Here is a 72,089-nt window from a genome sequence, read left to right as displayed (position 1 = left end):
GCCGGAGAAGATTCATCGTCAGAAAGAATAGGAGAGCCGTCAACAGCTGGACCCTTCCCTTTATCTGAAAGATTAGACTCGTCAGTACATCTGATGGGAATAACCACGGCCTGTTTGTTGGACGGACTCATCGGACGCCCGCCAACCCGTAGTGTTCTAACTACGTTTGAATAATAAGACTCACCAGAAGAACGGGACGCCGTCCTATAGGTAGTGCATCTGGCCTACCAGCTTGGCCACTGGTCCAGAGAAAGCGGACCCGTCTGCAGCCGCGTCCGGCTGAGAAGATTGTCCTGCATCGTCCAAACAACAACCTCGTCAGGTTGTGAAGTGCAGGCTGCTCGGCAGGGCCGGCGTAGGTCACCAGGGCCAGAGAGCCAATCTCGGCCGGTTCCTCCTTGGCCTCTTCTTTGGCCGGTATATCGATCACGACCTTAGGAACCGGCCGTGTCGTTTCTTCTTCTTGGCAGTGAATCCCTTTGCCTTCTTAGAAGGAGGAGCTTCACTGGTTCCAGCCGGCCGCTTCTTCGCTGCCGCCTTCTCAGCCAAGGCTTTGGATGTTGGGGCATTTTTCTGAAAGATTGGAAATATGTAATAACTTAGAGGCCCTTCAAAGAGGGAAATCGTCCGGATGCATCCGGACGTCCTGCTCATCATGGAGGCAGGCCGTCCAGCCATCATCTGGACGAGTTGCTCTTCAAAGAGGCAGCCCGTCCAGCCATCATCTGGACGAGTTGCTCTTCAAAGAGGCAGCTCGTCCAGCCATCGTCTGGACGTGTTGCTCCTCGAAGAGGCAGCCCGTCAAGCAATCAAACTGGACGAGTTGCTCCTCGAGTAGACAGCTCGTCCAGCCTTCATCTGGACGTGTTGCCCCTCGAAGAGGCAGCCCGTCCAGCAATCAAACTGGACGAGTTGCTCCTCAGAGGGACAGCTCGTCCAGCCTTCATCTGGACGTACTGCTCTACAAAAGAAGCAGCTCGTCCAGCCATTGCTTGGACGTTTTGTTAAAAAAAAAAAATGAGGTCGGTAATCTTACCAGGGTGTCGGCCCTCTTTTCGGCACCAGATTTACTGTATTCGTTCCAGATAGTATCTGCAAATCTGGACGAGCTCATGTCTCCTATCCAAGATTTTCTCAGTTTACTTCTGGCCGAATCTGCAAAAAGGAAATAAAGAAGCAGATGTTAGACGAACGATAATTAGGCCGGGAATTCTACTTGGAAAATTTTTAGTAGTTATACCTCTGTCCTCGTCCTGCCGCAAACCGACAGCGACTAAGAAGTTATCATGATAGAATATCTCTTTAAAGGGATAATTGGACGGGCCCTTGAAGGAGACGTCTTCCATGGAATACTCCGAAATCCGGAAGTACTCCACCATCTCCTCGGCAGAGTTACTCTCTAGCTCCAGATACGAAGCCATCCGTCCAGTGTTAGTGTTGGATCGGCTAAAATACCGAAGCCGATTAGCAACCGCTTTACTGGGCGCTTGGACGAATAGGAACTCACCCTTCCAAGAGTGCATTTTGGATGTCTTATCCCAAGACGTCAAGAATCCTTGACGGTTGCATACACTTAGCCAGCTTCATTCAATGGTTCTAGGAACCTTGGCAACGTAATGAATGTGGGTGAAGGCGGCCAGAGAAGGGTCCTTTCCTTTTAAATTACAAACGGCCAGAAAAGTAAGGATGTTTTGCCAGGAGTTTGGGGCAAGTTGATTATGTCCTATGTCGTAGTACTGAAGAAGTTGGCTGATGAAAGGGTGAAGAGGAAAGCGCAGGCCGGCATCTAATGCAGGCGTAAACAGCAAAATGGCCCGAGGGGGCACTAAATATGGTATCCTCTCGGCCAGGGAGGACGAATTGGTAGCCCGGTATGGGCATAGCCATTGAAAAAGGTCTAAGGTCCGAGCCTAATCGTCCCAGCCAAGTGTTATCGGCCAAGATAAATCTAGGGTCAGAAAGAGGACCTAGCCGCCGTCTTATTTCAGACGAAGTTGTCGACGGCTCCTCTGAATCGCTAGCAGGATTGGAAGAGCTGGCCGTCTTTGGCTCATCCGAGACCGTCCTACGTATGGACGGGCTGGGATCTGGGGAGCCTCTAATTTCTTGTTCCTCCTGGACGTATTCAGGGTAAGGACTTGGGGTTGCTGGACGAGCACTTTGGACTTCGCGCTCTCCGTCAGCGGGAATCCGTCCAGTAGATGCCTCCATTTTCGAGCTGCAGGCCGGCAGGTTAACTCCTCGTCTGATACGAGCTGTTTGCTTGACGCGCGCCAGATTACCCTGCACAGGTAAAGACTGGTCGTCTGACTTTGCCGGCCATGAGAAAAGAAAAAGAATGCATGTCCGGCCAAGATGGGTCCAACTCTAGAAGATGCCGAAGAAGATAGGCCCTCTGTTCTAGGGCTAGTACCAACCCTTGAGCGGCCGGGTTTGTTCGATGAAGAAGACGAGCTCATTTTCTTAATATATGTGCGAAAAAGCAAGAAAGAGAGTTAAGAAAATACCTGTAGATGAAAGCTCGGACGAATATCAAGGACGAGTTGAAATCTCAGACGAGTGAAGTAGCAGTTGCAAGAGCTTGGACGGGAGTAGTTTCTCTCTCTAAAAGCTCAGTAAAAATTGCAGAGTCTCTCTCTCTAGAAAATTTCTCAGCAATGTTAAAATGATTCCAGGAGCGACTAAGGCACATATTTATAGAGGGGTGAAAATGACCTCCCCCCCCCATCCGGTAAAAAAATAACCGTTGCTCTCAGGAGTTGACCTGTGGAGACCGGCAAAATGGCGCCTCTTTTTTGAAAAAGAAAAAGGCAGTTCCAGGTCGGTTAAAAGAGGAAGATTAACCGTCTTGGCGCCTAAGAAAATAATAACTCCCTCTTTTAAGGGGCAAATGTTGTAGCCCAAAAATCAAGGGCTACCAAGATGACAAGTGGCCTCATCAGAGCCCTACACGTGGCAGGTGCTCATAAGGGTAAAAGTACAAAGGGCCAGAAAGCTTCAGGGCTAAAAGTATATCTCCTGAAGAAAAGTGTACTAAAGTCCCTATCTTGGCCCAAAAGTTGTACTTAGGCCCAGCAAAAGTAGTCTGCACCTTTGTATGAAAGTGAGGTGTACTGACCAATCAATTACTGCCACGTATCACCATTTTATTGATTAGCCAATCAGATGCTCCCAAATTAGGGTGACATCAAGGTACAACAGTCATTTCAAACAGTATAAGTAGTCCTTGATTTCAGTGAGAAAGGTACGTTTTCAGAGCATAGTACTGTTATTCTGCCATAAATTCTTCTCGCTCTCTCTCTCTACTTTCTCTTCTAAAAGTTCCTTCACATCCCTAATATCTGACTTAAGCATCGGAGGGGGAAATACCACCCAAACCTCCAGGGTGGGTCCCTTTTTTGCAGGTTGCTGGTCAAGAGTTAGCATCGGGATTCGAGCCAATCATTGTTGCACAAGTCTCCAGTTTTAGAACCTATCTTTGGGAGTTGTGATATTTAATTACTAGTTTTACACTACGTAACAAAAACAATATCAAACCTTTTTGCGAACAACTTTTGCAAAAATTCATTTTTAGGAAAAAAATTACATTAATTTGCGAAAACCATTTCATGCAGAATCAAATTGTGTATGAAAATTTTAAAATTTCATTCAAATATAATTGAAACTCAAAGTGTTAAAATTTAGAAAATGAGAAAAATTAAAATACCCATTTCATGAAATCAGATTGTGTAAGAAAAACTTAAAATTTCATTTCAAATATAATTGAAACTCAAAGTGTTAAAATTTAGAAAAGGAGAAAATTTAAAATGACCATTTCATGCAAAATCAGATTGTGTATGAAAATTTTGAAATTTCATTTCAAATATAATTGAAACTCAAAGTGTGAACATTTACAAAAGGAGAAAAATTACTCTTCACCGATTTAAGTGGCAAATAAGTATACGGACCAACTGTTCGCGGTTAACAAGCAAGATTTTTTTTAAAAAAATTCTCCTAAATGAAATCAGACAGGTAGTGCACAAGTTTTATTGCTCAAAATAAAAATAACCTAAACCAACCCATCATGATTCATTTGGATGTAATATCCTCGCACGCATCGCGTGCACAAAAGGCTAGTTTCATATAAAGAAAGTATCTCACTTATTGTGAAACGGGGAAATATATATTAAAGAGAGTACTATGTTTAGAGAGCGAAATAAGGGATAGGTTCATAATTGCAACACGATATGTTAGCTAACACATATGTTAAAGCATAGAACTGCATATCGTGTTATGTTAGTAAGAAAAAACAAATCTTCTATGTTAGCAAGCATATCGTGTGCAGAGCTTTCATGAATAAGCTGGTAGCAGCTTGTATGACTTGTGGAGGCATCTATCCTGTAAATCATCTAGATTCCGACGTTACGCTGACTTGCATCACCCCACTCAGAGTCTCAAAGAAATTGGAAAAAGCAACATACAAGGGGGAAAACAAGATTATGTTGTTTAATTAAATAATACTCCCTCCGTCTCAAAATATAGTTCCCATTTCCCTTTTTCACGGTAATTTATGCAGTAGAATCTAAGAGGGATAGTAAAGATTTTTTGTTTATTTATGTCATATGCCATAGTAATGAAGAAGCTGGCTGATGAAAGGGTGAAGAGGAAAGCGCAGGCCGGCATCTAATGTCAGGCGGTAAACAGCAAAATAGCCCGAGGGGGCACTAAATATGGTATCCTCTCTGCCAGGGAGGACGAATTGGTAGCCCGGCATGGGCATAGCCATTGAAAAAGGTCTAAGGTCCGAGCCTAATCGTCCCAGCCAAGTGTTATCGGCCAAGATAAATCTAGGGTCAGAAAGAGGACCTAGCCGCCGTCTTATTTCAGACGAAGTTGTCGACGGCTCCTCTGAATCGCTAGCAGGATTGGAAGAGCTGGCCGTCTTTGGCTCATCCGAGACCGTCCTACGTATGGACGGGCTGGGATCTGGGGAGCCTCTAATTTCTTGTTCCTCCTGGACGTATTCAGGGGAAGGACTTGGGGTTGCTGGACGAGCACTTTGGACTTCGCGCTCTCCGTCAGCGGGAATCCGTCCAGTAGATGCCTCCATTTTCGAGCTGCAGGCCGGCAGGTTAACTCCTCGTCTGATACGAGCTGTTTGCTTGACGCGCGCACAGATTACCCTGCACAGGTAAAGCTAGGTCGTCTGACTTTGCCGGCCATGAGAAAAGAAAAAGAATGCATGTCCGGCCAAGATGGGTCCAACTCTAGAAGATGCCGAAGAAGATAGGCCCTCTGTTCTAGGGCTAGTACCAACCCTTGAGCGGCCGGGTTTGTTCGATGAAGAAGACGAGCTCATTTTCTTAATATATGTGCGAAAAAGCAAGAAAGAGAGTTAAGAAAATACCTGTAGATGAAAGCTCGGACGAATATCAAGGACGAGTTGAAATCTCAGACGAGTGAAGTAGCAGTTGCAAGAGCTTGGACGGGAGTAGTTTCTCTCTCTAAAAGCTCAGTAAAAATTGCAGAGTCTCTCTCTCTAGAAAATTTCTCAGCAATGTTAAAATGATTCCAGGAGCGACTAAGGCACATATTTATAGAGGGGTGAAAATGACCTCCCCCCCCCCCATCCGGTAAAAAATAACCGTTGCTCTCAGGAGTTGACCTGTGGAGACCGGCAAAATGGCGCCTCTTTTTTGAAAAAGAAAAAAGGCAGTTCCAGGTCGGTTAAAAGAGGAAGATTAACCGTCTTGGCGCCTAAGAAAATAATAACTCCCTCTTTTAAGGGGCAAATGTTGTAGCCCAAAAATCAAGGGCTACCAAGATGACAAGTGGCCTCATCAGAGCCCTACACGTGGCAGGTGCTCATAAGGGTAAAAGTACAAAGGGCCAGAAAGCTTCAGGGCTAAAAGTATATCTCCTGAAGAAAAGTGTACTAAAGTCCCTATCTTGGCCCAAAAGTTGTACTTAGGCCCAGCAAAAGTAGTCTGCACCTTTGTATGAAAGTGAGGTGTACTGACCAATCAATTACTGCCACGTGTCACCATTTTATTGATTAGCCAATCAGATGCTCCCAAATTAGGGTGACATCAAGGTACAACAGTCATTTCAAACAGTATAAGTAGTCCTTGATTTCAGTGAGAAAGGTACGTTTTCAGAGCATAGTACTGTTATTCTGCCATAAATTCTTCTCTCTCTCTCTCTCTACTTTCTCTTTCTAAAAGTTCCTTCACATCCCTAATATCTGACTTAAGCATCGGAGGGGGAAATACCACCCAAACCTCCAGGGTGGGTCCCTTTTTTGCAGGTTGCTGGTCAGGAGTTAGCATCGGGATTCGAGCCAATCATTGTTGCACAAGTCTCCAGTTTTAGAACCTATCTTTGGGAGTTGTGATATTTAATTACTAGTTTTACACTACGTAACAAAAACAATATCAAACCTTTTTGCGAACAACTTTTGCAAAAATTCATTTTTAGGAAAAAAAATTACATTAATTTGCGAAAACCATTTCATGCAGAATCAAATTGTGTATGAAAATTTTAAAATTTCATTCAAATATAATTGAAACTCAAAGTGTTAAAATTTAGAAAATGAGAAAAATTAAAAATACCCATTTCATGAAATCAGATTGTGTAAGAAAAACTTAAAATTTCATTTCAAATATAATTGAAACTCAAAGTGTTAAAATTTAGAAAAGGAGAAAATTTAAAATGACCATTTCATGCAAAATCAGATTGTGTATGAAAATTTTGAAATTTCATTTCAAATATAATTGAAACTCAAAGTGTGAACATTTACAAAAGGAGAAAAATTACTCTTCACCGATTTAAGTGGCAAATAAGTATACGGACCAACTGTTCGCGGTTAACAAGCAAGATTTTTTTTAAAAAAATTCTTCTAAATGAAATCAGACAAGTAGTGCACAAGTTTTATTGCTCAAAATAAAAATAACCTAAACCAACCCATCATGATTCATTTGAATGTAATATCCTCGCACGCATCGCGTGCACAAAAGGCTAGTTTCATATAAAGAAAGTATCTCACTTATTGTGAAACGGGGAAATATATATTAAAGAGAGTACTATGTTTAGAGAGCGAAATAAGGGATAGGTTCATAATTGCAACACGATATGTTAGCTAACACATATGTTAAAGCATAGAACTGCATATCGTGTTATGTTAGTAAGAAAAAAACAAATCCTCTATGTTAGCAAGCATATCGTGTGCAGAGCTTTCATGAATAAGCTGGTAGCAGCTTGTATGACTTGTGGAGGCATCTATCCTGTAAATCATCTAGATTCCGACGTTAAGCTGACTTGCATCACCCCACTCAGAGTCTCAAAGAAATTGGAAAAAGCAACATACAAGGGGGAAAAACAAGATTATGTTGTTTAATTAAATAATACTCCCTCCGTCTCAAAATATAGTTCCCATTTCCCTTTTTTCACGGTAATTTATGCAAGTAGAATCTAAGAGGGATAGTAAAGATTTTTTGTTTATTTAAATAAATGTTGTATGGGAAAAGATGATTTTATGAGAGAGAGTGGAGAATAATTGGTGAAATAGCATTAATTGTAACATTTTGGTTGAATAAACAAAGGAAAAAACAAATTTCAAGAAGAAAATAAATGATGGAACACGGTTTTTCTAGACAAATTACGGAAAAATGTGAAACTAACTATGAAAATGGGAACTATATTTTGGGACCCCCAAAATGGAAATGGGAACTATATTTTGGGACGGAGGGAGTACTCCTTATCTCATAATATAGTGATTGTTTCTCTATTGAAGTCAAACTTTAAAATCTTTGATCAGATATTCTCATTAATATATATGAAGAACATACTCATGTAATATCTTATTAGGTTCACCTCAATGTGTACTTGTATAATATCAACTTTTTATTAATACGGAATTGAAGATATTAAAAGTCAAATGTATAAATTGAAAACTGTGCAAAAAAGAAACAAGAATTATATTATGTAGCAAAGGGAATAGCAATTAGCAACTAGAGGTAGAAAAAAAAAATAGATGACATGAGTACGAATTTGTAGCACAATCAACACTTGTGAGCTATGGACTAAAAAGAGTACATTACATATTAACAGTTGTTAAGTTCAAAACTTGAGGTATGTATATAAAGGCTGAAACTAATAATCCTAAATGAATGACAGAAGCTTAAAGTAAATTACAATATACAAAGAAAGCGATGCAAGGGCCAGAATGTGCTGCCAAAACAGAAGTGCTGAAGCCTCTCGAACACCATAGCCTCTCAAGCTAGCAATTGCCCCCAGTAAAATGGCGCTTGGAGTGGTATATTGCAAGAAAAGCACAAACAGGTACATTTGATCACCAACAAGAATTATGTTCAGTTTATCAGCCAATGCCAGCACGCCGATTCCAACCAAAGGAAGAACCAAGAGCCTTGCTACTATGATACCAATTGTTGTTCGAAGTCCAAGGCTAGACTCATTTGGCCCCTCAGCAAGCATACCTCCAAGCATAAGCATCACAGCTGGAACCATAGCACCCGCCAAGATTTCTAAACTATCAGTCACGAATGACAGTGGGGCATCAATTCCAAATATAAAGTCCTTAATATGAGGTACTAATCCCACAATTATAGCCAATAATGAAGCAACAGTTGGTGGTTGAAGTATGTGTTGAATTGGAGTCTGCTCAGCAACAACCTTCATCTTTCTAACTACTCTTGGAGCAGCAAAACATGTGACTGAGGTGGGTGTATTGCCTCTCGTGATTGCTTCATCTCTGAGATCAAGATCAGGAAAACTCGAGAGACTTGAGATGCTTCCGAAAACCCTTGCTATAAAGGGGGTCTTAGAATGTTCAGTTTCTTGGTCGTGAAATCCAGGCCACTCAGCCTCTACAAGAAGTGGTGCACTGACATCTACAGATTCACCTTCCTCAATGTCCGCACTTTCTTGTACAATATCATAATACTCCATAGGAGGCTCCATCATATGGTAAACAAGGGTATACACCAGAATTACAGCAACCCATTGTGCAAACGAGACATAAGCTACTCCTTTTCGATTACAATCCGACCCAAAAGGATTATCAGGACTATGACATACTGAACTCACAATAGCTAGAGGAAGATTTCCCGTATTCCCAAACCCAGTCATTATAATTGTAAATCGGTTGAATTCAGGAGGTGGGTGGCATATAAGTACTACCAAATATCCTAAGAAACACCCAATTAGTGTACTAAGCACCACATTCACTGGTATAAACCACCATTGGATTAAATTCTGAAGGGTTATAGATTGACCCAGATCAGTAAAAATCAAGCACGGCAAGAACAGAGCAAACACAAGCTTGCTGAGTAGCTTGAAAGTCGCTCTCGGTATCATTCCGAAACGCGAAAGCACTAATCCTATCATGGTCAAACTTAATAACTTCAATAAAGGAGTTATTGCACTCAACACATCTTCACGTTGAGAATTCATGCTATTTTCATACAACAATCTACCAAAATCAGCCATTATTGCTTCTTAGGTAATCTGAATTGCATCTGCACCATCAATTAAAACAAATCCAAGCATAAATTACAACAACTCTCAATTATATCTTTCAGCAAATTAAAGTCTTTTCAAAAACCTAGGAAGAGACCATAAGAAAACAAAACTAAAGTACAACTAACAAGGAATAATTACTGGATTCATGATAATTCATGCACATGAAAAACCCGGAAAATTATTGGATAAAATAATCAAAAGCAATAACTAGAGTATATATATTAGACGACCAACTAACTATATTTTAAACATTATAAGGAGATTAAAACAAAAATAGAATCGTAAGAAAGAAAAAAAGAAAAGTTCACATACTAGAGATCTCAGAAAATGCGACACAAAACTAGAGCATCTTCAACGGAAGATCAATAAGATAGCAAAGAGAAGAGAAGAGAAGAGAAAAGAGTGAAAGTCGGGAAGGTAATAATAATTGAGTTTGAAAGCTTATATCCCGTTACATAATTAGATTATTTTAAGGTTTAAAGGAATCATAAGTCAGAGAGGTAATGTAATTACTAATCAGACATGGATTAGGATTGGGCCGTGCGTTCGTGTCGGCAGAGCAAAATGATGCAGCCCACTGACCTCGTGTCCTGTCTTTTGGCCGTTGAAAGTTTCAGCCAGGTGCGGAACGGTCCATGGGGTTGGGATTAGGATTGTGTCATGCTATGATAGGCCGTGGGTCAAGTCATGCAAGCCCACCACCAAAATTCCATGAAAGAATGACTAATATTCCTCTATTTTTTATTAGTATTTACATAAGGGTATGGCACCCTAATTTAAGAGTTGGGAGATAATAAAAAAAGCATGTGTACTAGAAGAAACAAAGAGATAATTTATCATAAAAAAATGTCAATATTGCAAGTAATGCAACTTCTTATTTCTTAAAATAGGAAAATTACAAGTAAAAAACATCGAGGAAGTATTAAATTTTTGTCATCATTTTGCTAATTTGTGATGCAACAAATTTTGGGTGAATAGGATTAATTATTGTAAATTTAAACGGACTTTATTATACAAAAACTAACCGTATTAGAGAAAATAGACTATATCATACGAAAAGTGACTATGTAAAACAATGATGATATCATAAAAAAGCTAACTATACAAAAGATAACTTACAACATATTGTATACACAAATTTCGAGTCAAAAAATATATGGTGTGTTCATGTTGACTTGTAGCTGAGTGGTAGAGTGACGTTTTGTCAACGTCAACCTGAGTTTGAGTGTGGGATGATATTTTGTCAACGTCAACCTGAGTTTAAGTTATGTTTGAGTGTATTCGAATGAGGGCTAACAAACGCTTGAATCTCAGTCGAATGTGTTTGAGTGTATCTCAACAGTAGGCAGGAATTTGATGTGCTTGTTGACTATTTGCGAAAAGAATTCCAAGAGAATTTTATTAGCTATTGAGAATAATGATTTTCTGCTCCTCTCAACTAAAGTAGAAAAAAAGTCTATTTATAGGGAATGAAGATCTCTTCATAGACTTGGTAGGTTATGGGCTTGGTCTCGTTTATGACTTGGAAGTCTTTTCTTACCTTTGACATTCGACCATCCTATTTGGACTATAATATTAACTGGCCCAAATAGTCAACAATCCAAATTATATTTGTTTGATTTAATTTGAATATTTTATTTAGGTGGGCTAAATCAATTAAACTGGCCTGATTATATTTATTTAGGTGGGCTAAATCAATTAAACTGGCCTAATTATATTTATTTTAGCTGAATAATAATCAATTTATTTTAATGAAAAATACTAATAAATTTTAGTGTCTACAAATTACCCCTCCCGACCATGTCATAGACACAACTTGTTCAATTTTAGTATGACGATGTCTCAACATGTTTGAGTTCATTTTAGCAATTAAACTACTTGTTAGATAAGTTACAAAGATTATGCAAGGATCACGAATTTGACTACAAGAAATAACGAAGAATAATCTTCTAGGCACGATACCCTTTCCCAAAAGCAATATTCCGACCCTTACTTTTAGCACGGGTGGCACGGAATTCACTCTCGAGATACAAATAAGAAAAACAATGTTCTTGCTCACTAAGAACAATGTTAATTAAGAACAAATGTGTTTTGGATTTGCAATGATGAATTAACTTTTGTGCTTGAGTGTTTGAGAGAGTTTTTTAACATTAATTCAATCATATGAGAGGTCTCATATATATAGAAGATCATAACCATGCCTAAAACTTACGTTAAAAGCATAATAACCGCTCTAGAAAACAAGCATCGTTCCGCGAAAAATCGAAGCCTGCCAACTTGGAGCGCCGACTCCTATTGTAATACCCCGAATTTTCAAAGATTATTTTATTATTTAAGGTTTAATATTATTTCTACTTAAAATTATTTTCTGATAATGCGATTTTATTTGATAACTATGTTTATTAAAATAATGATTTCATTTTGTTTTGATTTATTTAACAAGTTTTATTTAAATGATTATTTCTAAGTAATTTAATTATGGTAAATTAAACTCTTTACATTTGTTATGGGTATCTTATACAAAGTATCCTTGTACAAGTTGTCCACCCATTTTTTTTATTAATCCAAAGTCCAAATACAAGTCCATAGCCATTTGCCAATTTTAGCCAAAAAAAAAAAAAGAGCCAAAAGAAAAAAAGAGAAAGAAAGAAGCGTGATCATCATCACCATCTTCATCCCTCCTCACATACAAAATCAACAGAGCCAAAGGTCAGATATTTCCACAAACTCAACAGTTCTTGTCAGAGAACTTTCAAAATCAAGCACAAATTCAACCCCAACCTCAACTCTTCTGTCCAAAATCCCCCAAAATCAGAAAACAAAATCTCACACCATACTTCCTCCATTAATGGAGTTTGACTAAGCTCCACAAATTCAGAAAAATTTCTCTATAAATAGCAACCCAAATACATTCAATTGCTCAAGCAAACAATCTCAAAAAGGTTTGCTTCAATTCAATTCTTTCTCCCTTAAATTCTGAATTTTGTTTTGAAAGATAAAAATTGAAATTTTAATCCACCATTAACAACATCCTCTGCTCCTTCGAACCACCACACCACCGGACCACCGCACCACCACTCGAAAAACCACCAGTCGAACCACCAACCACCACGAACCAATTGAACCACCAAACTCGACGAACGCCAACTGCCAGCCTTCACCTTCGCACCTCTGATGTTGCTACAGCCCGCGCACCTCCACTCGCTCTCAGCCACCACACAAACCGCCACCTGAATTCCGCCACCCTGCTTCGCCCAAAACCATCGAAAACCGCCGGCCAAAACCCAGCACCACAGATCTCCTCTGTCGTCTCGCCTGCTTAGTACCCCCTCCCTTTCATTCCTCCTTGTGTTGTTTGTCATTTTGAGAAACTGATGTTTTAAAACATCCTTTTCCTTTTCCTTTCCTTTAATCTCAATCCATCCTATTTGTTGAACCTAGCCAACAATCCAACTTACCTTTACAAAGGCATAATTTATCAACTTACCAAATAAGGCCACAGTCCTCATAAAGTAGTGAAAATAATATATAAGGGAACATATGAATAACATGATTCAATCCCTATAACAGATATTAATTCCTCATATGAATTAATAAATAAAATTTTCTTCCACATGCTTGCATCAATTATTCCATACAACATGAAAATCTTTACTCATAATAGATGTCCAAATCACATGCTTGCACACAGGCATAAAACATGTAACCATCAATAATACCAGATTTCACATATGAACTTAATAAGTTCTTATACATGATACTAAAATTCTTTCTCTTTAAATCATGATACTAATCACATAGCACACAAGTATGTATGTACCATGTGTAAACTAGTCGGCAGGCTACTTTTAACTTCTTAAAAGTCTCCTACAGAATATTCTCCGCCTAGAAATCAATATAAACTAAAATCAATTCTCCTAAATAAAAATACAGCAACTCTAAAATATTTAAAATCCCCTTTAACATCTTCAAAAGTTGGTTTTACTATCAAAACTTCCATTACTTTTAATTCCTAGCATAGTACTACCATATCAATAATTAAAACTCTTAAAACTCCATTAATAAAATTCTTTCTGAAATTCCAGCAACTTTAAAAATCATAAAACCTTCTTTAAACGTATGTAAACATGTTTAAAATCATAATCTAAATCAATCTCATAGCATATAAGATGCTACTATGGCTTCGGCATCATTTTTTCTTGTTGCCGAACGATGCTGATGAGGTGACAGTACAACGATTCGCACGGGCTTATATTCTTGTCTTGATGGGGTCCATTCTTTTTGCTGACAAGAGCGGAGATGCAGTCCAGGTTCTTTATCTTCCACTTTTGGCAGATCTCGACGTAGGAAGGACATATAGCTGGGGTAGAGCGACCCTTGCATACTTGTATCGACAGCTATGTCGGGCATCACAGAGGGGTGCGAGGGAGTTAGGTGGCCCCGTATTGTTGTTACAGCTTTGGGCATGGGAGCACATACACATCCGCAGACCTTGGATTTTGAGGGTGCGGGACCCACCTCCACAGTTTGACGATGGCGTTCCTATTTTAGGCTCCCAACATGTTCCGGGGGTTGATCCTTTAGCTGTCATGTAATATGCAGTGTCTCACATTTGTTGACATTATTTAGTTTCATTTTTCTCAAAAATATTAATGTATATTTCTTTTCAGTTGGCTTCGGGTGTAACACCCCCAAATTACTCACTTTTAAATAAATAATTTAATAAATAAATATTTGAGTAATTTAGGAGTATTACCGCCACGTGACTAACACGCTTTCGGCAACCAACTACTAACTAACCAAAATAACTTGCAGCGGAAGACTTTAACCAAAAATAATAATACTTCTTTATTAATAAAAGTAAATATTGTCTCAAAACTCAAAATAAATGAAACATCTAATCTAGGTGAAGATCCCCTTCCTAGTATGCTCCCATGCACATCCAAAATTCACCTGCAAATCTGCTTACCAAAAAGGTAAACAGGGCAAAGCCAAATAGGAAAAAGAAAATACGCGTCAGTATAAAATTGAGTACGAAATGTACTAGATAAGTAACACATTTGTTAGTTCTAGTAAAATTTTTCATTTCGAAAACTCCATAACCAAAATTCAAGAATAACTCTTTAAGAATAAACTATTTTCAAACACTTAATAATAATTCAAGAATAACATTTTAAGAACAAACTCTTCCAAACACTTGAATAATAATTCAAGAACAATAAGAACAAACTCTTTCCAAACACTTGAATAGTAATTCAAGAATAACCTTTTTAAGAATAAACTCTTTCCAAACAACTTGGATTAAAAATAATCCTGAAAACAATTCCTCTTCTTATCTCCCCTTCTATTTTGCTAAGTGTGCACACCCCCCAAGCTAGTCATCCCATCACGGAGCTATATCAAGGGGTAACTATAATTGCCAACAAGTGGACTTTGAATCTCTTGATATTAATCAAGCGGAAATAATAATAATATGACTTGTAAGTCATGAATAAACCTCCTTTCCTCATAAACAACTTTTTGAACATTCAAAGTTCATAAAAACCAATCAACCTTTCCTTGTAAAAATAATTTAATTTTCCAAAAAGGATAACAAAACTTCTATATAAAATGATTGATAATATCATTCCTTCTTTTCACTTTCAAGAGTGAATAATAAAAATTGTAACCATTTTAAACCAAATTTCTAAACCAATCCAACCAATAAAATCAATAAACAACTTTATCATATAAACCACATTTTAAAAGATCTAGCTACATAACGTACCTTGATCTTGCACAAAAAGTATACTAGTATCTCCACTTAGTCTTAATCTTGAACGATCTCCTAACAAACCAATAATAAAAATCTAATAAGTAACTTATCACATGAACTTAATCATGAATGTAAACATGAATAACCTATCATGAGCATAATATTTTTGAGTAAGAAACATGGAAAATCTTTTTCTTTTCTTAACCCAAAGAGAATTAGAACTTGAATAAGAAATATAAAACTAGAATAGATAAGAAGAGAAAGAAGAACCTTGAAGTATGGATTCTCCAAAGTTTTTGTGTGGAAAAGATGGCTAAAGGTGTGGGGTATTTATAGAGTAGAATAGGTAGAGTACTTAATTTTGAAATTAAAGAGTTTGTAACCTTCACCATAAATTAGGAGATTAAACCAAGATTTGTAACCTTCATCATAAATTTGGAAAACAAAACTCCCCCATTTACTTCACAATCCCGTCAAAAATAATGGCCTAAAAATATATATATAATATATTATATTATATTATATATATATATATATATATATATATATTATATATATATATATATATATATATATATATTTTGGTTTTTTGAATAATTTTGACTAGGATTTAAAACCAAAAGTTTAACAAATCCAATTTTGGCGCCATCTTCCGCCAAAATAATTTAAAATGAGTGAAATTGCTAAAATACCCTTTGCTTAAAATATTTATTTTAGAATTAATAAATAAATACTTGAAAATATGGGGTATTACAGTCTACCCCCCTTAAAAGAAGTTTCGACCTCGAAACTCAAGACAAAAAGTCATAATCACTTTCCAAAAATGGATTAAAATTTAAAATTGTAGTTTCTAACTCAAATGCTAATGCATATAATGACTCAAAAATATGCTAAAATGTAATAACTATAGTAAAAGCGCGAAACTCTATCGCATTCTACCCCACTTAAAAGGAGTTACGACCCCGTAACTCGACAACTAACCTCGGAAAACAACGCCGGATATTCTTGCGCATATCCGCTTCTGCTTCCCATGTTGCTTCCTCAGTCTGATGGTTTGACCATAATACTTTGACTAATCTTACATCCTTAGTCCGAGTACTTCTAGCTTTACTATCAAGGATTCTTATAGGTCTTTCCTCGTAAGTCAAACTATCATCTAATTCAATGGTCTCAGGTTGCAGCACATGAGACACATCCGGAATATACTTCCTAAACTGAGATATATGGAAAACATCACGGACTCGACTTAAATCATTTGGCAAATCCAAATTATATGCCACTTTTCCGATCTTCTTTAACACCTCATATGGCCCGATATACTTTGGCTTAACTTTCCTTCTTCACAAATTGCATCACCACTTTCATTGGAGATATTTTCAACAATACCTTCTCCCCAACCTGAAACTCTTCATCCCTTCGCTTCAAATCAACATAAGTCTTCTACCGATTTGAGCTCTTTGATCTTTTCTTGAATCACTTTCACCTGCTTTCACCGTCTCTTCGAGGAACTCGGTCCAAGCACCACAGTTTCACTAATATCATTCCAGTTGACTGAACTTCTACACTTCCGACCATAAAAGCCTCAAACGGAGCCATACCAATACTTGCATGATGACTGTTGTTGTACGAAAATTCTATTAAATCCAAGAAATCCTCCCACGAACCCTGATACTCCATAACACAAGATCGAACATATCTTCTAAAGTCTGAATTGTTCGTTCTTTTGCCATCTGTAGCCGGATGAAAAGTTGTACTCATTAACAAATTAGTACCCAAAGCCTTCTGCAAACTCTGCCAAAAGTTGGACAAGAATCGTGAATCACGATCGGAAACAATGTCACACCATGATATTTCACCACCCACTTCACATATGTTTTAGCCAATTGATCCATCGACCAAGTATTCTTCATAGGTATGAAAGTTGCAGATTTAGTTAACGATCTACCACTACCCAAATTGTATCATTTCCAGCCTTAGTTCTTGGTAATGCAGACACAAAATCCATTGATATAGAATCCCATTTCCAATCTCGGAATATCCAGAGGTTGAACCTTCCCTTGCGCCTCTTGTGCTCAAACTTGACCTTTTGACATGTGAGACACTTAGCCACGAACTCTGCTACCTCTCGCTTCATGTTTGGCCACCAAACTATTTAACTTCATGTCCTTATACAACTTATCACCACCTGGGTGTACTGAATAAGGTGAGCTATGAGCTTCTTCCATTAATTTCCGCTTCAACTCTTCTCTATTACTTGGTATACACCACCTCCCCTTGAACCGAATACTTCCATCATCGGCTATCTGGAAATCCGACACTTACCATCCGGATCTTCTCTCGAATTTTTCTAATTTTCATCCTTTGATTGACCCTCCCTAATCTCATCATAGATTGAGGGTTGAATCGACAAAGAACCCAATAATTCTTCTCAACCGCCTTCTTCTAGTACTCCAATGATATTTCTAAAACTCGACACATAACTGCCTTGGCAGCACCATTGCATTAACTGAATAACTCGACTTTCGACTCAATGCATCAGCAACAACATTAGCTTTCCCTTCATGATACTGGATCTCAGATCATAATCCTTGATCAACTCCAACCACCTCCTCTGCCTCATGTTCAACTCCTTCTGAGTGAAAATATACTTTAAGCTCTTATGATCCGTGTACAACTTACACGTTGCCCCATACAAGTAGTGTCGCCATATCTTCAAAGCAAACACTATTCCGCTAATTCAGATCAGGGTTGGATAATTCACCTATTGTTTAACTGCCTAGAAGCATAAGCGATGACCTTCCGGTTCTGCATCAATACACACCCTAACCAAATTTCGAAGCATCACTATAAACATCATACTGCTGGCTTTCATCAGGTAGAGCCAAAACGGTGTTGTAGTCAACCTTTCCTTCAACCGAAAAAAGCTTCCTCACACTCTGGAGTCCAACAAACTTACATTCTTTCTTCATCAGGCTAGTCATTGGTCTCGATATCTTTGAGAAATCCTTTACAAATCTTCGATAGTAACCAGCTAACCCAAGGAAACTCCTTATATCAACACGTCTTCGGTGTTGGCCATCGCGCACCGCTTGAATCTTAGAGGATCCACGAAACTCCTTCCTTTGAGATAACATGTCCAAAAATGCAACCTCATCCAACCAAAACTCACACTTAGAGAGCTTGGCGTACAACTTATGCTCTCTTAGGTGGACAAAACTTCCCTCAAATGCAGCTCATGACACTCCTATATTTTGAATATATCAAAATATCATCTATAAACACAACCACATATTTATCCAAGTATGGCCTGAAAACCTATGCATCAAATCCATGAACACTGCAGGTGGTTGTCAGACCAAACGGCATCACTGTAACTCATAGTGACCATACGCGTCCTAAACGCAGTCTTAGGAATATCACCCTCAGCAATCCTCAATTGGTGATAACCTGACCTAAATCTATCTTCGAGAAAATCCCGCTCCTTTCAACTGTCAAATAAATCATCATTCTCGGAAGCGGATACTTATTCTTGATCGTCACATTGTTCAACTCCCGATAATCAATGCACAACCTCAAACTACCATCCTTCTTTTTCACGAACAATACAGGTGCACCCCAAGGAGACGAACTAGGTCTTATATACCCTTTTTCCAAAACTCCTCCAACTGAACTTTTAACTCTTTCATCTCAGCTGGAGCCATTCTATAGGAGCCTTTGAAATAGGTCCGGTTCCTGGCATCAAGTTCTACGGTGAACTCAAGATCCCTAACCGGTGGCAACCGGTATCTCTTCAGGAAACACATCAGGAAACTCAGATACGACTGGATCTCCCTATTCTCATCTTCCTTTTCAATCCTCTGAACTCCACATAAGAATAACGGACACCCCTTCTTCACATAAGATTGAATTCTCATCGCAGACACTATCTTCATTCCCTTCTCCTTCCCAAGCTTCCTATAAGTCACCCTTTCTTTCTTAGGACCGACTAAGGACACCTTCTGGGCCTCACAATCAATTGAGCCTTGAATCTTCCCAACCAATCATCCCCAAAACACATCGAGGTCTGAAAATCAAACTCAACTAAGTCGGATGGAAAGTTCACCCCCAACTATCACTAAAGGTACTTGACTATGCAACCTAGTACAATTAAACATTTCCCCTGATGGCAATGCAATTTCTAATGAAATAGACACTGGACTGCTTAACTGGAGCTTGTCTACTAAAGTGCTAGAAATAAATGAATGAGATGCTCATGAATCAAATAACACTTTGACAAATAAGGAATTAATGAAAAAGGTTCCAACTACTACCTCAGAAACATTCTGAGCCTCACGGCGGTTCATGACAAAAACTCTGCCTTTAGACTGATTTCCCATCCCTGGTTTAACACCAGCATTGGAAGAAGCTAACTTCTGTTGATCATTCTGAGGTGCCTTACTACTCGGGTCAGGTTTACTGCAGGTTCTCCACCAGCTTTTCTAAAGCACTCATATTCACGGTGCCCCAATTTCTGACAATAATGGCATGTCACCAAGTTGCCTTGAATCTTTTCCAGGGTGTTCTTATCACACCTTTTGCAGAAAAAGGTTCTCTCAGCTTTCTTCCCATTCCTTGGTTCCCATTAGGCTTCCGACTAGGTACCTATTATCTTTCTCAGTTTGGTTAAATCCACCATTGGCTTAGGCTTCTTATCTCCAATTTGTTGGTTCCCATTGTTGTTATACTTCCTCTTTTCCCCAAGGAAGTCCCTTCAATCTCTCTTCCTTTAATCCATATAAGTGAGCAGCTCTACCATAAATTTCATCAAGAGTCTCAAAAGTTACTCCTCCTAGCTTACTTTGGAGAGTTAAGGTTAACCCTTGCTCAAACCTTTGGGCCTTAAAGTCTCAGATGGTACTATCTCAGGTGCGAACCTCATCAACTCCAAAAATTTGCTATAATACTCATTAACAGACATAGTCCCCATTCTCAGATTGGTGAACTCCATAGCCTTTTGCTTCCTTAAGTACGCAGGATAAAACTTATCCTCAGGGCTTCTTTAAACTCGTCCCACCCAAAGTTCGGATCCTCTAAAAGATCATTTTTCGTTGTTTCCACCAAGGTCTGCCTCATCTCTCAAATAATAAACAACATTATTAATCTAAGGTTTTCAGGGCACACTATGGCATCAAAAAGCTTATCAAATTCTCGGATCCAGTTTTCTAAGCTAGCTGGGTCCTCTTTCCCATGGTAAGTCGGAGGTTTGACAGCTGCTACCCTCTTAAAGACCTCACCAAAACTATCAGTCTCACTCTGCTTGGTTTCTTGATTAGCTATCACTTGAGTGATGTTTCTAGTGATCTTTGCTAGCCTTCTAACCATAGAACCCATACTCCTCCTTCTTTCTGCCATTCTGCTAGGAGTAAAAGTGTTTGAGTAAATATACATATATAAACATTCAGAGAATTACTGTCTATCTACCAAACAATTCAATAAATAACCATGTCAATATAACTAGTTCAAAATATAGCAATCACATATTTCGTACATCACGGCCAAATATGAGGCCTTATTCATAACAACTACTAGAACATTTGAGTGTATCAAAATATTCTTAAGACAACTAGGCCGTTTCATGGCCGAAACAAAACTATATATTCCTCTGGTTACTGGAGACTTCAAACTCTGGGTAGCCCGCCTCAATAACATTCTCCAACTCGTCAATAGCCATATAATCATATTGGCCTGGGTATTCCGAGGGGTATATTCTGGGCTATCAGGCTCAGATGAACCTTCATATCCCATACTATCAACTGAAGAAATTGTGGATACTGGGCTAGGTAGGTCAATATCAATGGCATCCCCACCCCTTTGGGCTCCATCTATTTCTATATACATTAACTCGGTGCCAAAATGAAGAATAGTGGCTAACCAAACTCCCTGGAACTCATGATTATCTCTGTTCCATTCCCCAGTGGGTAGGACTACATTAGCGTACTTATCATGGAGGATTTGGTATTTGGGTGTCTGAGGAAGGTGAATTAAAGCTAACAGAATTTGGTAGGGTTCCTCACTGACCCATGGCTCCCAGTCAAATGCATTAATACCACTGGCCTCAACAATATCATCTATAAAATCAGGGACCGTTTTTCCTTCCAAAAGAAGTTCTTCAAAGTAATACATGTCTCTCATATGGTTAATCATCAGTTAACAAAATTACTCATTAAAAGAAATATAATACACATAATACTACTATTTGCTGGCCAATGCAGCATGACCTCTTTGTTTATCCCATACATAGGGAATAACATATATTTTTTCCTCTACTTCCAAGAACAATCATATAAAAGTAAAAAGAATTGAGATATTACAAGAATATCATAAGAATATCATAAGAGTAATACTAATATATGTTTATCCCATATCTTTTGTTTGTATCAACGTGGTTCTGTTTTCATGCCCCCAACATCTTTCACATAGAATAATTTTCACAATCATGGCGTCGACGGATCCTCCATTGATGCATCATATGAGTCTGATAAGCTCCATATCGTGCGCTTTACTTGCTAGTTCTTCAAATGTTTTGAGTTTGATCCCTTGCAAGATGTAAGTCAAATCGCAATGCATCCCTTGGATGCACATTTCCACTGCAGAAGTTTCAGACAAATTATCTTTACATTGCATGCTCAAAGCACGCCAACGATTAATGTAGTCAATGACGGGCTCATCATTCCATTGGCAAGTCTTAGTCAACTCAACCATGCTGATAGTATGTCGAGTGGTATAGAACCTGTTTAGAAACTCTCCTCCATTTGATCCCAACTATTGATGGATTGTAAAGGCAGATCGGTGTACCAATCAAAGGTCGTCCCTTTAAGAGAACGTACGAATTATTTGACGAGGAAATCGATTGTGGTACCAGCATTGTTGCATGTTTCTACCAAGTGAGCAATGTGTTGTTTAGGGTTTCTTTTCTCATCGAATTGTTGAAACTTTTGGGCTGGTAGCCAAAAGGCATTTGCAACTTATCAATTCTCTTGGTATAAGGCTTTACATAATAGTGATGAATACCTTGAGTGCTTTGCCTAAGTTGATTCTTGACAGCATGAATTATTAGCAATTCAAGTTATCGAGTTGCTGGTGGATTTCATGACCACCCTGGCTTGATGATGTGTCACCTGGGATTCTACTAAGTTTCTCATTGAGGGCAGCAATTTGCTCGTTTTGGAGTTTGATTTGAGCATCCTTTTCCTCTGCGTCCGTCATCAATTTTTGTAGTAGGATGTTCATTACAAAGAGTTGTTCCTCAATGGTTTTAACTGAGGTCACCATAAAAGAAGCAATGACAACATCTTTCTTCATTCCTCTTGTGCAAAAAACAAGTCATGTCATCCATAAAGTCACATAACGTTACTGATTTTAACGAGGCGTTAGCAAAGTTTTCAACAGATTGAAAAATGTTCTTCCTCGAGGTCATTTTCAAATTTGTTGTTGATAATGAAACAGAGATGAGAGGCAGCAATAATCCCACCATGTGTGCCAAAATTTGTATACACAAATTTTGAGTCAAAATATATATAGCGTGTTGATGTCGACCTAAAGCTAAGTGTAGAGTGACGTTTTGTCAACGTCAACCTGAGTTTGAGTGTAGGATGACAGTTTGTCAACGTCAAATTGAGTTTAAATTATGTTTGAGTGTATTCGAACAAGAGCTGACAAAAGCTTGAATCTCAGTCGAATTTGTTTGAGTGTATCTGAACAGTTAGCACGAATTTGATGTGCTTTGTTGACAATTTGCAGAGAGAATTCTAAGAATACTACTATACTTCTGACCAAGTGATTGGAAAACGGCCATTCTAGACCACCAAACCGAGAGCATCATCCCTCTACATAAATTTACCTTCCTCAGTTCCAAAGTCACACATCAAGGCTTGATTACTCTAATAACTGAACGTGAAAGTGAAATCAAGCTCCTCAAATAATAAAGACAATAGAATGCCACCACATTACGAGTGAACCAGTTTAAACACCAGAATTGACAAAATTCTTAGTGATTCTGTACAATGTTACAAGCACTATGTTCAAATCAAAGCTTATCATGGTCTTTCAGAATGTTCAGAGTTACAGGCAACTATCCTTTTTCTACTTTATGAAGTTGGGCAGAATAGCTTGCTGGCTAGACATCTTCTCTGACCAGGGTAGGCATAACCGCCTCCTTCAGTGCAAAAGTATCTCCTCTTTACTTAGCACCTGTATGAGATAAAAAAATAATTGCTTCCGATTGTATGCCAATATTAATATACCCAAGACTCTACAAACCTTCCAGGACAAATGGTCGAATTTGATCTGCCTGAGATTCAAGCTCCTCTTTCTCCTCGACTTGCTTGGATAGAGGCTCCTCTTTCCCCTCAACTTTCTCAGGTATAGGCTGCTCTTTCACTTCAATTTGCTCAGATAGAGGCTGCCCTCTTTTCTCGTCTGTGGTATCCGATGGTAACACTTCATACACTTTATCTTGGAAAGGAGCCTCAAGTGGCTGGTACTTCGGTCTTTTCTTCTCCAGTAGAAGGTAAGTGGTGCAATACCAAAATAGCAATATCCTGCTTTGCGCCACCAAAGTCTCTTTAATTTGACTGCCAGCGAATGACAGCCGTTCCAGTGCCTGCAGGTTGATCTTAAATTATGAAAAGTACAGATGAAGCCGAGAAACGTACAAAATGGCATTTCAATGTCAAATCACATTACAAGAAAACCATCACAAATTCACAATCTATCTAACTGAGAAATATTTTCCATTCAGCACACCTGCAACAAAAAATATGTGAAAGTGACTAGAATCCCACTAGGAATTTACGAAACCAAATCAGACTTGCTCGTGAGTTTACCACCCAGATAACAGGTGACAACTGATAAGATGTCTTACTGATTTTGCCACTTGTTATGCAGACAAATTATCCCCAGGAATTCAATAATCTAGAGAATGCTAGCAGGTATTTGACCAAACGGATAAGATAATAGAAAGGTACAAGAAGGTTTTTGTCCTAAGATAGAGTACGATGTGCAAAGTGCAAACTATAATGACAGCTTATTTATTTTGTTTCTTTCACATATATCTTTTGTAGATTTGGAGCTTGCTTTACTAGAGAAATGAAGGAGGAACTCAATTAGATTTCAAGCTCCTTTGCTGCTGTTCTGAGCCTTTTGACGAGCATAAAAAACATCAATATCCATTCCTCACATTCAATCACTATATTAGACAGATACTCCTTCCTTCCCTTGCTGTGAGCTCTATATCCCTTCATTTACTTTTTGTCAGTTGTATTGAGTTGGTAGGTAGTTTTGTATGTTTGCATATGAGTTATATGAAAAGCAGAGAAGGGTTGTCACGTCGGAACCATGTTACTGGAGTTCTGGAAAAGAAAACTAAGCAATCTCATAGGGACAAACCAAAATGAAAAATCGGGAAATCTTTTCAGGATAGAGGGTAGTTTTTGTTTCCTGTACGCTTAGTAAATCAAACACATGAATAAAGCTGTCAATTCGGGTGTCCAGGTTGGAAATTTTCGGGTAAGGTCAACGTGCATATCTTCTCGATTCAGATTAGTGACAGATCAATATGGGTCATTAATCCTCCGGGTTTGAGTTTGGTTCAAGCCAGGGCATGTTCTGTTCAAACCATTTCGGGATCAGGTTAAATTAATTTGTGTTCAGGGCAGGTCAATGACGGTTTATCTCCGTTTCTAGGAGATTTTGGATTGGATCATTATTTGGTCCATTAAAATTCAGTTCTGGTCAAGTCTTCATCTTATGTTGGTTTAACTTGAAATCCCATAATTTTCGGGTCCGAACAACTTCAATTTGGATCCTTTAAGTTGTTTTTATGAACATGTAAAGTTCAAATCATGTTCGAATTAGAGCATAAGTCATAACAAGTGCTGTTAAGCTTGTTCCAAGTTAGGGTTCTTCATAGAATAAGTATTTTGCTTTTTTATTTTGTCAAGTGAGTTTAGATTAGGGTCTGCAGGTCTGGTTAGTTTAGGTGTGATTCAATATTAGATTCTTTCATATGAAAAAGTGTCACATCTAAAATTATTGGCCTAAAGACTCCTTGTAATTACAAACCGGAAACTAACTTTTAAGTATGATAATTATTGGTAAAATAATCATATATTTGCATCTCTTTATATGCTCATCCCATTTCTCGACAGTTTTGTTTTCTATATCATATCATTTACCCTTTAAGAAGTACTTCCTCCGTTTAGAAATAGTTGCACCGTTTCTACTTTTCACGCATGCCGATGTATGATTTCAACCATTAATATCTATTATTATCAATAAGTAAAAATTATAAAAAGTTGATATTAAAAAATTTTACACCGAGACAAATCTAACAAGATCCCACATGACTATGTTTTTCCTAAAATATAAATCACCAAAGACAATCTAAGTGTAAGATGTGAATAGTGCACAAAATAGAAATGGTGCAACTATTTCTAAACGGAGGAAGTATGTTATAGAAGAAAATAAAGACACGTTTTTTGATGTCCACTTAAACTCTTAAAAAAATGTATCAATATTTCATTGATGACAAAAATACCATTGATGACATAGTCGAGAGTATTAATTATTACTCCCTTCGTCCCAAATTAATTCACTGTTTCCTTTTCCGCGTTGTCCAAATTTATTCCCTCAGACCTTTTATGACAATCTTTTTCTCCATACTCATTCTTTACATATAGGCCATGCAACTACCCAACCACCCACTTCTTTCTTTCTACATTTTCACTTTTCTTAAAAGTTGTGCCAAAATGGTTTGTGACAATTAAGTTGAGACAGATGGAGTATAACAGTTCACATGCACATACAAGTCGGGTTGATATTAGGTCGTGAAATATATCTGATCAAATAGTCGGTAGGGTCAAACATACGTCAGGTTGAATTAGTTCTGGTTATTGTTGAGTCAGGTCAAACTCAAAAGTGTAGGGTTGAAGTTGAATAAGGTACGATAGTGGTCCTATCAGGTTATATCGGGTATTGGAGCATCGTAAGTCGGTTACGATTTCGGTTTGGGTCCCTAATTTAGTGGGATGTCTCAAGATTCTGGTTGTCCATGTGTCAACTGCGGTTTGATTTAAGATCTTGAATTCACTAGACAACTGAGGTGTCGGGTTGATTTTGGGTCAAGTTGGGTTGAGATGATTGTTTTTTTGGGTCAGGTCAGGTCTGCATATGCAGTTATGCACACACTTCGACTCATCATTTCGTCCAAAACTATATAAAACAAGTCTACTTAAGCTCCCTTCATCCTCCAATGATCAGCATACGACAATAGTTTTAGCCAATGAAGCACAAGTGCTCCTGCTTGTCATATCTCCGAGTATGGGTCAGCTACGGGGAAAAACCGTGCCCGAGACACATCTTAAAGAGTTGGAATGTTGGCGCCAATATCTAAATTCCACCAACACCAAACTTCCAAGATAACCACTTACCACATACGGATGAGCTATCCAGCTCAGATTACTGATTAACCTCCATTTCATATCCTTAGTCACAGTATATAACTAGCTGATACTCCCTTCATCCCATAATATAGTGCGTACATTCTATTTTGGGTGTCCCAAAATATTGTTCCTACTTCATTTTTTATTAATTTGTTTTGACTAAATTGTCTCAATTTTTACACAAACTTCCCAAAGTATTCCTACATCTCTTTAAAAATGTGTGCTCCTATTTATTGATTTGCACCATTCCAAAGAATCTTTATTGCTTTTTGATTTTTTTTAAGGAAAAAGAAAATGAAGGGAGTAGTTCCAAAACAGAAGTATTGTATTAGATTTTTTTTTTTTGAGAATCCTACTACTCCATTTAATCTCCTTAATTCCCGTGAAAAGAAAGAAGTAAGCACTATATTATGGGACGAGGGGAGTAATAAAATATTTGTCACCTTTACATCTTTTGGAGGAGTTCATCTTACTTAAAAAGATATTTTTATGGAATCCTGCGAGCAAAATTTGATTTGAGTTTACAGACTCGGTTGATGAAAAATAGAAATGTTAGGAACTGGTTTGCCGCAAATTAGCATGTGAATCTAAAAGACATGAGGTCGGTTCTTTATAGATCCTTCAACTCTTGTGTAGCATTTAGACTCAGTGAGGATGCCAGAGCAAACAGAAGCAAGCAAACAAAGATTTGGAAGGAAACGGAACCTAAAAGCATACAATGGTAAGTCATGGAAACAATCAAACATCAACCCCTAAACCATAATTCTCCACCTCATCTTAAAATACTACATTCAAGAATCATCAGTGGTCTTGTGTTTCAATTTTCCTTTAGCAACTAAAGGCTTTAGGTTCTTCGGTTCTTATTACCAACAGAGCCTTGATATTTTAGAAATCTAAAACATAGATTTTGTATTGTTGATACCTGTTCTCCAGTTTGAAGATCAAATGGATGTTGATGCTCAAATTGCAGGCCTTTAAATTCATTGATACATAGTCCTTGAAAAGCCCTACAAATAGACAGGGAGTTGATTGATTACCAAAGCTGCATATACGATATGCAAAATAATAACACAATCGTCACAGTGTACATGATTTATCGATCAACTGTTTCCCTGCCTAAAGAAACAGATTGATCTCGAGAGAGATAATACAATACCATCTTATCAGGGACACCCGAGGAATCCAGCGAAAAACAAGAGGCGTGTTGTCTGCATTGACGTAGTAGCCTCCGAATACAATGAAGACAGTCATAAGAGATGGTCCAACTGCCATAGCTGCTTCAGTGGATGGAACCATGGCTCCAACAGTTAGACCCATAGCAGATGCAGCAAAAGACTCAACAGTTACAATTCCACAGAACTTCTCGAATCTACAAGTTATGGGTTTCAAAAGTCAGCAAATATTAGCACTAAAGATGTTGTCACTCTTAACATTTTGCTAAGTGGCACTTGAAAAGACTAGAAACAGTAAGCTTATAAATTCACAGATACATACTCCGTCATGGAAACTAAAGGATTGCACAGAAAAGTGATTTTTCAGAACTACAATGATCAGCAAAACTTCTGCAAAACAAGGATCAGTATTCTAGTCCTGCTAAAGTACAAAGTTCATCACCCATAAAGATATAGTTCGATTATAGCAAGTGAGTAACTAATGTCATGGAGATTGACTCTAAGGAAATTGCCAAATCAGTTACCAGGGCTGCCAAGAATGAGACACTCTATAAGTTATAACAGGAAATTAAAATAAAAAATTGCATCCAGTCCTATATATATTGAATTGTAGACATGAAGAACTAAATTACTTTTTCCTTGGAGGTATAACGATATCTGATATCTCAATGAGTATACTGTTGTGTTTAAACAAGGGTAAATAAATCCAATGATGTTTAAGGAAAACATATGTTTTCAAATGGAGACATTTGTGTGATATTTTTTTGGGATATGCAGGGCCGAGTGATCGGAATTCATTACTGGTAGATTCATCGTCCCACTTCATTCTGTCCTCCTTCATCCTAAATTTTTGCATAAATAATCATCACAGTTTTTGCACTTTAGCTTGAGTAATTAATGACTTGTAGACAAAGTGCTTAATAGGAGTTTCTGGAACCAAAGGAAGGAGCACATTGACTTGATTAACGAAAAGAAGAAGAAATGATGTAGAGTTATACCTTATGAAATGTTTGTTGTGGTATTGGGGGGACTTGTGTTGTATACTTGCATCTCTATTGGTTTCATATTTGGACATTAAACCTAACACCCGTAAAACCCAAGAAAAAAATGTAGATTTGAGAAAACAAATAGAAACTTGAAGGAATTCAGGGTTGAGCCAAATTGGCCATATCAAAATCATCACAAGTGTTTTGACTTGAAAACAGTGTCCATCACGTATACATCTAATTTTTCCTAGGTTTCCTACTATTTTGAAGAATCAGACTCATGATTGACAAAGATATGAACCACCTGAGTAGCAAAATTATAAGCAATAAGCATAGATGTCCACTGGCAGAGTAAAACCGAAAGGACAAAGTGATAGCCAGTTAAAGAAAGAAATCTCCTTATCCAATTCCCCCATCTAACCTTCAGCCTTTACAATACATGAAATAATTAAATAAATTAGGATTCCATTATGGCCTGTTCAGAAACTAGTATTTCATTTCAAATCTTAGAATTGGCCCAAATGGCCATGTTTCGGAATTTCAAGAATTTGCAGTTGTGCAACTTCATACTATTTACCAAACAAGCCTAGAGTCCTAGACCATAAAATCCGTCAATCTCGCTTTTCTCCTCTCACTCCTCTCTCTCCACTAAGATAATGTCAACCTAGCGGCGGGCGGTGATAGAAGGTGACAGTGGGCAGTGGCAGGAGAGAAGGTGACGCTGGAGGTGGGGGCAGAGGGAAGGGGGGGTTCTAGTAGCAATTTTTCCCCTATTTCGGAATGGAAACTCCAAACACCACACTGAATTTTCCTAGCTTTTTCCAAAAAAAAATGGAATTAAATATTGCATTTAAATTTCCAGAACTGAAATTATGAAATTGAAATCAAATCCATGATGCCAAACACTACTTTAATGTAAAAGTGCAAAAAATCTAAAAAATCAGAGAGATTGACAAGCACAACTACCCAAAAGAGGAGCATGCTAATCACATTGAACAATTGACAAGAGAAATTACCCCATGAAGACCAGCAGTTTGAGACCACAAAGCGGCAAGAGATAGAACTCAATCCCATGCAAATGTGCAAAGGACAGTCTCTTACAAAAGATTATCATTTCTTTCGAACCATAAAACCAGAAGCCACAGAATCACATGGCAAGAAATACTGTAACTCTCGTACATCCCACTACCAGCTCTAGAGATTTATAGTCATAATTCGTCATTCCAAACTGATCTGAATCATGGATCACCACAACTTATACAGCAATTTACTGTTCTCTTCACAGGAAAAGGGACAATGGAAACTGGAAAGTAAAGCTAGAAACTGATCAAAAGTAACAAGAACATGAAATGATAGAAATAAAAAAGGCTAGGGGATAGATTAGGTTGTATAGCTAGCTAAAGGTGACCTCATTCAATTATAATTCACTCACACTTTGAGAGGTGGGGATCTTACAATAATGTATTTCTCTCTACTTTTCAAAACAATGCACTCTCTTACATTCCTTCAGCATTTATTACATGATCATTTCCCATCATTTATTAGCACTCCACAATTCCCACCATTCCCACTGACATCTTAGGCAATTCCCCTTCTACCCCCTATCTCCCACTTGCTGTAACTACTTGAGGAAATTAACTAGTTATCCATTGACTGTCTTCCTGCATATATCAATAAGATAGGGGAATCAAGTGGGTTCCTTGCACATACTTCTATATAAATATTAATAATAACTTAATTTACACTACTAACTAAGTTTGGTGCTCATTAACATTTCAATTTTCAACAGCTACCTAATAATTAATTATTAGACCTCATACAAAGAGAGAGATAAATATAACGGTAATAATAAAATTATATTCTAATCTATTATATGGTGTAGCTACTACTGCTGCAGCTTATATTGTAATACAAAGTATCTATATATGCCAAAACATCGTAATATTTCTTCCGTAATTACTCCTCTAGTAGGAGCTTCACACAACATTCTTTATTTTAACCATTGATAATATAGACTATAGAGCATTTACTACTTATGGGTTGGTTCACTATTTTAACATGCCCCCTCAAACCAGACTACTGTAAGTGCAAAGACCTAGACAATCTCGTAACATCAAGAACGATTCTTTCTTCAAAGGTTTTTTAAGTATGTCTATGACTTGTTTGGTAATTGATATGTCACATATATAAAGTTTTTAGATGCATTTTGATTGCATTTAGAACTCCTTTTAGAGCATTTAGGTGCATAATAGAATGAATTACGTAAGTTGTGCTCTACTACTCCCCGTTTGCGTGTTTTGATAATTTTCAGGTTACTTCGATGCAAATTGATTATGATTACCTAAGATCAAGCTTATCAATCATGGAAGATGAAGATATATTGCTCAAGGATCACAATGCATCCATTCGGGACAATTTCGAGTTAGAATGAAGCAAAGAGTTAGTCAACGAAGTGTCAAAACTGACACCTGTTCACTATTTTGGCCATAACTTTTGATATACAATTGATAATCAAGAAATTCCAGTTGGGTTAGAAACTAGATTTCAAGGGCTTTCCAATGATAGGTCACACGCCCCAATCCGACATCTGGTTTGAGAGATACAGCCTTCACAAGTTGACGCAAAATCACTGTTTCTCCGCCCGGTCGACCGGGCGGTTTTGCCCGACCGGGCGAAATCAATTTTTCACCAAAATGCAAGGAATGTTAGCCCGGTCAACCGGGCGAGATAAGATCCAAAATCGCTTGCGCGCCCGACCGGGCGGATTCGCCTGGTTGACTGGGCGGATTTGCTTTTCTGTCGTAGAAGTTGAATGACCGTCGCCCGACCGGGTGGATTTCGCCCGGTCGACCGGGCGGTTTCTCGGGACGCGTTTTTTCGGGTTTTTTAGCCGGTTTTGTAAGAAGTATAAATAGGTTTTTTTATATTTCCGAAAGGACCATCTTATTTTCTACGTTTTTAGGGCCAAAATACTTAGTTTATTCTCTCTAGTTTTGTTGAACTTTTACATTGGAAGATTATATAGATCGTCGATTTCCTTTTCCTTCGTTCTTGAATCATTTGGTATTCTTCTCTACTTAGTTTAATTTTATGAATTCTTTTACTTTGATTATGTTTATTGCGTTTAATATCATCATGAGTGAGTAGTCTATTTCTAGGGTTTAGAGAGGGAAGCCATGTTTATACCTTTTTGTTGTAATTTGATGTTTTAATAATTGGATTGAATTAGAATAATTCCTATTGATTTGTTATACTTGTTTAATTCGTAATTGCGCAATATCATGAGTTATATTTAGCTAATAAGAATTAGAATCGAAAGATCATATTCATTAGAGGCTTATTACAATAGTAGATTTGATTATGTTGAGCGACCATACTGGCATATGTTAATCTAGGAGTTGTTAATGCCGACCAAGGATTAACGAATTACTTCATTTATTCGAACTCAATCCAAGTGTTGTTGAACTATATTATATTGAATTAAACTGGTATAAGCATATGGTGGACCGATCGATTGCCCTAGGTTTTTAATTATTTGATATAATCCATTTTTTGCGTTCTAGTTTACTAGTTTAGTTATTAATTACTCAATCATTTACTCTCTGCAAATAGTTAGATAATTGACACAAATCTGTAGAACTCCTCTCCCTGTGGATCGACCCGTATTTGCCAGTTTCTGCTAAACAGACACCGTGCACTTGCGGTATATTTTAAAACACATCAAGTTTTTGGCGCCGTTGCCGGGGAGACGGCTAGTTTCTATAGTTTTCTGATTAATTATTTAACTATTTTCGTTGTCTCATTGGAACTTTAAGTTCCAATTGAGGCCATCTCACTGCACATATTTTCTTTGTTTCTTTTATGCCCAGGTCTAAAAGAACAGGTACTCCAGTTCCACTGATCCTGATCTTGAGAAAACCATCCGGCAGCTCAAGAAGACACAAAAGAAGAAAAAGCAGTCTCTAATCAGGGAAAAACCACGGAAGAACCAACAGAATCAATCATGTCTCCTAAGTCACTAAAGTCTTATGGGGTACCTTCTCCTGGCAATGTTCCCACAGCCCTACTATGCCTGATATACAAGCAGTCAACTTCGAAATCAAGCCTGCCCTCATTAATATGATCCAGCAGAATCAGTTTGGTGGGCATCCATCTGAAGACCCTGCAAATCATTTACAACGGTTTCAACAACTCTGTCGTACCGTTAAGCACCAAGGGGTCACTCCTGATCAGTTGAAGGTCATGGTATTCGAGTTTTCATTAAAGGACAAGGCACAAAAGTGGTTGAACCATGTCAATGAAACTGAGTGGAGTGCTATATCTGAAGCATTCCTGAAAGAGTACTACCCACCCACCAAAGACTGCAGAAATAAGACATAAGCTTGCCACCTTCCAACAAGAACCCATGAAACACTGAAGGAAGCATGGAATAGGTTCAAGGATCTGCAGAAAGAATGCCCACACCACAATCTGGATAAGTGGTTCATCACCCAAGCATTCTACAATGGTCTACAACTCATATCAAGAGCACGATTGATTCATTGCAGGGGGTGTCTTCTAGATAAGGGGTTAGATGAAGGGTATAATTTCCTGGCCAACTTAGCGGCGAATGATCATAGTTCCTCCAGGAGTATTACAAAGAAAAAGTTGGATGTTGATGCATATGCCTTGTTGTCTTCACAAGTAGCCCAGTTGAGCATGAAGATGGACTCACTGAAATCTTTACAGTCTAGTATTCCACCTATGAGTATTAATGCGATGTCCTCCATGGCTCCTATTACTTCTTCATTTTGTGAAGTGTGTGGTGTTCAAGGCCACTTTGGTCATGATTGTTGCTACAATCAACCTGATTCGAATCAAATGGCGCATGCAAATGTTTTTTCCACACAACCCATACTCTAACACATACAACCCAGGTTGGAGAGATCATCCTAATTTTTCCTACAAGAACAACAATGTTCATAATCCTCAACCTCCACCACAATCTTCCTACCAAACCACCACATGCTGCTAGACAACAATATTATCAAGGGGCTCCTCAGAAACCCCCTCCTGGTTTCATTAGGCCTTCACATCAAGCTTCTCAGAATGTCAACTCTCAAGAACCTACTATGTCTGATCTAATGAAAATGATGGTTTCTATGCAGAAAAATCATGAGGAGAGCATCAAGGAGTTGAAGAACACTACCAAACACTTGGAGACTCAACTTGCTCAAGTGGCCGAAAATAATGCACAGAGGCAACCAGGTTACTGCCGGGACAACCCATCCCAAAGGAGACTGTCAATGCCGTTACACTTCGTAGCGGCACTGTTTATGATGCTCCTCCCATGCCCATTGATGATGCTGCTCCTAGCAAGGAGAAAAATGTGGTAGAGAAAGAAGCAGAGAAGAGTTCGATGTCTAAGGTCGAACTAGCTAAGGAAGATCAGACAGGAAAGCGGAAGGAAAAGGTTTCTGAAACGCCTATTACACCAAGGCTACCTTTTCCCATAGGATGCAGAAGTCGAAGGTCGATCAACAACTTGGTAAGTTCTTGACTATGGTCAAGAACCTTGAGGTAACAATTCCTTTTACTGAACTTATTTCTCAAGTGCCTGTTTATGCTAAGTTTTTAAAAGACATGATTACTAAGAAGAAAGACTTTGATGGGGTAGATTGAGTCGCTCTAACTGAAGAGTGTAGTGCTGTTTTACAAAATAAAACCCCACCTAAGTTGAAGGATCCTGGTAGTTTTTCCATCCCTTGCCATGTAGGCGCATTATTTATAGATAAGGCATTGTGTGATTTAGGTGCTTCTGTGTCTGTCATGCCTTTATCTGTTTATAAGAAACTGAATATGGGAGCACTTAAGTGCACTCAAATTACTTTGCAAATGGCCGATCGTTCTATAAAATACCCTCTAGGTGTTTTAGAAGACGTCCCTGTTAGGGTGGGAAAGTTTTATATTCCTGTTGATTTTGTGGTGCTTGATATGGAGGAGGATGCCCAAATTCCTATTATTCTTGGTAGGCCATTTTTGTGTACTGCTGGTGCTGTTATAGATGTCAAGTCCGGGTCTTTAACTTTGAGTGTTGGTGATGATAATGTCACTTTTAAACTAACCAATGCTGTTAAGTCTCCTATGCTTGAGCAAAATTGCTGCGGAGGAAAATGTTTGATGAGGGGGGGACTCATTGCCAAGCCCCTCCGATTTGAGATTGAGGAGGTAATATGGTCGTGCGGGACCTTTATAAACCAGCGCTAAGCGGGAGGCAACCCGTAGTTTTTTTTCTTTTCTTTTTTCTTTTTTTTCTTATTATTTTTTTCATTTTTCCCTTTTAGAGAGTGAGCGAGCGGGAGCGTACTAACATTAATTTTTCCTCTAAGCATAGTCCTATAGTTCATCTTGCGGCACTGAGGACATTGCCACGTTCAGCTTGGGGGAGGATTTTTGTATGTATTTTCTCTCTTTTACTACCTTTTAGTGTAGATTTTTTGCTTTCTTAGGCCAGATTTATTTGCTTTCAGAAAAAAAAAAAAAACAAAACATATTGCTGAAAAAATACCAAAAATACGATTTGACTGGATTGATGTGATTGCTTCTTGTGCCCCATGATTTCTTTGAAAGTAATTTGGGCTCTTTATCTGGATAGTTGGGCACTTGAGATTGTGATGCTGGAATGTGAACTCTAAATGCCTTGACCCTCAATGAGTTTTGATAATAAAGCGCTTATCTTGACTGCATACTTGAATTGGTTAGACTGTGAGGATTCATTCTTGCCAATGGATTCATTTCTATATCCATTCTGTTTTCTTGTGTGTTAGTTCCTCATTAGCTGACTGATCTTGACTTTGACATCGTACGCATTGATATCTGAATGCTTGTGGCAATTGTTGTGATAGAGGCGTTCTTTTGTCTGCTTTTTGAGCCTTAAAGTGATTTTTGTGATATACTTTTATCCTTTTTAGCCCCGCTGAGCCTAATGACTATTTCAGGTTACTAAACCTCATTACATTCCCATGGCCCTTGTTTTGATATTAATCCCAAGCCTAGCTTGGGGGAGCATATGTTTGAGTTAGTATCTGAGATAGTTTTTATGAGTTACTTTGGATGGAGATGATTGTATTAAGGTACAAAAGTTGAGAAAAAGAAAAGAATGAGGTGAAATACATGTGATTATGGTTTGAAAAAAAATGCAAAGAGAAAGAAAAAGAAAGATTGAAAAAGAAGAAACGAACAAAAAGTCAAAAATTCTTTCTTTTACAAGTGCTTGCAAAGAAAAAAAAAATTCATCACACTGCTTTAAGGATGAGTTTATTGAAAATTTTGTGATTTATAGAATTGGGACACTGTTATTGGCTATATTCAGGTTGATACTTCTAGTAACTTGTGCTCCCCTATTCTTGGTTTTTCCACCACATTTCCCATACATAATCCATACCCATACTTAAGCCCCATTACAACCCTGAAAAAGTCCTCTTGAGCTTGCGCTGACATTGTCTATCGGATCGATGTGGTCAGTTTGTCAAGGTTAAAGAGTACATTCGCTAATTGAGTCGACATGATTAGGTTGAGTGACATTATCACCTTTCTAAACACATGAGAGTGTGAGTGGGAAGGGTTATTATGGTTGGGATGGTGAGTGATCGGGCACATCTTTTGCCTGCCACAAAAATGTCGAGAGGAGTGACACCCCAGTGAGTGCCTTTTCGAGATTTGTATGTCATATAAGGCAGCTGCATTTGATTGGTTATTTGGGCGATTGGTAAATAGAGTAATCTGAACAGTTGAATATGAATTATGCCTGCTTGAATGATTGATGAGCTTTACAAAAGATTTAATCTCTGTTTTTATATATAAAGGGGTGAAGCAATCATATTCATGTTCATGTCTTATTTGCTTGAGGACAAGCAAATGTTTAACTTGGGAGAGTTTGATATGTCATATATATATATAGTTTTTAGATGCATTTTTATTGCATTTAGAACTCCTTTTAGAGCATTTAGGTGCATAATGGAATGAATTACGTAAGTTGTGCTCTACTACTCCCCGTTTGCGTGTTTTGATAATTTTCAGGTTACTTCGATGCAAATTGATTATGATTACCTAAGATCAAGCTTATCAATCATGGAAGATGAAGATATATTGCTCAAGGATCACAATGCTATAACTTTTGATATACAATTGATAATCAAGAAATTCCAGTTGGGTTAGAAACTAGATTTCAAGGGCTTTCCAATGATAGGTCACACGCCCCAATCCGACATCTGGTTTGAGAGATACAGCCTTCACAAGTTGACGCAAAATCAATGTTTCTCCGCCCGGTCGATCGGGCGGTTTTGCCCGACCGGGCGAAATCAATTTTTCACCAAAATGCAAGGAATGTTAGCCCGGTCAACCGGGCGAGAAAAGATCCAAAATCGCTTGCGCGCCCGACCGGGCGGATTTGCTTTTCTGTCGTAGAAGTTGAATGACCGTCGCCCGACCGGGTGGATTTCGCCCGGTCGACCGGGCGGTTTCTCGGGACGCGTTTTTTCGGGTTTTTTAGCCAGTTTTGTAAGAAGTATAAATAGGTTTTTTTATATTTCCGAAAGGACCATCTTATTTTCTACGTTTTTAGGGCAAAATACTTAGTTTATTCTCTCTAGTTTTGTTGAACTTTTACATTGGAAGATTATATAGATCGTCGATTTCCTTTTCCTTCGTTCTTGAATCATGTGGTATTCTTCTCTACTTAGTTTAATTTTATGAATTCTTTTACTTTGATTATGTTTATTGCGTTTAATATCATCATGAGTGAGTAGTCTATTTCTAGGGTTTAGAGAGGGAAGCCATGTTTATACCTTTTTTATTGTAGTTTGATGTTCTTCAATAATTGGATTGAATTAGAATAATTCCTATTGATTTGTTATACTTGTTTAATTCATGTAATTGCGCAATATCATGAGTTATATTTAGCTAATAAGAATTAGAATCGAAAGATCATATTCATTAGAGGCTTATTACAATAGGTAGATTTGATTATGTTGAGCGACCATACTGGCATATGTTAATCTAGGAGTTGTTAATGCCTGACCAAGGATTAACGAATTACTTCATTTATTCGAACATCAATCCAAGTGTTGTTGAACTATATTATATTGATTAAACTGGTATAAGCATGGTGGACCGATCGATTGCCCTAGGTTTTTAATTATTTGATAAAATCCTATTTTTCTGCGTTCTAGTTTACTCTAGTTTAGTTATTAATTACTCAATCATTTACTCTCTGCAAATAGTTAGATAATTGACACAAATCTGTAGAACTCCTCTCCCTGTGGATCGACCCGTATTTGCCAGTTTCTGCTAAACAGACACCGTGCACTTGCGGTATATTTTAAAACACATCAGTAATCTTGTGGGAAAATGATGTCTATCACTTCATTACTGACAAAATGTCAGATCAATGTGTTTACTTCTTCCACGATAAACTGGATTCTTTGAGAGTGCTATGCAGGTGTATTATCACAATAGATTTCTTGAACCACTTTGTGGACAATCTGGTACTTTTGAGTATATTACAAAGCCAAATAGCTTGACATGCCCAATGTTGCCACAACATACTGAGCACAAAGTCACAATGGGTTGTTTCTTTGAAGACCATGATTTAACTCTATTACCCAAGAAAAAATGCATATGTAGAAGTGGTTTTTATGTCATCAATTTCTCCTACATAATCACTATCTGTTAATCCAACAAGATTCAATCATTTTCTTTTGTAATATATTCCCCAATTTGTAGTGCCGTTTAATTAGGGCAATATACGCTTTGCAGTTTGCAAGTGTTTCCTAGTCGGTTATCCATATATCTACTAATAAGGCTAACCGCATACATGACATCAGGTCTTGTTGTAAGATAAATTTCTACAATCTGCTTGTAGTAAGTTCTATCAACTATTTCACTTCCATCATTCTTAATCATTTCACTCGTACTTCAATAATTGGTTTAGACTTTCCATCTTGGATGTTTTTAATACTTTCTTCAAATATTTCCTTAGAGATACAAAGATATCACCTTTAAACTGATAACTTCAATGATCTTTGGCCAAGTGCAGGAGGGGGGGATGAGAAGGGTTGGGGGGGGGGGGGTTGGGTTAAGCACTGGTTGGGCAGCTGTGGCCGTATGGGTGTGGCTGGGGGATACGAAGGAGGGACATAAAGGAGGCTATTCTTTAGAAAAACAACGGATTTTTCACCACATACCGTTAAGTTTTATGAAAATGCTCTGGGTGCCCTTGCAGTTTAAAGAATGCACACGGTGCCTATGAGGTTTTGAAAAATACATGACTTGACCTGGCGTCAAGTTTTTCATTAACTATCATATATGAAAAAAAAAAAAAACAATTGAAATCAACCTAATTAACCCAAATAACCCCTACTTAACCTTATTAATGCTAAAAAGATCCTAATTAACACTAGTTAATTAAATCCCCACCACCTCAACCCACCCCTTTTGGTGACTTATTAACTAGGTAGCACCGATACGGATACGGAAACGGGTACGGGGACGGAAACCGGCAAAATCAAAATAAAGGGTACAGATTGGATTCGGCAAAAAAATATTTTTTAACAAAAATAATATATGTCGTTATGGTTGTTTGTTTGTTTTTATGATTAGTATTGTTATTTAATAATAATAATATAATAATATAAAATGAAAAAAGAAGTACAGAGTATAAACTTAGTAAAGAAAATGATAACACTTTAATAAAGATAGAGAGAAAAATGTAGAAGTAATAATCTTTTACCAGAGAAATGACAAATGTAAAGAAGGGAAGGAGATTTAAAAAACAAAAAAGTACCCAACCCACGTTTTAATTTAAAAAACAAAGAAGGGAGGGGATTTAAAAACCAAAAAAATGACAGCTGTAAAGTAGGCCCAAAGGGAGGGGTAATTGATTGCTGCTAGTGGTTTTCTTTTTACCCTCTTCCTCTACCGTCGTCTTCTTCCTCCACTTTCTAGTTTCTTCTTCTTCAATTGTTTTTTCTTCATCCTCTCTTCTTCTTCATCTAAATAATTCTGGGTTCAAATTTTTTCTCCAATTTGGACTTAAAGATTACTCTTTCTTTTGGGTCAAAATGTCATCAAGATCTGATCTCTAAGTGTTTCAAGTTTTTTTACTCTGAAATTTCATGAAAGTCATATGGGTACGTTTTGTTCTAGCCCACTTTGAAGCGGATTCGTCCCCACCCTCTCAGGTACGGATTGGGTACGAATCCACCCCGTATCCGTACCGTCCCCGGATCGTACCCGTACCGGGTACGGGATACGGCACTCAACCACCGTACCCGTGTTTCATAGCTTATGAATAGAAAAAGTCGTTTCGATGATCAAAAGCGTCGCTTACTACCACCTCAAATCACCTGCCAAAAAAATCAACGTATTGAACTCATTTCGATCGGTTTCTTGAATCGCCGCATAAGGACGGTTGGTGGTGTCCGTTTTTTTTTTAAAAAGTCATTTTAAAAGTCAAAAATGTCATATTGTCGTTTAATATCACCTCGAAACTCGTGCATAAAAATTAATGTATTGGTACTCATTTTGACTGGCTTCTCGAAATTCGCGCCCACAGAGGGCGCTCGGTGGTGCCTGTTTCTTTTAAAAAAAGTCATTTCAAAATCGCCTCGAAATATGTGCTTCGAAAAGTGTGAAAAGCAAGACTACACGGGGAAAAAATTAAATTTTCCAACAGAAAAAAAATTAGATTCAATTTTTCCTTTCATTAACTAGGTTTAATTCGGGTTTGATTAGAGTTAATTAAGATTTAATTAGCATTGATTAGGTTACTTAGGGGTTATCAAGGTTAATTATGTTGATTTGGACTTAATGACTAACGAAGTTAAAGGCCGATAGTCATTACTCATTAAGGGTATTATGATGATTTTTCAAAACCTTAGGAACACCTTGTCCATTTTTGAAACTGCAAGTCGGTGCATTTTCGTAAAACACTAAAAAATCTGATAACGAATCATGCATTACTTGGTCATCCGGTTTAAAGTGTGTCAGATCATTATTGAAAGGTATCACCATTACTCCCAATTATTTTAAGATAACTCTCGGATTATTAAGAAAAGACGAGCCATTGTTGAGAATTGGGATTATCGTGTGACCAATTTTTTATATATGGCAATCAAGAAAATCTTTTATAATATCAAAATGACCCCTGTTTTATTATACATTCTATATTGTGACATTGATGATGAAATTTGTTATCTTTTTCCGCTAATGAAACTTTTTTTTAGGTTAATGACGTGGATTTGAGTAGCTTTAGTCAAAACTCATAAGTCAACATCATTTTTGAGCTATTTTTATGTGGATATATTTGGTTGGTTTTTATTGGCTATATAGGTTATCTTGATGTGACATAATTTGGGTGGGGAAGGATGCTTGGCGTGAAAGAATACTAAAGGCTTAACCGTTGTCACATTAGGATAAGTCATACTCCCTTCGTCCCTTATTGTTTGCTTCATTTTCTTTTGTGGGTAAAAGTTTTGAAACTTTAACCGTAAATGCATCTAGATTATACAAGTAAAATGATTATCACGTGGGATCTTGCTAAATTCCTTATAACATGAAGTTCCCAAATATCAACTTTTCATAATTCTTAATAATATGTAATTACACATATTCATGGTCAAATGTGCATCTTGGAAACCGGGAAAAAGTAAATGAGCCAAACAATAAGGGATGGAGGGTGTATCCTTTAATATTTTGAGAGGAGTTTCATGAGGATTGCATTTATATGTGAAAACGAAGATGTAGTCATTTTCGTTAGGAGACATAGTAACAAGGAGTTCATTACTATATGGTTTATGATTATTTGTAGAACTCTTCTAGAATTTATATTGCTTATATAAAGGGTTTAGATTGTTTCTTTATGAACAAGTGATTGAAATGAAGAGTTGATTCCTATAGGTTGAGATGCTTACCTGATTCAACGTTTGTAGTTTGATGTATTCTTTGATCCGTTTGGTCAAATTGTGTAATTTAGGCCCATTCAACTCTAAATTAACACCAACTTCTATGAAGCCAATTTGACCAAATAAAATCATATCAGTTAATTAATGTAGAATAATCTGACTGATATGTCTATTTTATATAGAGTTTTTACCCCCGTCCCTCATGAATTATTGGCCTTAATTGCGCTCTTCGGAGCCATTTTTAGTACTAATGTGCTCCTTGTAGAGTGTTTGTACTCTCAGATTGATTATTGTAGGAATTAGCATGTTTTGGTGCATTTCCTATTTTTTTTATGACACTACAAGAGATGATGTATTATAGGGAGCACGATCACTTTGCATGAGTTGGATTGTATGGTTCAAGAGCTTTCCAAGGAGGGGTCATTTGCTTAATTCCGACCAATAACGCAGAAGTTGTGATATTTTGAAGATCGGATTTTGGGCGTTAAAAGATGATGACGGCCCGACCGGGCGACATCCGCCCGGGTTAGTCGGGCGACTTGACTTAGCCAAATTCTGAGACTTGAAAGATGCCACGGAACTTTACTTGCAGGCCCGGCCGGGCGAAAACCGCCGGGGTTAGTCGGGCGAGACGAGAACACATGAAATGAAGAAGCTGGCATCCGCCCGATCGGGCGCGACGAAGCAATTGAATACTTGATGACCACCCGGTCGGGCGGGATCTTTTAAGCTATTTTTGAGCGCGTGTTGCGCTAGTTTTTAATGGATGTATAAATACTTATCTTTTCAGAATTAAAGGACTACGTTTTATGATTAGAGTTTCGACTTTTAGTTTCTAAGCACTTTTTATTTACCTAAGAACCCTAGTATTGCTTTTTCTCATTTTTATTCATTGAACTTTCAATAGAAGTATGGATTGTTTCTACAATTGATATTCTTTCTCTTCCCCTATTATTCTTGTTTAGTTCTTGATTATTTAGTCATCATGTTTACTTATTTCACCATGAGTATGTTTGTTTAAAATATGATTGAATAGTCTATTTCTAGGCTTAGGGGATCCATGATCAATTACGAAGGGATGTTTATAAAGTATTGATATTTGATGATGTTTGTTGATTCCTATTGAATGTATTATCTCTATTCAATCTAATTTAGGCAGATTTGATTGTTATAGTATTGCAATATTAGGTTATGCACCAGGTATAAACTTGATATTAAGGCTAGGTTCAATAGGTAATTTTGGTATTGAAAAATTGCGAGAGCTTGTTAATACCATTCTATGGTTGATTTCGATTCGAGAGAACAAACCAACTTGTTTAAGTGCATTATTAATTATTTATTGTTGCATTTCATCTTGGAATTATTCCTCATTGGTGAACCCATACCCTAGGCTTTTTATTATTGATATTCTTGATTTAGTTATTGTCCAGTTTAGCGTAATAACCAACAACACTCGTTCCCTATAATCTAGATTTGATCGACAATTAGGAAAAGAACACTGTTTTTACCCGTGGATTCTACCCTACTTCCCTGACTACTATTTGTTAGAGGACTTTAGGATTACTTTTGATTTGGCGATACGACTTTAGCTTGTCACTCACTCGAGCACAAATACTATACAAAAGCATACAAAAACAATTTCATCCCTGTTAATTTTTGTTCATTCCACTTTCCTCTTTGGGGTGTATACTTATGATCTTCCCACTTTCTTTTTTCCCCTCACAAACATTACCCCATATAACTCCAATGGCCCACCCGTAACCCTTACTCGTTGATTCCTTCCTAAAAGCAATTAGGAAGGAACAAAATAAACACGGAAATAGTAATACATGGCCATGTAGATTCATTATTGTGAAATTTTGTAAGCTCTTTGTGTTACTTTTGGTCAAATTTTGTATTTGATGAATATATAACCCTTTTCTAATTATCTTCAAAAAATGTATAATTAACGAAAGATACTTACAAATTGCATCATTAATTTCATACAATAGAAAAAAACAGTAATATAGGGTACTATGAATGTTAGACTATAAATGGTAACATAGGATCATTCCATCAAATTAATTTTTTTTTTTCGTTATCATATATAAATAGCAACACTGGATTACCAATAAGAATTTCCCGAAATTTCTTGGTTATCCACTGAATACTAAGCCTAACTCCTAATCGTCAGTGCACATGTGTTCAATAACTACATTTAACATAGGTTTTCCATCACTTTAGTTTTAGAACGTATCGCTCTTCCTTACTTGTTCAAGTAAGTAAATTGGCATTACCTTTCTCATTCAAGAAGCGTTGGTTGTTGGATCCATATTCTTCACTCGTACAATAGCGGTCTTTTATTCCTCGCTAGGGGACTCCACCACACTTACGGCTCTATACCCAAACCAAGCTTGCGGAGGCCCAGGTCCTACCTTTTTATTCCTCGGTAAACAAACCGTAAGAGATTCTCTAACTTGCCAACTCAAACGTAATGTACTCATGCCCCTCTTATCTCACATCCTCAAGGATCTCATTAGTCAATAACGTGGCATTCGGGATCTTGACTGTCTTTTGGCCCATAAAATCACTTTATCTCCAACACTCTAAGTGATACGGATCATGAGGCGCCAAGTGTTACTAAAAGTGGTAAGGCGTTTAGCAACAAGGCAGTGTTGGCCACTGTTGGCAACACAGTGCCTAACACAGTAACTAAAGAGGAGTTCGACATGGAAGACTTAGGCGTATTGGAACTTGGATTGTCATTTGGACGAGGGCCAAGTTATTCTTGTGTTGCTTGGATTGGTATAGAGTAGTAGTGTGTCATGTAATTACTCTAATAGTTTCCTTTTATGTTTTTATGTTGTTTTTAATTGAATTCGGATTGTCTAATTCAAAGAGGAGTAAGAGTTAGTTAGGTTGGTTGGATTAATGCATAGCTTGTACTATATAAGCATGTGTGTTTCATAATAATGTAGATACGTTGTTGATTATTGAATAAGAAATCTTTGAGAGTATTGCTAAGCATACTTGAGAGAGTTTAGAGACTAGCTTGACTAGTGGATCAAAGTCGTTGCCTTTGTTCCAAACTTGAAGTCGTTGCCTTCAAGTAACTATCCATCTTCACCTTCAAACACAATCCATAATCGTTTCTTTTAATCAAGAAACCTCCATAACCATCTGGAACATCAAGTTCCACATCACTAAGGAACAATTAATGGCTTTGTGTTACCCAAAAGAAAAAAGGCAGCTCTAAATGCCTCAACATAGAAATAGTTCTTCTTAGAAAGAAGAAACCACATTGATGCAAAGATCAGTCATGATCTCTACCCAGCACCACACTGTGAATGAAATTTCAGAGCACCTTATCATGGTCGTCAACAATATCGGGACATTCACGGAGCACTGATTTTCAAGTACCATTGTACCTGTTACTACCATTTTTATGTTTGGTTAACATTTATTATGATACATTGCATCAAACCCCAAAGGGTTTAATGTTTGATGTTTATGTAAGTGTAAAGGCCTAATCATACAAAGAAGCCCATGAAAAATGGTCAATAAAAGTCAACAACTAATAGCCCGTGGAAGAAAGCCCAACATTTAGGAATAGTCAAGAGATGGAAGTCAAGAGATGAAAGTCAAATGACGACAAAGACGTGGCTGGTAGTTAATTTGATTATTATGCAAGCATGCAAGAACGTGGGCAAGGAGATGTGATCACTATGGCGCCAGAATATGGCATTTGTGATTTAAATCATAAATGATTCAAATCATTTCCCTCCAAAGAAGCAAGGAAGTTACACATAGTTGCTTAGTATAAATACAGGAAGGAAGATCAGAATAAGACAACAAACACAACACACAACAAACATGCAATTTAATTTCTTCTCTAGCGTAGCTTTAACCTAGATTAGCCAACCCCCTTTCGGGGTTATAGTTAGTCTGTAGCCTAGAATTAGAGCATGTATTGAGCAACAAGTTTGTTCAATCTCCAGTTTTAGTCGAAATCCATGGAGGTATTCATCTTCATGTTTTTCCTTTAATTGTCCGTTTATCTTCATGTGTGTTATAAAAGAATCTTTCAAGAAGTTTGTGATATATGTGGGAATATTCAGCTTTAATAATTAATTTAATTATTGCACTGATTGACTCATTTAATACCAATCGCCTGAATTTATTAGGCGTTGTAGTTTAATTACATTAGGCTATAACAAAGTATGTTAGCAAGGTTTTATCTAATTAAAACCGATAACCCCACTCCTGTGACATTCAGTATCTAACTATTGGGTGTGCATCGACTTGTTTGCAAAGTCATCCATCTGATTTTGCACCAACAGTACCAATATAAGACAAATTAAGATTCTCAAAGAAATGCCTCTTCAACGAACCAATATGGTGAAGTTAATCTTCTTTTTGAAAAACCGAGTGTCAAAAGAAGTGATGCCCCTCGAAATATCATCTTAGTCTAAGATTTGCTTTAACATGTCAGCCAACTCCAATTCACCATAAAACTTTGACTTTTTGCTACTTGGGATTCATCTATATTGAGATCCATTTCTACTATAGATATTCTCAAAACAAACAGAAATTTACCCGTGATGAAGCTGGAACCGAACTCCTTAAGCAATCCCAAGAATTTAATAGACTCGTCATGAACAGTAATTATCCAACCTAGAACCAACAATATGTCCCCACTCAAAGTAAAATCCATTGATCAAGGGAAAGGCAATCGTGCCAGTATGCTACACTAGATATGTAAGATTGTAAGGCTACTGTAACTAAGTATCAATTGAAATGTTGGTTTTTATTATCTTCGCAAACTCTATATTTATTATTGTTGAATATAAAGAACCCGAATTGTATTCAATCAGCATACAGAACTCACTTTGATCACAGAACTGCATAACTATATTATGAGGTCATCTGGAAATTCACAGTTGAAAAAGGAGCAGATTTTCATCCAGAAATTCCGCATAAACATATTGACACATCGCATCTGAGAGTTAATGAATTTATAGCAATAACAATCTGATTATAAGGCCACTTTAAAGAACCTTACCTTGACAAAGTGGGATGAAGACGTGCCATAGGATATAAAATGACGCCGAACAACAGTGGAAATGCGGCTCCAACAGGAATTTCAGCCAGCAGCTTAGACAGCAGATAGGGACCTAACGAGTAAGACCCTTTTTCCCGCTCCCTATCGACAATTGCACGCTCCTTTGGAAACACACCAACAGTCTTTGTCAAAGCAGCCATTGCAGTATTTATAGCAGCAACCTAGTAGTTGCAAAACAAATACAAAAACAGCAATTAAACAAACATATCCAAGCCCTAATCATACAAATCATATTTACACATAGAAGGATGACAGGCAAGCACTCAAGTCTTTACAGGCTCGTATTGGAGATAATATATGCATGCATAACTAATCATTGCAAAGAGGCTCCTACAGCGTTATGATTGCAAAGAGAAATTTTCATAAGACCCTTGATCCAAAAGGCAACGGACTAACCTACTACCACACAGAAACATAGAAGCGCGGTCCAGTGAGTCGTTTGATCTGTAACCTTGAATTTACAGATTCAAGACTCTCGCAACTTCTTTCTTGAAAATTGATATTAATTAGCTAAAAAGATACACAAGTTAGCACCAAAGAAGAGGGACCAGAAGCACGCACTAAAACAAACTCCTAGCGATGCTATCCCAGGAATCAGTACATTAATTTTATATAGAAATACCAAGCTAATATTATATCCATTTACAGAACATGCACATATAGACTTTATCCAGCTATAATACCAAACGTAAACATAACTCGTTATTCATAACAGAGATTGATAAACAAGTCCACTGTCAATTCTCTCACGTTCTTATAAATCTTAATACATAACATTGAAAATTCTCAAAAAGTCACTATTTCTGAAGGACCCAGAAATTCCCTTAGCAGCACGGGGAACCAACATAACTTACATTAGGAAAAGAATGTGCAAGACAAGCTAGTTTAAAGATCAATATTCTAGTCAATACTCTATTATTGTGCCAGTATCTGGTGAATCATTACCATTAAAGCACATACAAAATTCTCCGTATGTAAGGGTCATTCAGTAAAAAAAATAATACAACTTACTCTTAAGGAAACAGCAGTTCGTTAGCATGTGCTTTTAAGATTACACCACGACATCAATTATAGGACACTACATTATTACATTAACCATCATAATCCAATATAAAAGCCATTGCTCTTATCGCAACTACCAACATTCATGATTTAGATTTTAGAATTGCGTTACCATCACTAGTTCACTACAAATGTTTACAACAACTCTTTATGAAAGAATATTTCCATGTATAACCTAATTGAATAATTTATGACACTACAAATATGAAGTAAAAAAGAAAAGCAATGTAGAACAACAGACACCATTTGATTCCACAATCATCACCAAGATCTAGATCACGATAAGTTTTTCTATTGTTCTATGATCATCAAAATTCTGCAACTGGCCGCAAACAGACTGTGTCTGGTCTTAAGATTTTCTTTACATAAATTTGCTTTGTAAGATGTATTTTAGCATATTAAAGTAATTGTTTACATTCATTGTTAAATATTCCCAATCTACCTTTTATATATTTGGTTCAATGTTTGGTGAGCCTTTTGCTTAATGCATCATGCTTGGGAGGCACTTCTTGCGTATTGACCCTTGAGCACGGATAGAGATGCAGGATCAGTTTGACAAAATCAAGCAAGCCTCTATTTGGGTTACTAACAATTAGAAGCCTTCACAATGAGGCTTGCTTGATTTTATCAAACTGATCCAGCATCTCGATCCATTGCTAAGGATCAATATACAAGAAGTACCTGGCAAGCATGAAATATTAAGTAATAGGCTTACCAAATATTGATAAAAGTATATACAAGGTAGATAGGGAAGATTTTAACAATGAATTTTTTAAAAAAAATTAATATGTTTAAACACATCTTACAAAGATAGTCTTAAGACCAGAGAGAGTCTGTTTGCGGCCAATTGTAGATTTTTGATGATCATAGAAAATAAGACTTCCACACCAAATTCAGCTTTAGCTAGCACTCGACTTAGTGAGAACTCAATCTTTTGAACAGGCTTTAGTGATAATCAAACACATTACCCTTTCCACTCTTGCCTTGAAGTATCCACAATTCCACCCTTGATGCTTTTGTGACACTTTCCAGCTAGAAGTATCCACATGCCAAGCTAGAAGTCTCCACATGCCAAACACTCAACTTTTTTTCTCACTTACCCACTAGACAAACTTAAATTTGCAAATCTTACATGTTTGACCTCTAAAATGGCAGATCCTGACACTATCCCTGTCAAATAGCGTCCTCTACCCATCCCTTTTCTTTCCAATATATCCTGCTCATGACCCCTTCCTTTGCCTTTGCAAGTTGCAGAAAACAGAATACCAACTCTAAACTACAATTCATACCTGCAGGAGCCCCATTCTGTCCTGAATAGATGTCTGAGATCTTCCCATGTTCCAGAAGACTGAACCAAATATTATTGCTGATGCAATTGACATCCTGGCCCGTACCTTATTAGTTGGCCCATCTCGAGAAGCCTGATCAGGTAAAATTTTGTGGTAAGCCGAACTAACATTCATAGAAACCATAATTATGATAGCAAAAATAATTCATGAATTCTCTCAGAAAATAAATGTCTAATAGAAAAGCCATGTCGACAGCACCAGTTACGAGAACAATGACGGCTGCGGAAATAAATCATGTGACCTTGTAATGCATCCAAGAGGGGACAATGGTACAAACAAAGATGATAACTTGAACAGAAAGGAATATTGTACTATCCCCCCTACCAAATCAAGCAAAGAACAATACGTTATCAGCCTAATCAGATGATTATAGTGATAATATGTTTTTAGCATATAGCTGGATTACTAACCTATGCCGGAAATAACTCGTTTATGATAACTTCAAAAAAACATAAAGCCGCACAAAAATGTAAAACCTGCTATATATACCTGCATCCATGCACGTTTAAGGAGCAACATGAATTCCTTCCACCAACCCCCACTCTTAGAAGAAGCTTTTCCACCAAACTTCATTCCTTTGATGATTTTATCCTCACTGATAAGCGAAGTTGCATATATAACAGACGCAGTTTGTTGCGAAAATGTTTCAACAAGACCATTGATCCTTTTCTGGCAGCTGTTAATGCTTTCCGATGAGCTATAATCAACAGATATGAGATCAGCTAGAAATTCAGCAGGATTGACATGATCCGGACAAGGATACCTGTTTGATCCACACAGGTTAGGCAAAATCCAAAAGTTGACACCAATATATACCAAATGTTACACAGCAGTAAAACCAAAGATGGCTCGAAATTTAGCTACCAACCCAAGCTTTGCAAAGTATGACAACGGTTCATTTCTAGCAAGGCCAGCGTAAACAACAGAACCTTCGGTCAGCAAGATAATGTCGTCGAATTTGTAATAAATTGATCCTCTAGGCTGGTGTATTGAGCAGATTACAGTATGACCGTCTTGTGCAAGTTTACTGAGAGTTCCCATTACCTTTTCTGCTTGGAAAGCATCAAGACCTGAAAGTAACAAAACTTAGCATGACAATGAGGTAAATAGATATAAAAAAGATCTACGCAATCATGTGCGCATAAGACAACTATTAGATCTATTTGTCTTAGTTGACAACTCTGCAGCCCCATTTGCAAACATGAGCACATGGATATCGCCTGGACATTGGGAGTGAATAATAACATCTCGCTGTTTACTTTTACCACAAGAAATTATTTTAGAGAAGGATGGACCATAGTAGAGAAAATACATATGTGAGTATATTCATTAAGGCCCTGTTACAATCCCAAATAAATAGGATATAACAATGACAAGCCATTAAAGACACTAGAGAGCAAGGTCTAGGGAGGCTAAGTATAGGTAACCTGCAAACAGAAAAGAAGACCCTCAGCAGACTAGGGTAAGATGCATAAATACAGAGACGAACCATGGGATATAAAACCCCTTATTTACAAAGAATTCAGGCTTTCAGTCTTATATGACAGAAATCATCAAAAAACTTCTATTATCAAATTTAGACTATGAAGCCAGAGAAGAACTTGACACTTCATAAGTGTTCAAAACAACTACGAATCCAGGATACCATGTTATGAAGCAATGTCTCTGACTTACTTCTCATTGTACAAATTAAAATAATTTATGGACCTGATGTGATCATAATGTACTGAACAAAGCCAAGAACAGAGTTCACAAAGAGGGTCAAAGCCTCCAATTTTAACAATAATATCGGTTACAAGATTATACTAGGGTTTGCAAAGCATAATCTTTGATATTCTGCTTTTCAAGGACCTGTAGATCTACCATTTTCCAGCCTGGTAGCATTAGCAGCAAAAAAAATTTCTTGCTGCCTCGAAGATTGTAATGGATCAACACACCCAAGCAAGGCCAATGAGACATTACACTTATGCCAGATAATAGAAGAATGGCAAAGAGGGTAATTCTTAGAAGATTCTGTTTGTAAAGCAGTAATTGGAAACTTGGGAAGTAGAGGGCAGCAAGGGATTTAGGGAAGTTAGTTACAGAGAGAATGATGTAATGAGAGAGAAGAATATAATAAGGGGAGATCGGGAAAAAGTGAGATCATTGAGATATCACGGGTTTCTCTTTCTAAGGAGTATCCTAGTTACTCGAAGGTCTGGAAATTATATTGAAGGCTTCTTTCCCTTGTTAATACGATTACTATCCTCTATATCTCTATTATTGTTAGTTACTTCTGTCATAAAGTGATTGAATTCTTCTGTAATCTCTGTTCAATTACGTAGATGTCAAAAGGAATTCAACCCAGGCTGTTAAATGTAGCATTTGACACGGTTGCTTTAGCAATATGCACCATTTACAACCTAAAATAAGACCATCCCTTCACAAATTCTATGATCCAGCCATTTCAAAGTCAACTGCAACTACAAGAGTTTATAATGGATCATTATGTCTCTGCCCTTATCACACAAAACAGACCCTCTACAGATATAGTGCCCTCTAACAAAACTAGATCTCTAATTTGAAGTGATCTATGACTACAACTCTGGACTAGAAGTCTATATATTAATAGCCTGCACAGCCACTTGGACTTGAGCACATCAGCTTCTCCGACACAGCAACTTCCAACAAAATAGTTGACATAAAAAACAGGCATAATGCTGTACTATCAACTCGTGGCAATTTACATACACAATTTTGCTACTTCCATTGCAAGAAGCTCGCTTTGAATGGGTAGATAAGCATCAAAAAGGCTGAATATAATTAATAGGGAAACTCCCAAAGCCATCAAAAGAAGCCTTCGCCAACCACCCAAAACAACGAAATACTCTCACCAATACATCATTGCAATGATGTTGACACTTGACAGCATGATTGGTCCTAGTAAATATGGGAACTACGAATTGCAACGGTTATCTCGAAGATTCAATGATAGGGTCGGGTCTACAGAATGAAGATTACAACCCATATTTGCTTTATAACACACCTTTTAGCCAAATATTTACCCAATACAAAGGAGCTCTCCTCAAGTCACTAGGATTGGGTCATATAGCTAGGGAGTAATTTAATACAGCACTTCAAGAAGGTAAATAGAAGAAGCATTTGAGTGAAGAGAAGGACATGATTTGTACGCAAAACAAGAACTTAGAAAGTCCCTAGAGTTGTAACTTAACCAGATTTTTTAAAAAAAAAAAATGGCTGTCTCGGTAGTGGAAATAAGAACTTTGAAAGTCCCTAACACCTGTAATAACCTGGTCTTTTAAAAATTCAGTTGTCCTGGTATTGAAACTTTAGTCTGACAAGAGGTGAACAATTCAGGTGAAGCAGAGTTAGGAAAAACGAATCTCTTGTCTCTATGATATCTATTTTGCAAATTCGTTATTACAAGAATTAGAACCTATGGAATTGCAAACTATCATTGAGATCACATTTCATAAAATGCATATAGACCCAGTTATATATGATAAGTGCACGAAAATCCGATACAAACCGCAATAAGCTCCAAAAGCATCTCTACCATCAAGCCCTTACAATCAAGTAGAATGCCACCTCTCGCAACCATGATACACTGAATAAGATTTTTCAAAAAAAAATTGGAGTGATGAAGTCTAGCTGTGTCCATTAAGAAATATATTTTCATATTTAGTAGAAAACAGCACCATAGGGACATATGGAACATAGTTTCACACTGCTGGACTCGTATTAAAAGTTTAAGATTAAGGCTAGTGATCTATAAGCACCATAGGGAAATATGAGAGTTACTTTCACACTGCTGGACTCGTATTAAATATTTAAGATTAAGGTTAGTGATCTATAACCCACCCCTAGATCATACTAAAAAGAATAAGCTGTAAGCTTGTACAATGAAGATGAAGCATGCATACCAGTTGTCGGTTCATCTGCAAATATGACTGAAGGACTTGCAATTAGTTCGCATGCCAGAGACAAACGTTTCTTTTCACCACCACTAATACCGCGCACCTTTGCATCACCAACAATTGAATCTGCACAACTGACCTTTGGGAAAAGTTCAAAACAGGAAACAACAATTTTTAATATGGGCCCTTCATATTAAGTTCATATTATGCTAAAAACACAATGTCTTAAATTATGGTTCAGATTCGTATGGCTCTGAGCCTACAACAGATCCAGATACAGTTAAACTCAAAACACCAAGCAATATCTCTCATCAGGTGCCTGCCTGTAACAGAGTATAGGCAGCCAAATGAACGCAGCCTAGTGCAGACGTGTCATTTCAATTAAAAACTCGTGTTTGAAGATCGCTCAAAGACCTACCGGTTTAGGTAAGAACCTAATGCGTTCTCCGATTAAGAAAGAAGCACTCAATAATGAATCAAAAGTGCATTTGTCAAGGAAAAGGAGTTTTAGGAAGTTATGGTGTATATCAGGCAAAAGGAACAGACATAAGTCAGATGAAGAAACTAAGGAAAAAGGATAACCATCTGAATTCTCCTTCAATAAGCTTGCAAAGTAATCCGTGGGAATTGACAAAATAACAATAGCATTAGTCTTACCAAGCCCAATTTAGACAAGAGATCATTAACATAATCATCCCTTTCTTCTGTTGAAGACAATTGTGGAATCTGGAGTTCTGCAGCAAGAGACAGAGTTTCACGCACAGTCATCTGTGAGAAAAAGAGATCCTCCTGCCTGACATAAGCAAACCTAGGACAAGAACACACGTAAATCAAGATAGAAAAGAAATCCAAATAATTTCAAAAGGAACTGTTCAATAAAAGCTCATACTTGTAAGATTTCTTTGACTTGCGATCTCCATTGATCTCCAAAAGACCTGATAAACTTAACCTGGATGACGCTGCAAGTTGACCAGCTAGAACATTAAGAAGCGTCGTCTTCCCTGACCCGGATGGCCCCATTATTGCCAGCAACCTTCCAGGTTTAGCCTCCCCGCTAACATCTTTCAACAGAAATCTTACCTACATAGTTAAGCTTAGAATGATATAACCATTCATCAAAATCAAATAATCAAGCAAGACAACTATCCGAGAAATTTTGCTGCCCAAACAGAAATAAACAATTGAATCTTGTTGTCATTTGCCATGTAATATGTTACGTCGACTCTTCACTTTGTCTCGAGTATATACATCGTACACTCTGACCATTCGACAAGTGTATGAAATTCTTACTCGACACAATAACTTTCCACCACACTTTTAATTAAATCGAACCACTTTTATGGAACAAATGTAAAACGGAAGGGAAGGAAAAGAAAAATTATTTGATAGATGCATCCGAATCACTAAACGTACTTGAGATCAAAATCTAAATTTAGATAGGAAAGAAGGCCAGCAAATCAACCTGAAGTGTGTGTATATGTTTCTACTTTCTTATATGTAAAACACATAGGAAGAGCCCTAAGCCAAATATACATGCTCCCTTGTATACACATAACTATTGGGTTTACGAGGTTGCAAGACACTAGCGCCTCGAACTAGCATGCCTAGCATTGAGATACTTCGTTCAATGTCTCTTCGGAGTTCAGAGACATCTGATAAAATTGGAAAGATACTTCGTTCAATGCTCTCACCCTCTCTCTTAGTCTGTCTTCCTAGGAAAAGGAATAAATCTTTACCCGCCCACTTTTTAGGCGCAATTTGCATTACGGAAAGCACACATGATCTCCATATCCATGCTCCCTAAAGTTCCTCCATAATCTGAACAGCAATAGCACTTGGAACGTACTCCTCAGGAGGGATACTTAACGCGTTAGCTACAACACTACACATATCAATAAGCACACGGCACAGCACCTAGTATCCATCGTTTATGGCTAGACAGAAGCTGCCAGCCACTAGAGAAATTGAGGAATCCAATATATATGATAGACGGAGAAGTTTATGCTGAAGGCTTACAAGGTCTAGTCTTAGACTACGAGAGAGTTTGGTTAAGGGGGGGGGGGTCATTTCTAGAAAAAGTGATTTTCCCATTATTTATTTGGTTGTGAAGAGTGGAAAATGGTTTCCCGCATGGTGGAAAATATTTCCTAAAAGCAATGCCACATTTTTCTCCCTATTCCTCACCTTCCTCTTTCCTTCCTCTCATCTATCCTCTCCCTTCCATTTCATTCTTTCTTTTCTATCTAACTTAACATGCAAGGAACCAAGCACAGAAAAACTAATACAGAATTACATTTTCCCCAGAAAAGTGTTTTTCTACGGAAAATCATTTTCCATTGAGAATGCTGTTTATCCAACTAAATGAAGCGTTGAGTAATGAACATGCTCATTAAGTAAAAGCACTAACCAAAACAACACGTTTGATCAATATTCAAAACAGGTGATACTGTAATGGGCAGTCGTGTCACCCAAAAAAAGGAGGGTAAAGCGTCAGTATTGCAAATATTAGTACTATAAGAAAAATGATTGAGTAATTTCTACCACATCATCTGCATGTTTCAGATATATACTACTTATTCCGGGCATGTTCAGTATTAAAGCCATCTTCCAAGATTCAAAATGTTATAATACATAAGCTGTAGAATGAACTTGAAATTCATCATACTCAAGAAAATCATGCTAACTTTGTAAAGTAAGAACTAAAATAACCTACTTTTTTGGACTCTAAAACTTGTTTCCAGTTAAACTGCAATCTCAAAAATCACAAGCACAACTAACAAACTATCACTTATAACTTATAAAACTATCCATAATTTTAAAGAAACTTCAGTAAACAATTCATTGCACTTGAATTTACCACAACACCCTGACCCATTGTCCTAGGATAACCATTAAATCTTCTTTTTGTTCTTTTCAAAGAACCAAAATGACGAATTGAGGCAAGAATATTTTAGTAAAGTTCAAAAGTTAATTCATTTTTCTTAATCAACAGAACTCTAACAGTACTTTGTTTGGATAGTAACAACAACAAGAGAGCTCTCAAGGATGATGTTTGTTCAGAAGTGACCAAAAATGGATCCCCAATCCCTCATCAATACAAAAGAACTAGTCCCCTCTCTTCCCTTCCTTACCTCCTCAATCTCTTATCCAAACAAAGGAACTTGTTCCGTCCCTTTCCCTTCATTTCCTCCTATCCAAACAAAGTAGTTCAGAAACTATAAAAATCTCCTTCTCAAGTTTCAACATTCAATAAGAGACAAAGAATAATAGCAATTAGCAAGCATAATAATAATAATTCAAACCAACTAAGGAGTAAATACTCAAAAAAGGAAGAGTTTAGTGAGATTAACTGAATTAGATTTTTTGTCGGAAAGTGAACATGTGAGGTTGCTCCAACGAATTGTCACCGGAAAAACTTTACCGTCGACCGTAAATTCGTCGGAATTATCGTTTTTATCGTCGTCGTCGAAATCATTCTCCGGCAACAACGCAGGACCAGGGCCGGAAAATAAGCGGACGAAGAGAGCGGCGGCGACAGCAACCAGAATTTGACCGACGCCATTTCCGCCGATTCTTCCGACGATTTCCCCCACTCTCTTCCCGCCAATCACCACCATTTTTTTCTCTTTAAAGTTTGTCTTCGCAAAAGGGAGAGTGGAGCTGCATTTGCATAGCTAGAAAGTAGAAAGACGATTAGACGAAAGTGAATGTGTACAGTTTTTGTCTTGCTTGCTGCTAAAATCTAGTGGCAAACTGGCAACAGATAAAACAAGGCTGAACGTCCAAACACGTGTTGGATTCCAGGATAAGATTTGCCCATCACCCATCAACATTCAAAATCAGACCTGTGACCGTGTGACTGGGTTCTTCTTTTATGGCAACGGGAGATCAGAGCACCGATAGAGGTCACTCTCAATAACGTCCAGATGATGCACACGTTTATACGTAAAGCATGTTGTGCATAACTGCATATATATACATGTCTAGAGGAATAGAAATGAATCGAGGTTCGGGACGGGTAGGGGTTTACTCGTATCTGACACCCGCATCCATCCATTCCACTCGCATCCATCCATCCGTCATCTACCGGTTGAACGGATGGGTCAGGTGCTTAAGGAATGAGGAGATATATTACAAATTTTACAAAAAAGTATATCATAGGATACATATTTAGTAAAATTTACTACTAAAAAGTTGAATAAAGTAAGTAAATAAACATGTGTAATTGATAATATGGATGATGGGTGGGTGTTAAGCGTGTGATGGGTCGGGTGACGGGTGGAAAAGACTTCACCCGCATCCATCACCTGCTTTTCATCCATTTAATTCGGATTTTCACCCGCATGATAAAATCGGGTTAAGCGGATGATGGATGATCCATCATCCATTTCCATCCATACTAACAAGCCAAATGTACATGAATGACAAGTCAAATAAATACATGTATATGGCTAACAAGTCAAATGAACATATATACATCTCTGTTAGTACATGTTCATCGTCATTGGTATTTATATTCCTAATCTAGTGCTTGATATTTATCGTGCGTATGGTGCTCATCATTTCGGAGGTGTGTATGTACTAATTTGGGCACTCTCAACGGGTAATACTATTAAGGGTGTGGTTTAGGTAGTTGTTAGTTGTAGATTTAGAATATACATGCATATATAACGGAATTTCAGTAAACAATTTCCTAAAATCTATCATAAATAACATAAATTAAATCATATCACAAGGAAAATATTGTACAACCTTTATGCCGTATTTTCCACAGTATTACAAGGGTTACAGATCAAAGAACACTAATTGTTGTCCCTCTACTTAGTCCATGAGCAATAATTGAAATACCACGTTTGCTATAACAAAAGAGGGTGAACATATTGCACTTTCTTGCTTTAAAGGGAGGGTGGCCGGATTTTTCAAGGGAGAAAAATATGGCTTCTCTCTATTTTTTGGTTTGAAACTTAATGATTAATTGAACACTTTATTCGATCCTCTTATTATATCATTTTATCATAGTAGGAGAATATGTTTAGTGAAAGACCTAGTCCAACCCTGATTTCCTTTGGCCGGTTTTCTTTCAGTGATTGGTTACTACAAAGTATGACCTCATAGGGGATGAGATTAGTTTAGTCGTAGGTTTAATCAATATTATCCCACCAACCATCATTTATTCTCTAGCAAGTAAATGTGATTATTATACTAACGTAATTCGTCATCTATATAATAATTCCTATTATATTTAGTGATTGTCGGGAATGTCTATGGACATATTCCTTCAGTAAAAGTAGTGGTCAGTAGTTGTAAACTGTAAGATATTAGTTGTTAGAATTTGAGTATGAAAATAGCTTTTATGATAATTAGTGTTCGATAAAATTAGCTATTAGTTTTAAGAAATAACAAAAATAAACTATATACAATCTTTAAACACTACTCCAAAAGCTACCTCTACCCCCCCAAAAGCTAATATTTATAGCTTCTCCAAATTGCTAGTTCGAAGGCAGTTAAAAGCTATTCCAAGCACAACTTTTCACCATAATTAGAGTATTAACTTAGTCCAAACACTAAAAGTTATTGCCGAACACGCCCTTAATCTTCAAAGAATAATCATTATTATTTATTATCACTATAATTTTTATTATCATTAGTATTATAATAATTGTTAATAATTTAATATTTTCGATTATTATTATGGTATTAATTTTTTATTATTATAATATTTTCGAACACGCCCAAATTCCAAAAAATGGTTGCATATGATTGGTTGGTATTTACCTCATTGCCTGCCACGTGTCTTGTAATCCCCCACAATTTTAAAGAATTTTCATAAATATATTAAAGTATTTATGTAGTTATATTTAAATCCAAATGAGTTTGGAAAATGATTTGACTTTTAAAAAGGGTTGACTATTTTAAAAGTCAACTAAAAATATTTTTCATAGCTTAATAAAATTTGTAATGTTTTAATTAAGCATGTTTTAATAAGAGTTTTAATTACTAAAAGTATATTTGAAAAGGAAGCTTAATGGAATCAAAAGCCCAAAAGTGATAAAAAGGGAAAGATATTTGATGACTAAAGTCCAAAGAGCCCATTCATTAGTCATCAAAGTTTCATTAATTAAAGTCTCTTTTCCTAAACCCAAAAGTAAAGCCTCTATATAAATATCCTAATAAACCCAAATTTTACCCTACACACTTTATTTCTCTCTCCTCCTTCCACGTGATCCTCCTCTCTCACTCGGCACTTTCATTCTCTATTCTCCTTTGTGCGTCATTCTTCGTTTTTCCTCAAAAGTTGTTTCTTCTTCTTCAAGTAACGTTTCTTGTTCAACAAGAAACGTCACCAATCTTTGTTTGAGGACCGAAACTTGACCGCCGGTTTCTTGTTCCGTGGCTGCTGCTGTTCGGCCCTTCCTTCCTCCATTGTTGTGGTTGTTTTTCTTTCTTCCTCTTCAAGATTTCCATTAAAGTACTAATTTTTATATTATTTTATTATTAATTAGCATGTTTACAATTTAAATTATTGTTTTATATACAATATGAATTTCGACTATCATATATATAATTATAATAAATTTCAGATTTATTATATTAAGTTATTTTTAGTTTTATCATGAAATTTATAGTTTTTAGGGTTTTTAATTACTAGAAACTATAATATAAAGCATAAATCATGAGATTTGGTTAGTATATAATTTTATATGTATTGAATATATTTTCAGAAGATTTATTAAATTTTATAAGTGCTGTAATTTCAGAAAATAAGTATTTTGAGGGTTTTAAATGATTTTTAATCACTAGAATAGTTGTACTATACTAGGGATTAAAAATAACGATAGTTTGGTATGTAAAAACGATTTTAAAACACGTTTAAGGGGGTTTTGATCGTTTTAAAGTTGCTGTAAATTTTTAGTTCGAGATATTTATTTCATTATTTTATTTTCTAGGCGGAGATTTCGTAGTGGGAGACTTTTAGCGTGTAAAAGTGGCCTACCAATTTGTTTATACAAGGTACGTACATCGTCTACGTGCTATGTGATTTAGAAGCATGCTCTAAGAATGTTTTATTTATTAGTATCATGTATAGGACTTTATTTGTTCATATATATGATTACTGGAATTGTTTTACATGTTATTTGCTGTGTGCTACATGTAAACTAGAAGTATTTATGATTATAAATGTTTGTATGGAAGTTTGATGCAAGCAAAATAAGTCAAGTTTTATTAATTCGTGAGTGAATTAATGTAAGTTAGATTGAATCATGTTTTACATGGATTCTTGAGTATTATTATTATCTTATAAGAACCGTGGATCTTATTTGGTAAGTACAAGTTATACCTATATAAAGGTAAAGTTTATTGTTGGCTAGGTTCAACAAGTAAGTTGGTAAAGTATAAAAGAAGTTAAAGGAGTCTTGATTGATAAGTTGTGAACACTTGTTAATCCAAAGATAAAAACGAATTCTGTTATGATTGTGTGATTATTTGTTATGTGTTATTTGCTTGGTTGGTGTCAACACAAGTAATAAAATATATTCAACGTAAAGTGAAACGAGAATAGGTTTAGACTTTAGACTGGTGACGTCTAGAGTTGGACACAAGGGTTGGAATACATGGTGAGCGTGCCATGGGTTCTTCTAGGAATGGGTTGATCACCATCCCTCTTTCAGTTCAAAGGTTCCTCGATATCGCAGGTCATTTTGGAATGTGTGGTAGCTCCCATATCTCCTATTATAGCTAGTCAACTCGTCCAATAACTATTCCATTTAAAGAAAGAAATAAAGTTTAGAGTCTAGTTCAGTAAGAGTTGTCTGCAGATTATTATATGTTTATATTATTATTTATTCCTGTAAGTTATATTTTTGTAGTGTCATGTTTAGGATTATTTATGCCTGATATGTAGTACTCAGCTTTGCTGATTACGTGCTTGTTGTGTTTGTGATCATGGCTTTGCCTATTGATCCTGTGGTGATCCTTCGGGGGAGTAGAGTGAAGACAGCTTGACATTACAGGTTCGCAGATGCATCTCATTGAGAATCTGGAATGGAGAGACTCTTGTATTATTAGTTTCATTTAAGTTGTTTTCATAGGAGCTTATGTTTTCAGACAATAGTTTTAAGTTTGTGTGTTTTAATTCTGACATTGTTATTGGTTTCATAAGTTTTAATAAAGTTGTTTTAGAAAGTTGTTTTCCGCTGCAAAATTCTGAGTAAGCCGAAACGTTATCACACGGGCGATAATGCCTGAGTAATTCTCTAAGATTTATTATAAATGTATTTTCTAGAAAAGATAATTATCGGGGTGTTACATGTCTAGATCTGATTACCTGACCAATCAGGTGTCCATATTTTAGGGTGACCTCAAATGGCAGCATTCAATACCCCAAAACTATAAATAGCCCCTTGAAATCAGGAGAAAGGTAACTTTTTTTAAAAGTGTGTCCATACACTAAGGGAAAAAAAAGAAAGGGCTGCGCTTTTAAAAAAAAAGCGCAGCCCTACTAGTGAAGGGCTGCACTTTTGAAGAAAAGCGTAGCTCTTCACTTAGTAGGGCTGCGCTTTTAGGAAAAGCGCAGCCCTTCTGTAGGTAAGAAGGGCTGCGCTTTTCCTAAAAGCGCAGCCCTACTAAGTGAAGGGCTGCGCTTTTTAAAAAGGCGCAACCCTTCTGCTATGTAGGGCTGCGCTTTTGAAGAAAAGCGGTACCCTTCTTAAAAAAAATTGAAATAAAAAAGTTCGCGGGCTTCAAATATTAAGCGGGATTCGTCAAAATATATTATCCCTCATTCTCTCTCCTCTCTCACGTCCCTCCTCACTTTTCCTCCTTCTCTCACGTCCCTCCTCCCTTTCCTCCTCCTCTCTCATCCTCTCTTCTCTCTCAAAAACTCCTAGAAAAGTTGCGACAAAAAGCCTGAAATGATTTGCACTAATCATGCCGACGGAGTCCGATTGCCTATTGTGATACCTTTTCGGAAGCGGAACGGGCCAACGAGTCAAACTCACTGCTATGCCGTGTCGTTTAGGCTTTTTAAGCCATCCGAGTTCGTTTAACGCTCCAAATAGCCATTTTAAGTTTTTCCGAATTTTTTTTCCTTAATTATGTATTAGGGTTTTGTTTTATGTATTTAAACATTATTAGGTTAATGTTTGGAGGTAGTTCTTGTATTTTTATATCTATAGGTCTTGTATACTTCTCTTTGTTTTGATTAATGTTCTTGTATACTTCTCTTTGTTTTGATTAATGTTCTTGTATTTTCATCTTCGTTTTGTTTAATGTTCTTGTATTTTCATCTTTGTTTTTGATAAATGTTCTTGTATTTTCAGATCTATAATTTCTTCTCTTCTGTATGTTAGTTTTTGTTCCTTTTTTTCATTTTCGTTTCGTTCTTTTTTTTGTTTTGGGTTTAGTATTTTCATTTTCGTTTCGTTTCTCTTCTCTTCTCTTCTGTATAATTTCAGAAAATGTGAGATTATGAGTAAAAAATGTCAAAAAAAAATTTTATTTTTATTTTTTTTTGGGTAGGAAGGGCTGCGCTTTTCTAGCGCAGCCCTACTTAAAAAGTGAAGTGCTGCTATTGCAAGGGCTGCTGTCAAAAAGCGCAGCCCTACAGACCTTTTTCAGCGCGCTTCTTCATTTTTCCACTAGTGATACTCTGTAGAAATTCTCTCTCACTCTCTCTATCTCTACTTTTCCTTTCCACTCTTGATACTTGACTTAAGCTTCGAGGGGTGGGGGGGGACCACCACCTAAACCTGTAATACTCCGTATTTTGGGAGTTATTTCGTATTAATTAAGAAAATATAAAGAAGTTAAATAAAGAGGTATTTTAGTTTATTTGCAAAATAACAGGAATAAAATATTGATAATATGAGTTGGTTTAAGGAAAATTCGGAGTTTTAAATAGGTTAAACTGATTTTACTTAACCTAGGGTTGAAGGGGAGTATAAAAAGGAAAAGGAGAAGGAAATCAGAAAACCCTAAACTCTTCTCCTCTTTCCCCAGCTGTTTTTTCTCTCTCCTCTCTCTCAGCCGACTTTCAACACACTCTCTCTATCTCAGATTCTCTCTCTTTTCTATCAATATCTCGCTGCTCTCTCTCTCCTTCAGAACCTTTCCCTTTCTTCTTCGTCTCCCTCGCCGGAATCTTTCTCGGAATCTCGTCGAGGGGTGCGAAGGGTCGATGGTTTTGTGCGGTGTTCGAGGGTTTTGGTGCGAAGGGTCGAGGGTTTTGTGCGGTGTTCGAGGGTTTTGGTGCGAAAGGAGAGCGGTGCTCGAGGGTGTTGTACGGAAGGTGAACGGTACTGCGACGAGGGTCGCGTGTGTGTGGTTCGAGTGTGCGGAAAAGGGTGCGAAGGCGAGAAGGTTCGGTGCGAGACGGTTACGACGAGGGTCGTTCGAGATCCGCGATTCTAGCGCGACGAGGCGAGCGTCAGTGTTTGTGCGAGTCGCGTCGGGATTGTGCGAACCAGCGAGGCTGGTGTGGGTGTCCGTGCGCGACGAGCGAAGCCTTGCGAGGCTGCTGTGCGCGTGTGTGGTGTGGTGTTTCGGTCGCCGGAGTTCTTTTGCCGGCAAGTTTTAGCAGTATAATTTATGTACTTAACACTATATCAGTTTTATTAGTTTATTTTTATATTTACTGTTTTCGTAATTACGTAAGTTGTACTTAGTAATTAGTAATTAAAGTTGTTTAGTAATTTATTAGACTGATTAATTAGTTAATTTATTATTCTGTTTAAAGTTAGGAATCTGGTTAAGGTTGTAATTGAATAAGATGGGACGTAGAAAAAGTGTATTAGTTAAAGTTATCATCTTATTATGCGTGACCTGATTTGTGGGACATATAACTTTTGAACATATGACCTAACTTTTGGACATGAGACCTAACTTTTGGACATATGACTTAATTTTTGGACATGAGACCTAATTCTTGGACGTAAGACTGGACTTCTGTACATAAGACGTGGTTGAACTTATGACTTATTTGGTTTGGTAAAATAGTGGACTAATGACACTAACTAAGTTTAATTGCTCACTAACTTTGACTCTTAAAAGACGTTAAATCCACTAGAATAGAAAAGTAACGAAAGTTCTTGAATAAGGTATTAGCTATCGTTTAATTCGAATCATTAGATCGTTATGGTCTTAGTACGTAGTAGTTGTTAGTGTTATCAAGGACGTAGCACTAAAGCTTGTTATTAACGGTTTAGGTCCCAATTTCATAAGCGGCTCGTTCAATTAAGACAGCGAAAATTCTCCACTACAAGGTACGTACGCGTACCAGTTTAATTCCAAGTTTTAGTATCATGATTAGGTTGCAGTTCATTTTATTGGAACCTAGTAGCATGATAGGGAACATTTGATTGTGATTGTTTCGTTAGACGTTTGTAACGTGAAATCAATATGTTGCATTGAGATGTGAAGTTCTATCGTAGTGTAACATAAGCATTATTAATCTAATCTATAGTGTAACGAGAGTGTTACCAGAGATAAGATTTGAGCTTTGTAATTAAGAGAACATGTAAATGACTCTTTGAGGTTATGAAAAGAATAGATAGTAGTAAAAGAAGATTATGGCAATAACTTGTAGCTGGACTCCCTACAAGTAATGAACAATGGGGGGAGTGTGGGACTTGTCCTACACTCCTACACAGGCCTACTGTTATGACAGTAGTGTCCTTATATTTTTGATAACTCAAGTAGCTGGTATGATTCTAGTAAGATGACGGTGCTCGTTCGATGCCAAATAAAGAAAGACTAAAGGATGTGACATAACGTAGTATCATATATCACATTGTTCATGTGTGCATCATTTATGTTCATATATTTTCAATGGTTCATTACGTACTCAGCATAGCTGATTCTGTGTGTTATTATGTGTTTGTTGACCTGTGATGAACCATTGACGCTTCAATGGGAAGCAGACTAGGTGTGCTGGTGCTGCTGCATGATATCAAGCATACGGGGGCTAGTCTTAGTTTTGAAGTTAAGCATTTTGGATTAAGTATTACTGGATTTTATAAAACGTTCTTAAATGGTTTGAGGTTTGAATAAAAGGGGTCATCTATGATTCCCGAGTTGTATTTACATTTCTAATTCCGATGCATTTTAGTTTTTGAGACAACGATTTGAGTTACCGTTTTTCTATTTATGCCTTGCGTTCCATCGCGGCGGTAACACTCCTAAAGTGGATGCGACGTAGCTGTAGACATGTATGGATTTTAGGGGTGTTACAAAACTGGATTCAGAGCTAGAAGCTCCTATTTTCAAAGATGTTTTAAAACGATTTCAAAACGGGTAGTATGGGATAGGAGCATATAGCTCATGTCATGTGCATTAAGTCATAGGAATGATTTCATTGCAATTTCGTTCGTGTCTTGAACTCGTATATGCTGTTTGTGTAATTGAAATTGTGAAAGATTCTTGAAATCTTCAAATGTGACTAGATTAAGAGAGTGTACAAGGATAGGTCTAAATTGATGGTAGACTCAAAACTTATTTTAGTATGAAATTATTTTATTGATCGAAATGATCTTGATCTTACTTGTGAATTCCAAAGTTAAAATGAGCATTTTAGCTCCTAAACATGTATATCTATAATATATGTTTTTAAACCCTATTATATACAAAAGCTTAGACTATTCTTTTTTTTTCGCAGATGGTTCACGACATAGGTTGTACAGATTATTTGATGAAACAAGTAGGGGGGACTGGGATGTTTGGTTTTTTAAGATGAAGTCTGCCATGGATTATAGAATCATGCAAGGGGAGCAGTGGTTACGGTCTGAGTGCTCCAGGATACACTTTATGCTTCGATATGTCCCAGACATAGAGCCCTATAGATTCGTTCATCATAGGTATGGAGATATGTGGACTGTAGAGGGGAATTTCAATAGGAATAAGCATACCTACGGATACCAAAACCTTCCTTCTAAAAACACTTCCTAGCTGACCTCAAATACTGCGAGAACGAGTGGAGGATTCGTGAAACAAGAGGTCAAAACGCTTCTACTTCATCTGTGGGAGAAAGTTCGGGAACTAGGACCGTAGATGGGAGTTCTGAGAACCCAAGGGTCATACCTGAACCACCATCGTCACCTGTTGCAAAGAGGCCAAGATACCAACCGTTTGAGGACGAGTTAATAGCTGATGACTTTCAAAATCTTAGGACCGTCACCTACGTCTCGGATGATGAGAGAAACAATAGGACCTTTATTGTAGTGTTGGACGGGGTTCAGGTTGCACCAGGGTTAGATGGGGAAGATGATGATGACGAGCCACCCCCACTAGAAAATATACCTGTTGAGGAAGAAGAACCTGCTGAGAATGATGACCCTGTTGAGGAAGAAAATCATGTTCTGGAAGAGGATCCCATTGAGGAAGAGGGTCCTATCGAGGAAGAAGACACCGAGGAAGACCAAGAACCCCTACTGGATGATATACTCATTGAGGACGACGAGCCTGATGCAGAAGAGATTGACATTGATGAGGGGATAGAGGATTCTGAATCAGAGGATGAAGCTCACCGCCTTAGTCCATAGTTCCTTTGGTCATATATTTAGGATTAGGCCTTTTGTTTTATTTTTGTCGTCTTTATTCATTTGTTTATTTCAGTGTTAATAAGGCTTGCATGCCGATTAGTGAGTAGCATTACTTGATTATTTATATATATATGGTATTCCTTTACAAACATTATATTTCCATTTTCAATAATCGTACATAGTGTTATCGTTTATTGTTGATTGTGGCATCTTATTTCAGATGATTGTAGTGCAAGTCAGTACAAACTTAGTAAGTGTTCGCAATAACTGGTTATATGCGCAATGTGTAATCGTTAAATGAGTTAAAAATTGTGTAAGTCACTGAAATAGCTATTATGTTAATTTCAGCGCAGAATGGTTCGATCGGGAGGCACCTCTGAAACCTCTCTCAATATCGAGCAATCGATATGTGACTTGGTACAAATCACTGCCAAACTAGCCCAAGGTCACAACCGTGATGGGGATCTATCTGAGAAAGTTGCCCGTAGAAACCCACCTGTACTGAACGGAAAAGGGGGACCTGAAGAATTAGAGAACTGGGCTGGGGAATTCGACAAACTTTTCTTCACCCTATCCTGCCCTGATGAGAAAACCGTGCCCTTATCTAGCTACTATCTGCAGGGAGATGCTCATTTCTGGTGGACCCAAGCTAAGGACAACCTGGTTTTGGGTGGGAGACCTTCTAAAAGGCCCTGAGAGACAAATATTACCCTCTATATCTTAAGAAACAGAATGCTCAGGAATTTATGATGCTAGAGCAGGGGACCATGTCTGTGGAGGAGTATTACCGGAAGTTCATTAAACTAATGAGATTTGCCCCGGAGATTGCCTCTACTGAGGAGGCTAAAGCCTCACGTTTCGAGCTAGGACTTACCCTTGACCTGCAGGGTAGACTGGGGGGAGATACATTTACCTCTCTAGATCACGTGTTTGGCAAAGCTGCTCATCTTTATGCCATCACGAAGAGGGAGGAAGGGGGTAATCTTGGTGAGAAACACAAAGATAATCCAAACCCCGAGGGCCAGAAGTTGAGAAAAAGCATAATGGGAACCAAAACCATCAAAACCCTCAAAGGAATTTCGGTAAGGGACCCAATAACAACTCTAATCCCAACAACAAGAACCGCAATAACAACACCAATAACTGCAGATCTGAGCGTGTGTATAGGTGTAGAAAGTGCCCTAACAACCATCCTGGTAAAGACTTGTAGGGTAACAAGGTGAATGTCGAGAATGCGGGAAATGGGACATAGAGCATATGAGTGCTATTCGAAAGAACAAACTGAACCCCAATGGCCAAAAGAAGGGGAATTATGGGGACAAAGCCCGAAATGGGAACGGAAACGGGAATGGAAACGGGGGAAGTACTTACAATGGGAATTCTAACTATTCCAAGCCTGCGACCAACACCAACAATCAGATCTCTAATGGGAACAATGCAACCAATTCCCAAGATAAGGGCAAGGGGAAGCTGTACATGATGACGACTAGAGAAGAAGAGGCTCGTAGAGATGTTGTCACGGTACATTTTCTATCAACTCCACTCCTGTTAAAGTATTATTTGATTCTGGAGCATCATTGTCCTTTATTGCCCATGCAACTGTTAGAACTTTAACATTGGTCGAGTCTGAGTCGATTTCTATGCCAATAGTCATTCCATCTGGGGAGACTGTTAACTGGTCTAAAAGATTTCTAAAAGTGCCATTGAAAATAGGTGAGGGTTTCTTTCCTTCTGATCGATAGAGTTTAACTTATCGAACCTAGACATTATTTGTGGGATGGATTGGCTTGGGAAGTACATGGCTAAGATAGATTCGATGCGCAGAAAGTGGAACTAAGGACCCTTCGGGAAAAAGAGTGTCATATAGGAGAATACCTCGAGAACCCGGATTAAGGTGATCAATGCTTACAACTTAAGAACTATGTAGACAAGGGATGGCCCCTATTTATGTGTTCGGTGAGAAGAGTTGAGGATGATCCGTTGAGGCCTGAAGATGTGCCCATAGTCCGAGAGTTCCAGGATGTTTTTCCTGAAGAAATACCTGGTATGCCTCCAAGGAGAGATGTAGAGTTCACCGTTGACCTAGTACCTGGGACTGGACCAATTTCGAAAGCCCCATATCGAATGGCTCCAGCAGAAATGAATGAGTTGAAGAACCAGTTGGAGGAACTACTGACAAAGGGTATATTAGACCTAGCATGTCACCATGGGGAGCACCCGTCTTTTTGTGAAAAAGAAGGATGGTAGTTTGAGGTTGTGTATAGACTATCGAGAGTTGAACAATGTCACTGTGAAAAACAAGTACCCATTACCTAGGATTGATGACTTGTTGACCAACTTCAGGGTGCGGGGATGTTCTCCAAAAAGACTTAAGGTCTGGTTACCATCAGTTGAGGATTGTTGATCATGATATACCTAAGACTGCCTTTCGGACCAATATGGCACTATGAGTTTACGGTAATGCCTTTTGGGTTAACCAATGCACCTGCAGTTTTCATGGACCTTATGAATAGGATTTTCCGACCCTATCTCGAAAATTCGTCGTTGTGTTCATAGACGATATATGATCTATTCTAAGAAAAGGAGGAACTGAGAGTCATTTGAGAGTCATTTTACAGACTCAGGGACAACCAACTTATGCGAAGTTTTCGAAGTGTGAATTTTGGTTGGAAAGGGTAGTCATTTTTGGTCATTTCCTAAGGAGGGTGTGACAGTAGATCGCAAAGATCAAAGCCGTGAGTGAATGGCACCCAAAGAATGTCACGGATATAAGAAGTTTCTTGGGTTTAGCCGGTTACTATAGGAGATTTGTGAAAGACTTCTCCAAAATAGCAAAGCCTATGACAACTGATGAAGAAGGATTGTAGGTTTACCTGGAATGAGAACAGTGAGAAGGCCTTTCAAACGCTCAAAGAGAGGTTAACATCAGCCCTGTCCTAACCTTGCCTAACGGGAATGAGGATATGATGGTATAGTGATGCGTCAAAAATGGGTTGGGTTGTGTTCTGATGCAAAAGGGATCATAGCTTATGCGTCCCGAGAGTTGAAGCCATATGAAGTCAATTACCCAACATACGACCTAGAATTGGCCGCCATAGTATTTGCACTCAAAATCTGGAGACACTACCTTTCGGGGTAACCTGTGATCTTCACATCACAAAAGCCTAAATACATCTTCACCCAGAAAGACCTTAACATGAGCAGCGCAGATGGTTAGAGCTCATCAAGGACTATGACTTAGACATCCAGTACCATGAGGGTAAAGCCAACGTCGTTGCTGATGCGTTAAGTCGCAAGTCTAGCCATAGCCTGAATACATTAGTCGTTGCCGACAAACTTTGTGAGGAATTTTCTAGACTCAGATAGAAGTTGTTCATGAAGGGGAGGTAGAAAGATTGCTGAGTGCCCTAACCATCGAACCAACTTCTAGACGAGATAAGAGAGTCAACCTGGGGATGTGAAGCTTGAGCGAGTCAAAGCAAATCTCAAAGAGGGCAAAGCAGAGGGGTTTGCGATCCATGAGGATGGAAGCATACGATATAAGGGTAGGTGGTGTGCCACAAAAGTGTGAAGAGCTGAAACAAAAGATAATGAGTGAGGGTCATAACACGACTTATTCCGTCCACCCAGGGGGAGATAAGTTGTATAAGGACCTCAAGAAGATGTTTTGGTGGCCTGGATGAAGAGAGCAGTAGCTGAGTTTGTTTCCAAATGCTAACGTGCCAGAAAGTCAAAAGTGAACACAAGAGACCTCAAGGAAAGATTCAACCCTTAGACATTCCGACATGGAAATGGGATCGATATCCATGGACTTCGTTGTGCCTTACCTAGGAGTCGGGGAGGCAATAATACCATATGGGTGATAGTGGAAGACTAACCAAGACAGCAAGGTTCATACCTATGAAGATACGTGGAGTATGGAAGCCTTAGCCAAGGCTTATGTGAAAAATGTCATTCGATTGCATGGAGTACCCACGAGTATAGTATCAGATAGAGATTCTCGATTCCTTTTGAATTTCTGGAAAAAGGTCCAGGAAGCATTTGGTAATGAGCTATTGATGAGTACAGCCTTTCACCCAGCTACTGATGGTCAAACCGAAAGAATTATTCAGACCTTAGAGGACATGTTGCGAGCATGTGCTTAGAATACCAAGGTCATGGGAAGACCATTTGGACCTCATAGAATTCTCATACAACAACAGCTACCATGCTAGTATTAAGATGGCACCATTTGAAGCACGTACGGGAGAAAGTGTCGTAGCCCTTTGTGTTGGAACGACATAGTGAGACTGTAGTGTTAGGACCTGAGATGATTCAGGAGCAGTGGATCAAGTGCGAGTCATTCAAGAAAAGATTAAGGCTGCACAGGACAGGCAAAAATCCTATGCGGACCAGAAGCGAAGGGATGAAAATTTTGAAGTTGGGGAAAAAGTATTGCTTAAGGTGTTCCCAATGAAAGGAGTGATGCGATTCGGGAAAAAGGGGAAGCTAAGCCCTAACTTCATAGGACCCTATGAGATACTGGCAAGAGTAGGGAAAGTTGCTTATCGCCTGGATTTGCCCAACGACTTAGAAAGGGTCCATAACGTGTTTCACGTATCCCAACTCCGGAGATACGTACCTGATGAGTCACATGTCCTTGAACCTGAAAACGTCGAGTTAGACGAAACCTTGTCCTATGAGGAGAAACCTGTCCAGATCCTAACCGCAAAGTGTGGAGTACGAGGAATAAGGACGTCAAAATTGTCAAAGTGTTGTGGAGAAATTAACTACGAGGAAGCCACATGGGAAGCCGAAGATGCAATGCGTCTGAAGTACCCTGAGCTTTTTCAAGAGGTACGTGAGTTACGGGGACTGAACTTTTCTTTTAAGGGGGGAAGAATGCGATAGATTTCGCGCTTTCACCCTAAAGTATGTTAATTATGTTAGTTATGTGTAATTACTGCTTATCTGCTTATCTGTTGTGCGAACGTTAGAAAACGCTTGTGAAATTTGGGACTTAGAAGTGCAAAAGATCGTCGTTAAGACGGGCTACCTCAAAGTTTCGGGACGAAACTTCTTTTAAGGGGGGAAGCCTGTAATACTCCGTATTTTGGAGTTATTTCGTATTAATTAAGAAAATATAAAGAAGTTAATAAAGAGGTATTTTTAGTTTATTTACAAAATAACAGGAATAAAATATTAATAATATGAGTTGGTTTAAGGAAATTTCGGAGTTTTGAAAAGGTTAAACTGATTTTACTTAACCTAGGGTTGAAGGGGAGTATAAAAA

At 37.7% G+C, this 72,089-nt stretch overlaps 3 protein-coding genes across 3 annotated transcripts; 1 reads left to right on the top strand and 2 right to left on the bottom strand.

Annotated features, from left to right (window-relative positions):
* Window positions 1–8,061: 8,061 nt before the first annotated feature.
* Window positions 8,062–9,984, bottom strand: LOC104896615 (hypothetical protein). The gene is made up of 2 exons (XM_010683382.4): window positions 9,832–9,984; window positions 8,062–9,515 (listed from the first exon to the last, which is right to left on the bottom strand). Exon 2 carries the CDS (start codon window positions 9,484–9,486, stop codon window positions 8,140–8,142), a length of 1,347 nt encoding a protein of 448 aa, XP_010681684.1. The 5' UTR covers window positions 9,487–9,515; window positions 9,832–9,984; the 3' UTR covers window positions 8,062–8,139.
* A 13,223-nt stretch (window positions 9,985–23,207) lies between these two features.
* Window positions 23,208–57,017, bottom strand: LOC104896619 (ABC transporter G family member 7). Its single transcript, XM_010683383.3, has 12 exons — window positions 56,633–57,017; window positions 54,172–54,362; window positions 53,940–54,090; window positions 53,289–53,421; window positions 50,234–50,435; window positions 49,855–50,128; window positions 49,306–49,437; window positions 46,895–47,115; window positions 27,911–28,123; window positions 27,677–27,761; window positions 23,573–23,915; window positions 23,208–23,503 (listed from the first exon to the last, which is right to left on the bottom strand). The coding sequence occupies exons 1-12, from the start codon at window positions 56,897–56,899 to the stop codon at window positions 23,493–23,495; spliced, it is 2,223 nt and encodes a 740-aa protein (XP_010681685.2). The 5' UTR covers window positions 56,900–57,017; the 3' UTR covers window positions 23,208–23,492.
* An 8,172-nt stretch (window positions 57,018–65,189) lies between these two features.
* On the top strand, window positions 65,190–66,817 carry LOC125498672 (uncharacterized). Its single transcript, XM_048646924.1, has 2 exons — window positions 65,190–65,313; window positions 66,225–66,817. Exons 1-2 carry the CDS (start codon window positions 65,190–65,192, stop codon window positions 66,815–66,817), a joined length of 717 nt encoding a protein of 238 aa, XP_048502881.1.
* Window positions 66,818–72,089: the final 5,272 nt, after the last annotated feature.

This window comes from Beta vulgaris, chromosome 6, assembly GCF_026745355.1.
Source record: "Beta vulgaris subsp. vulgaris cultivar EL10 chromosome 6, EL10.2, whole genome shotgun sequence".
In the NCBI taxonomy this organism is placed as follows: domain Eukaryota; kingdom Viridiplantae; phylum Streptophyta; class Magnoliopsida; order Caryophyllales; family Amaranthaceae; genus Beta; species Beta vulgaris.
Note: the sequence above shows the minus strand (reverse complement) of the source record. Positions and strands in the feature narration are given on the sequence as shown.

Bases quoted from the DNA above. Each gene is read 5' to 3' on its own strand.
- LOC104896615 (XM_010683382.4), bottom strand. From the start codon at position 9,486: ATGGCTGATTTTGGTAGATTGTTGTATGAAAATAGCATGAATTCTCAA.
- LOC104896619 (XM_010683383.3), bottom strand. From the start codon at position 56,899: ATGGTGGTGATTGGCGGGAAGAGAGTGGGGGAAATCGTCGGAAGAATC. The intron at 50,129-50,233 runs GTTGGTAGCTAA...TGGATCAAACAG, and splicing joins TCATACTTTGCAAAGCTTGG to GTATCCTTGTCCGGATCATG. The intron at 28,124-46,894 runs GTAAGGTTCTTT...CATAACTTGTAG, and splicing joins CTTCATCCCACTTTGTCAAG to ATTCGAGAAGTTCTGTGGAA.
- LOC125498672 (XM_048646924.1), top strand. From the start codon at position 65,190: ATGGGAAGCAGACTAGGTGTGCTGGTGCTGCTGCATGATATCAAGCAT. The intron at 65,314-66,224 runs GTTTGAGGTTTG...AACACTTCCTAG, and splicing joins TTATAAAACGTTCTTAAATG to CTGACCTCAAATACTGCGAG.